Here is a 72,089-nt window from a genome sequence, read left to right on the forward strand (position 1 = left end):
CCAAATATTGCCTAAGTTAAGAGTATAAGAAGTTCAAAGGAGCAGAGGTTGATAGAATCAGTTTGTCAACCTCCTGTCATTTAGTAGCAGAAAGGTTAAAGTTTTGCCTCTTGTTTCTTTCCCCCCATTTCACCATCATTGATGCTACTTATGATGAGGAATTAGTAACAATAATCCTTCAGGGTTGCTCTTTTAGACCAAAGGAATAAAAAGAACATGGGAAAATTGGAGTAGTGGCCATAGTTTGCCAGGTGCATAAATTGTTCTTTACCACTGGAAGCCTGTTGGCCCTAGATCTGAAGCAGTCCTTTAGCTAAAATACCAAAGGTTACACTGTAGCTAAATTAGTACAGCAGAAACCTTAGGTATACCCTAGGGATATGACATGATTCTATTTTGAGGAGAGTATTAGGGGCTGACTTAGAAGACCTAAAAACAGTAGGAATCTTTCTTTTCTGAACTTCAGGTAGAGGGAATATCACATTGGAATTAGTAGACTTATTTGGTTCTGATTCTACTACTGACTAATCATTGAACCTTGGAAGCTGAGATAAGTCATTTAATCAATTGTTCTTTTCCTTAGTCTCTTTTGTCAATTGGGGTAATAATTCTTCCTCCCTACTTCACAGTATTGTGAAGGTAACGAGATAAGAAACTGCTTTGGAAACTTGTAGTAGTAGGTATTAAGCCTCCTTCCTCGATCTTCAATGTTAGAACATTTTCCCCCTTTCTTTTTCTTTCTTTCTTTCTTTTTTTTTAAGTTCCTAGTTGCACATAATCTTGGGATGGATGCAGTGGCTTGCCAGAAATGATAGGGTGGTTCAGCTTTTTTTTTTACTCCTGCCATTAGGATTGTAATAAATGCCTTTGAAGTTTTCAAACAATTCATTAAATTTTTTTCTCAAATTTAGAGTATTGTTGTGGTCTTCGTGTTAAAAATATAACTTATAAAATTTCCTCAGAACATAATAGTATCGCAAGTTATTTAGTGAAGAATATAATTGATTATTAATTGTTCTTTTAGATTTTTACATTTGTTTGTAAATGTTTTAAAATTTTTTCTAAAACCATGAAACTTATAAGATTTGATAAAATAACATTCATTTCAACAGGCCTACAAGAAATGAACCTAAATTGGAGATTTCATTTGTGTTTGTAATTTGGTATTGGAACTAGTTTCCTGGATATTTGTTTTATAACTTATCTTGGTGTAGTTATTATTTTCTTACTATTTCATACTTCTTAATTATCCATAATGAGTATTGACAAAAGGAAAAAACTCACAAAGGGATATTATTTTATTTATGTTCTGTTGAGATGATGATAATCAACTGATTCAGTATCATCATTGCAGTGTTTATTGATAAACTGATGCCAAATTTCCGATTATCTGATCATTTTTGACTGTTTGTTGGTTCTCTGTAGTAGAATGCATACATTATGCACTACTGAAAGATGTCTTGGATGAGTTGTGTATGCTTGTCCAGTTTTTTCTCTTAACCTCTTAGTTTACATTTCTATTCCATACAAAGAATTTGATTATAGCTATAATTGTGATACCAAGATTTAGCCAAGATTTATGCCTTCAAATTCCCTTAAAAATGCTTACAAGTATTTTTATTATACTATAATACCTTTAATAGCTCAAAACCCTGGTAGTTTTATACATTTAGTACTCATAGGGTATAACAAAATTGTAAAATAAATGGATCTCTAGGTTCAAAACATAATCTTAAGTTATTAATTTTATGTATTATTTTAAACTTTCCATAAACATATATTTAAAACCTACTGGTTTTATACCTTTACAGCCTGTGTTCAAAGTGTGTTAGATATAGCCTTTGTGAAGGTTCTTTGGATCCATTCATGTTATATGGAACCAAAAGGTTACATACCTGAACTTACTATCTTTCTCCCCAAACCCTCCTCCTTTCCTATATCAGCATCTTCCCAGTCACCCAGGCTTTCAGCCTCCACTCCTTAATCTTTCTTGCACATCCCCCTCCTGTAATATCCAGTCTGTTGCCAAGTTTAATTCTGCCTTCTTAACATCTCTTGTATGTGCCCCCTTCTCTGACACTACCACCAAACCTGCAGGCCCTCATCACCTCACCCCTGGACTTTCACTCATGCTTGCTGGTTGATATCCCTACTGTAAGTGTCATCCAGTTTGTCTGCTATGCTACAAAAGTGATCATAGAATACAAGTCTGACCATGTCAGTTCCTAGCCAGTAATAGGAGGCCATGACTCTACAGTAATCTAGTGGCTTCTTATTCTTCCAGAATCAAGAATTAGATCACTGTTAGGCCATGACAACCTAACTCCTTCCTATCTTTCCAGTCTGTCTTATACCTGACTCCTCTCCATGTAGTCTATAGTGCTACTGGCCTTGTTGCTGTTTCTCAAACAGGACACTCCATCTCCTGACTGCCTTTTCACCTGCCATCCCCATGCTTAGAATTTATTCTTTCCTCATCTCTCTTGTCTTCCTTCTCTTCATTCAAACCCCTATTAAAATCCCATCATCTATAATAAGGCTTTCAAGATCTACTTCAGTGCTAATGCTATTCCTCTGAGAATACTTCAAGTTTTATTTATATATGGTACTTATATAGTCATTTCCATATTTCTCCTATATTAGATTATAAGCTCCCTGGTGGCAGGGAGTTTGCCTTTTTTTTTTTTTTTTGTATCCATGGTTCTAAGGCTGTCTCAGAAAAAGGGTTTAATAAATTCTTGTTAACTTGGCCTGATCTACATATTTTTTCCTTTAGAATTTTTCTTTTTGTTCCCAGCAAAGATAATGGTAAATATAAACTATAATGTGTAAGTGGCTTTCTTATTGAATGTTCCATTATTTGCTGCATAAGCATGTTTTAAATGTGGCAAAATTTTTAAACAATGTGTTTATAGGTTTGGAAGTTTTTGTGGCAACAATTTTAAGCAAAAGTATCATTTAAGAATTACTTTTTAATAAAATAATGGAACATCCTGTGTTTACTACCACTGTTTGCTTTTTAATCTGAAATTTAAGCACTCCAAAGTTATATGTAATGTTCTGAAGTGTGTGAAAGCCACTGGAACTAAAACTGAAAATAATTCAGTCATTGCTTAATAAAATGGCAGTTCCCATGCTATTTTTGATCCTTTGGGTCTCTGAAGCCTGATATGTCTGAGAAGGAAATGTAGCTCTACTGGGTAAAATTTATCTCTGGATTGGGTTTCAGCCCAAAGCTGAAGTTCACTTTCTAAGTAAAAAGAAATGCCACCTTATTAAGAACTATGTTTAGCTTAACTAGTCAAGGACTGAACACAAGAACAAATTAATACATTTGATGTGAGGAAACTCAGTTACCATTCTGCCATTATGATACATATTAGAGTTTAATGGAGGATAAGATTTACATTAAATTTAAATTGTCCTATTTTTCCTTTGAAGAATAAATTCCTACTCTTTACCCAAATTAACTTAGGAAGAGATTGTTGGGTATCTTAACTGAAAATATAATCATATACTAATATTTAAATTTTGTGACTATAAGAATAGATTTTGGTCCAAAAAATCATTTGTAAGGAGGTTGTTTAGAACTTAATGTTTTCTCATAGGAATAGTTTTTAAATGCTTACAACTCCAGACTTCCCTATGAAAGTCTCTTTAACTCCCAAAATAGTTAAACAATGGTATCAGATATGGAACCTAAGAACCATTCATTTCTGTTTTTGGTGTTTTAGTTTGAGATGCCAAGAATACTTCTTTGGTCTCCAGTAGTTGGAACCAATGACTCCTTACTATAGCTGCCAGTTAATAAGAATCTGAGATACTCCTAAATTCTTAAATCCATTCATGGGTTCCTATGTATAGGGTGGGATTGTTGCAGAGTGATTTTGAGGATAGTCTGGAGTAGTGAGGTTCAGAAGGGACACTGAAAAGGATCCAAAGGAATATGAGCAATAGTGGTGAGAAAACAAGTTGTTTACTATGCCTTTATCCTCTTTTTTTTCTCACTGGTTTTAGTTCAGCAAACACATAAGTAATATAGAAAGGTTAGAAAGTGTTAGGCATTGGAAGAGATGCAAATATTAAAAAAGGATAGGATGCTTCCTTTATGAAACTTAGAATCTACAGTTACATCATTATAGATATAGAATTGGAAGGGACCTTAGAGATCATCAGGTCTAACCCCTCATTTTGCATATAAGGAAACTGAGGCCCCAGGGAGATTAAATAATTTGTTTATGGTCACACAGCTAATAAGTGTCTGAGGGAGGATTTAAACACTTTCCTTTTCCCCAAGTCCTATGCATTGTCCAATCTGTTGCCTCTTGAGATAAACCCATTTGGGTTAGGAGAGCTTAGCTTATCTGAGCTCATGAGATATTTCTTCACATTTACTCAAACCATTTTTGAATTTTATTGCTTCTTAAGCAGCTAAACCCCACTTCTTTAGTTGAGCTTTATGTAATGTGTCCCAAAACAAGTGTTTACCTAAAGCAAACAAACAAGAGCTCAAAAAGCTGGAGGAAAAAAAGCCTTACCTTTTAGTGTAATGATAATAATGCTTATTGATGAAGTATAAAGTAACAACGATTCGACTCGGGCATTTCTGTTTTTCTATCTCAAAAGGACATACATATGTGTGTGTATTTGTTTACATATGTGTTCATGTGTTGAGACTGCTCTTAATGGTACAAATTCAATAATGTTTTTGAATAGGTATCCCATCATGGAGAAACTTGAGAAAAAAATTTTTTTGCATTATATAAAGAATTCTGTTACATTCCATTCATACGACCCTTAGTTTTCTTCTCATGAGAAAAAAGGCACTATTGTTTGAGCTGATGGTTCCAAATGAAATGATGGGCAGGGGAGTCAATACATATATATCCCCTAATTGTGGGGGTAAGGGTGGGACCCTAGGGTGTAAAGCTGACTCCCAGAGCAAGTGTGGATAAGAAAAGGTACAACCTAGTCTTCTCTTTTCCCCTGACATTTAGACAAAAATAAGGAGGGGTTGGTTTTGGAACTAGTGGAGACACAACCAATATAATAGAGAATGTTTTCTCCTGGGCACTAAAAACTTGTTTCCTGAATTGAGTTCTGGGTTATCAATTATTGAAGATGAGTCCCCTGACCAGGAGTCCCAAGGCCTCCTTATTACTATTGAAGTAATTGTGTCCATTTTAATGGGCACATTAAATGGGCACATTTGGTAGTGTTTTTAGCATAAATGAATCTAAATTTGGGAGCTCAGGAACACATGAAATTTTTTTCATTAATCTTTAGAGTATTTGTGTTTTCAGCTTTTGAGAACAGGACCTAGATGGCATTTTTCAGAAATGAATATTATAGGGGGCAGCTCTCAGTGGATTGAGAGTCAGGCCTAGAGATGGGAGGTCCTAGGTTCCGATTTGGCCTTAGACACTTCTTAGCTGTGTGACCCTAAATTCACTTAACCCCCATTTCCTAGCCCTTACTGCTCTTCTGCCTTGGAACCAATACACAGTATTGATTCTAAGAGAGAAGGTAAGAGTTTTTTTTTTAAAAAAGAACTTAATATTACATTGTTAGGCAGAGGAAGATTGCAGTGGCCACTGCAGTCTATTTCACACAGCCATAACCCTCTTCTCCCACCTCCTATCCTATCTCACCCTACCCCCAAAAAGAAAAGAAAATAAATCCAAACTACTAAGTAGCACTGGTAAGTGGCAACGAAGTGTGTATGTGGGTAGGTTTTAAAAACATTGTCAGAGTAATATTTGAAACTAGCTATTGATTTCAATATATAACTATATAAAATACTTATTCAGTATTGAAAATTTAACAAATATCTTAGGCAGAATCTGGCTTCAGTATCCTCCTGATAAGGAGTTAGTAAAACCCAGAGGATAGAGCAGATGTTGAAGCCAATAGCCCAGTGAGAATCCTGTCCTCCCACCATTCAAATTTCTTATCAAATATACCATACCTCAGGAAAATGGACAAAGATGTCCTTCAGACAGGAAGCTACCTTGGCCAGGAACATTCCCAAACTCACTTCTATTATCTGTTATGACCACTTCTCTTACTATGGAATGGTTATACCAGTTTACAGCTCCTACTAATAGTAACCTAGTGAGCTTTCTTTTCCTCTTGGAACAGACTTCAGAGGTCGTCAAGTTTAACCTATATCTTAACAAAAATCCATTCTATAATAAACATATTTGACAAATAATCAAGGCTTTTTTTCTTGTCTCTAACAAAAGCAACACACTACTACCCAAGCTGGCAATTAGAATATTTGAAAAGTTATGTGAAAGAGAATGAGAACTCTATACCTGGAACAGCTGAAAGTTATAGGGAAAGAGATTTCACTCAACTTTGAGGGGAAAGCCAAAAAATTAAAGCCATCTTATAATGTAATAGGCTGCACTTTTTTGTTGGTAGTGAGTTTCCTGTTATTAGAGATCTTAAAGCAGGGGCTAGGTTGCAATTGGGGATGCTGTAAAGGTGATTCATGCTGTATGTGGGTTTTTGGACAAGGTCACTTCTAAGGTGGTCTCATCTTGTTCTCAAAATTCTACATTTCTAATTAATATAAAGGGATATCTCAGCATTTGAGACCCTGAAGCAGATTGTTTTTCCTGCAAAAAATGGCTTTCAATCTTAATTTGAGACCTTAATTTTCTCTTTAATTGCAGATTGTTAAATTGATTGTTAAATTTCCCCAGTAAAATCTTTTCTTAATCCATCAGTATTTTATGAAAAAAATTTAATGATGACCTAATGAATTCTGTGTGAAGTGATCTTGCTGTAGATGTAAATATTTGCAGCCAAAATATAGATTAAAAATGTGATAAAATACATTTTTTGTTCAGACGATAAATCAATAAAATAAAATATTTATTCAAATTGACATATTAAGAAATGACAGTTTATTTTCCTTGGGAAAATTGGATGGGAAACTAGTAACCCATAAAGCAATCCTATCATCATCTTGTCTTTTTTTTTTTTTTAATTTAATTTTTTTTATTTTTAAACCCTTAACTTCTGTGTATTGGCTCCTAGGTGGAAGAGTGGTAAGGGTGGGCAATGGGGGCCAAGTGACTTGCCCAGGGTCACACAGCTGGGAAGTGTCTGAGTTCGGATTTGAACCTAGAACCTAGAACCTCCCGTCTCTAGGCCTGACTCAATCCACTGAGCTACCCAGCTGCCCCCATCATCTTGTCTTGCTTTGAGACTAAGTTCCACCAGATAATACCTCTCCTAATCAATTAGTACTAATGAATTGAATCAAATTAATATTTGGTCTCAATGGATTATCATTTCTGTTTCTTCTAACGGTTTTAAATTAAGAACTAATGAGTTCTTCAACACTTCTAGTTATCTTACTAATAATTGTAATTATTTTTCATTACCCCATATGAAGCAATGTGGAACAGTGGAAAAACCATTAATTTTTTAATCATCATCCTTTCTATATCTGTATTTCCTTGTTTGTAAAATAAGTATAACTTCTGTAGTACATAACTCATAGGATTCTGAGGATCAGATGAGATAAAGCACTTTTGAAATTTTAGAAGATTATGCAAATGTCATTATGATATGTAGAAATTAAGAGAGAATTCATTAGGAGCAGAACTTTTATAGTGTTTTAGTTGTTCAAATCTATGTTCATACACAAGGTTTCTATTTCTTGTGGTGTAGATGTCTCTAGCCAGTTTCTGCCAGTGCTATGACAATGACTGGTTTTTCTTTTTCTTTCTTTTTTTTAAGGCCTTACTTGCTACCTCGAATTGATACTAAGTATTATTTTCAAGGCAGAAGAGTGGTAAGGGCTAGGTAACTGATGTCGTGAGTTGCCCAGGGTCACACAGCTGACCCTGGTTTTTCCAACAAAAGCAATTTTAATTCTATTTTCAACCCAACTTGAATTTCTAGTTGTATGAAGTAAAAAGAGGTAATACGCTTCTTTTTACAAATCAGTGTGATAGTTTTACATGAATACAACCCAACCCAATTTATCATAGGCTTTTGTAGACAGAAACACCATTTATCATTTAAAAGGCAATAATAAGTATTTTGATCTAATATCATTCCTTTTGTGCTGCCAATAACTATATAATTAATGGCAATTAGTGATTGACTGAAAGTTTTTTGAAATGATATTTAACTCATTACCCAACATCTATCTTTAGTTATTGGTTGAAATAAAGATCAAAATACATATAATCATTTGTATAGATGAAAACTGCAGATTATTTGTTCTTTTAAATGTAATATACTGAGAAAATCCAAGGAAGAAGAAACTCTAGCAGTCAGCAACCTTTTTGGCCGTGAAAGCCATAACCGCCTTCGGAAGGAGGAGGATGGAGGCGGAAGGTGCTGGAATATGGGGTAGGGGGTGGGGGAATGGGCTGAAGGGCCCCTTGGGGCACATCCTGGGGCTCTTCCCGGACTGGCGGGTCGGGGAGGTGGAGCTAGATATGGCTCGAGAGCCATACGTTGCCGACCCCTGCTCTAGGAGGAAAAGAGTGTTCATTCAACAGCATCATACTCTTGGGAAGGTCAAGAAGAATGAGAACTAATGAAAAGCCATTGAATTTAGTCATTAAGAGAGTGTTGGTAGCCTGAGAGAGGATAGTTTAAATTGAATAATGAAATTAGATTTTAAGAGATTGAGAAGTGATTGGAAGGTGAGGAAATGGCAACAATGAGTATTTTTTTTCCTGGAGTTTGTGCAAGGAGAGGAGAGATACTAAATATAGTGTGAGGGGATGATGAGCAAACAAAAAAAAATTAAGGTTTAGGGAAACCTGAACATGTTCAAAGGTGGTGGGAAAGGAGTTAGTGGATAAGGAGACATTGTAGAGAAAGAAAAGGCATGATTGAGCTGCCATAAGAAAAAGGAGGGAGGGGAATCGAGTTGCAGGTGTGTTGGGATGAAAAGTTATTCTTGATCAGAAGACCCACTTATTCTCAGATTAAAACCAGAGAGAGAAAACATTAGATGGCAAAGAAGGCCTTTGATGTAGAGTTAGAGAACAGCTTATGATGGGTGGTCTTTATTTTCCTAGTAAAGTATGAAGTGAGAACTCTGGTTATGTTGGTGATCTGAGGAGAAAAGAGGTTTGGAATACTTATTGTTAAGAGTGTGATATGAAATCATGAAAAAGAACAAAAGGATTGCTATACAGTAGTAAAAGCTCTTTTAAGATTAGATAAAGCCATATAACTGTTGTAATGTCAAAAGCCTTTCTGAAATCTGACTACAATATCACACATTGTGCTTCTAGCAGTCTAACAACTTTATTATTTATTTTTTTAAGGAAATTATTCTAAAATGTTTTTTAATTTCAGTTTGGTAGTTCTGAAACTGCCCTTCTGTTCTTAGTGAAATCATGTTGTCTTTTAGTGCTCACTGCTTTTCTAAAGGCTCACAAACCCTTTTTCAAAATAGTACGTTTAAGAATTTTGCCCAGAAATCAGAATTATAGATTTCCATCATCTTCACTCTTGGAAAATTGGGACAAATCTTGGGTATTCCTGTCTCATTCTCTATTTTTTAAGAGATTACTAATTATGATTGTAATGGAATACTGTAAGAATTACAAGCAGATTGATTTTAAAAATGGGAAGACCATTATATATAGCAGAAATGTTGTTTGAAGAATGATGCGTGTGTATGTTTACCTCCACAGAAAGAACTGATAAATAGGAACAAGACATAGTTTTATATATACAAATATTTTGTCAAATAATGCCTTCTCTAATGTGGGGAGGAGAAGGAGATATCTGGGAATTTTAATAGAACAAACTAGTAAAAATTACTGTATTTTCCATTTTTTTCTTCAGGTCTTGGTGTCAGCTTTATATCTCTTCATTCTGATCTTATCACATTCCCAACACTATTACAGGACCATATCACTTTTATATCTGTCCTCCATTACTTGCTTATGCTCTCATCTCTTATAAATGTCTTATAATGTCTTATAAAAATCTGTATTATTAATAATAGTAAAAGGCATCTGAACTCAGATTAAATTCAATAATCAATCTTAATTCCAGAGGACCAATAATGAGACATATTTCATATCTCTTAATAGAGAGGTTCAAGAATCATAAATATAGATTATTGTGTAAGATCTAGATATGCTTACTCTTTTGGTTATTTTTGCTTAACTCTTTATTACATAAGGTAAATTTGGCAGTGGCAGAAGGAGTGTGTTGAAGAAATGATGGTGGCAAAAATGGAAGAAATTAATAAAACTTTCTAATGAAATCTATGTTAATGGCTTGTGTTCTGTAATACATAGAGAAATCAGCAATATCTTTTATGAGAGATGATTTTGAGTGGTTGAATCAGGGCCAGCCCTTGGCAAAATCAGAAAAGAGACAAATTTATTTTATAACCCATGTCCCCTTATAGTGCTGCTTTTCCCCCTTAAATTCTGCTTCCCAGAATTCTTCTAATCCTTTGTTCCATTCTTACTCTGAGCTGATTGTTAAACTAATTCCTACTGTGATATTAACTGATACTGTATACAGTTTAGCTTTTCATAGGCATATTTGTATCTCAGAAGGAAGGTTAGCGTTGGGTGGGCGAACTTGTGAAGAGAAAGGCTTACGTTAAATGAGGGAATCTAAGGTTCAAGGGAAAGGTACAAGCATTTATTAGGCCCTTATTATGTGCTAGGCACTATACTAAGTGCTTCACAGATATCTTATTTGATCATTTCAACAATCCTTTGAGGTAGGTGCTATTGTGATCTCCATTTTACATTTGGGGAAACTGAGGCAGACAGTGGTTTAAGATGACTTGCTCAGGATCATATAGCTAGTAAATGTCTGAGAGGCTCAGCCTTCATAATAGGCCCACCTCTCTATCTACTGTGTCACCTTGTTGTTTTGATCAGTCGTGACCCTGTTATGGGGTTTTGGCAAAGATAGTGGAAAGATTTGCCATTTCCTTCTCTAGAGGATTTTAAGGCAAATAGGTTAAATGACTTGCCCACTGTTACCCAATTAGTAAGGGTCTGAGGTCATTTGAACTCATGTCTTCTGACTCCATGACCAGTGCTCTATGAAGTGAGCCAACTCACTACTTCTGCCACCTGCAACCATCTTTCTATATAAAGAATGTCTTCTATCTATGCCAGTTAACTATTTCCCCCTTATGCCAACATGATTTTGTAGGGACCAAAGGATAGTTGGCATGTATGTCTTTCTCAGTTATCTCCCCATCCTTTTTTCCTCCATGCTTATTGTGGCCAGAGTGAATATATAAATATATGTGATTAATGATCTCTGATTCTTACCCTACCTGGAGGATAGATAAAAGAAAGAGAAGTGGGGAAGGGAATAAGAATATTATGTGCTAGGCACTGTGCTAAAGAATTTACTTATTTGGGCTTCATAACAATCCTGGAAGGTAGATGTTGTTTATTAGCATCCTCATTTTACAGTTGAGGAAACTCAGGCAAACAAAAGTTAAATGCCTTGCTTAGTCACACAGCTAGTAATTGTCTGAAGGTCACATTTGAACAGGGGTTTTCTGGACTCTGGGCTGAGTGTTCTATATCTGCCACCTAGCTGCTTCAGGTACCTAGACAGATAAGTATTCTGTCTTGCTTTTTTTCACTTGTTTTGTTTGTAGACCTGAGTCTCCTACCATTTTGGGTAGTATTTTAATTTTTTTCTATTAAATCCTTACGTTCCATCTTAGAATCAATACTATGTATTGGTTCCAAGGCAGAAAAATGTTAAAGGCTAAGCAATGGGGGTCAAGTGACTTGTCCAGAGTCACACATCTAGGAAGTGTCTGAGGCCAGATTTGAACTTAAAGACCTCCTGTGTCTAAGCCTGGCTTTCAATCCATTGAGCCACCCAACTGCCCCCATTAGCATGCTTATTGATCATTTTAGAATTATCAGATTGTGGATCTTTAGCCCTGGGCCTGGTTGATTAGGTTATTTATGTAGTTGAGCCTACGACAGAGTTGGCTGTAAATCTCAAATCCATTTCTTGGTATAAATATGCATAGAAAGTACACTATATAGGAAGTATAATACAATATTGTTTTTTCTTAGGTAATATGGTATAATAATAACTCACAACAGCATGTTCAAAGAGCATAGTATGCATTGTTCAAATAAGGACAGCCTGATTTGACACAGGGTACACTTCTAGGCTGGTGGTCAGAAATCCTGTATTTGACCTTGGCCTCACTACTAACTAGTCAGGTATTTCCTGAACAAGTCACTTGGTTCGCCACCTATAAAATGGGTATAATCCTTGTACTACTTGCCTCAGAATTTTTGTGAATGCTTTGTGTCTGTAGGATGTGGCTATTTATTGGTGTTTTTCCCTCCATGGTTTTTGTTTCCTAAACAGAGACTCTACAGGGGCGTGTAATTCATTGGTCCATAAGCGGTCTCCTTTACGTCGAAACCAAAAGACACCAACATCCTTGACCAAACTGTCTTTACAGGATGGACAAAAAGCCAAAAAGCCAGCATGTAAATTTGAAGAGGGTCAGGATGTCCTAGCTAGATGGTCAGATGGCTTATTTTATCTTGGAACTATCAAAAAGGCAAGTTATTTAAAATAGTCTTCTGTTATCACAACTTAAATTTTAACAAAATTGTATCCTAGATTTTGGTTTGTGATTATAATTCTAAAGAGGCCATCTTAAATATTTTTTGTGTTACAGATAAACATATTGAAACAGAGCTGCTTCATCATATTTGAAGATAGTTCTAAATCCTGGGTTCTCTGGAAGGACATACAAACAGGCAAGTGTTAACTTTTCTTGAAAGTAATTTATATTGACATTTTTCTTTTTTAATTTTAAACCCTTAACTTCTGTGTATTGACTTATAGGTGGAAGATTGGTAAGGGTAGGCAATGGGGGTCAAGTGACTTGCCCAGGGTCACACAGCTAGGAAGTGTCTGAGGCCGGATTTGAACCTAGGACCTCCTGTCTCTAGGCCTGGCTCTCAATCCATTGAGCTACCCAGCTGCCCCCTATATTGACATTTTAATTGTCTTTTTCCCTCAAATGTGGATATTAAAAACCATCAACCTAGTTTCAGATGCTGTCATATCTCATTGGTGTTGAAAGATCATTTGTGTCATAAAAATTGGATCTTTGTCATTGGAGTTGTCATGTGATAGAGATTGGAAGCAATCCTGACATAAGAGGGAAAATGCTTTTAGGTAAAAAGTGGACACTTATATGAACTGTCATAAATGTTTTTAGAGATTATTATATCCTATTAATCATATTTAAGACTAATTGAGGCATGGAAATATAGGGTTTCTCTGTTTTATATTAGTAGAAAATATATAGAAATATGGTTGTGGTAGAATATTATTTTTGTTACTTTTTGATGAGATTAACAATTAGATTTGGATTGGTGTCAGAATAAACTCGGGTATCCCTTGCTTTAATATAATAAAAATAAAAAGTTTTTCCTGTTAACATGCATTATAATTGCAAATACTTCTTTCATGGATGTTGTTGGCATCCTTCTTTCAGCTACCCTTGAAATCTGTCAAGTAGACCTTTATAGGGTCTATTCTCTCTGGAAAGTCTTTTAAATGTAAAAACAATGTTGAAATCTCTTTATCAAAATTCTAAGTCTCCTAATAGTTCAGTGAAGCTTCATTTCTGAATTTCTTAATCAGATAACTTAACAAAGACTCAAGAATCAAAGGTGTTAGTTTATTTTGAACTTTGATATAGAGCTTTGATATTAAAGTACTTGCTATGGAAGACACTCACTGGTTCTTATAAAAGTTTAACAATTAGCACTATAGGGAATATAGTTGCTTCATTAGAAATATAAACTTAGATTTTGAGCTCTGTTTTGGGGGCTCCAAGTCATAGTTGCATAATAAGTTACTAGAGCCTTCCATTTCTTGGTTTCTTGGGAGATTTCCATGTACTACACACAGTTACAGTAAATATTAGATGTTTAATAAATGCTTGTTAAGTGATTGAAGAAAATATAAAAGTTCAGTCACATTCTATGTAATTGAATTACTTAGTTCTCAGATACTCAAACGCTTACATTTTAAAGAAGTAATCATTCCATAATTAATCTTTTCAGAGGGATGGTGGCAGACTTTGAAGGTGGGACTGAGGAGGCAGTAAGAACAGGCTAAACCAAAGGATTTAAAGGAACATCAGAGCTCCAACAACAATGACCTTATTAGGCCAAATCATCTCTAATCCCAAAAGAATAATTATTAGACTTCGATTTACAATTTGGATTTTTAAACTGTCTTTTTACAGTAGGGGTTCACTTATGCTTCAGAACAGGAATTCTCAAACTTTTTGATTCAGGACTCTTTTACAGTCTTAAAAATTAAAGACCTAAAAGAACAGTTATGTAGGTTATGTAAGTGTCGCTATATTTGTAACAGGGAAATAGACTTTAAGAGTAGCCTGCTAAATCTGCTCTCCTACTCTTAAAGTCTGTTTCCCTAATTCATATTAGAAATTAAAACATGGTTTAAAAATGTTATTTCATTTAAAAATAACTAATAAATGCATTACATGTTAACATAAAGGACAGTTTTATAAAGATTTTATTTTACCAATTATATGTAATAATAATTTTCCACATAAGTTTTCTGAAGTTATATGATCCAAATTGTCTCCTTCCCTCCCAGAGTTCCCCAGAGCTGGTGAGCAATTTTACCTGGGTTATACATGTATTCTCATGTGAAACATATTTCTGTATTGCTCATTTTTTAAAGAGAATACTCTCATAAAACTATAATCCCAAAATAAAAACTCAAATTAAGTGAAAAATCATATTTTGATCTGCATTCCAACTCTTAACAGTTGAAAGAACATGTTTTTTTATGAAAATATATCATACAAAATTATTGAGAAAGTAGCATCAAGAACTTTTTGCCATTTAAAAAATCTCTGGTTTAAAGAAGACATTTGGATTCTTATACTTGCTTCAGTTTATTGCAGCATGTTTTAGTTGAAGTATAAAAGAAAATCCAATAGTTTTGATCTTGCAGACCCTCTGAAAAGATTTTGGGAAGCTCCAGGGGCTCCCCAGAGAACTGTTCCCCTAGAAACCTACTATTATGTGTGACTTGCTGTTAGATAGTGCTGTGTGGTTCTTATCTCCATTTATTCCTTTGAATTTGGTGACTCCTCCTTATTACTACCCATGCAGTAAAAGAATATAATTGTCTAGTTTTTAAGTGGTAGTGGTAAGTAGCAGGAAAAGGAGAAAAGCTCTGTGTGGGTCATAGAGTCCAGCTGACAAGAAGGCCCTGTTTAAATCATACCAACAGGTATGTTCTTTTGTTCCTCCCCTCTGCTTAGCTGCACTGCTATTGCTACCACCAAAATGACAAAAGATGTGTGAATAATTGTGGTTCAAGTTTTTGGTGCCCATGATAGCCCCCAGAAAGGGAAAGTGTGAAACTAATGATCAGGAATAAGCTAAAGATGGATATATTTTAATAAATAGAGATGGAACCTATAGGTTTCCACAAGCCATGGATCTATCTTCTGATGTCAACATAAACCTTAAAAGAATAATTAGGACATATAAAAAATAATTAGGACATATTCCTTTGAGATGACTTACCCAATAAGAGCTTATGAAGGTTAGGTACCACTTTTCCTCTTAAATACCCTCTAGACATTTTCTCTTTGGTTTGGTGATTAGTTTTGGAGTTTAGGCATAAGAGAAATTAAAACACATTTGTAAAGCTCCTGATATGAGCAGAGGATTGTGCTAAGCATTGGGTAGGTAGATAAAAGATTTAGGTAAGAGCTCATTCCTGTTCTCATTGAGTTTTAGACAGTTACAGTCCAGTAAGGAGATAGATCATAAACACAAATGACAGATACATAATATACATGATAAGCACATTTTAAAAGTTGCAATTCAAAGTCCTATTGAGGTCCATGGGAAAAGGTACAGATTTAGAAGAGGAGGCATCATTTGAATTAGGCTTTAAAGATTGTGTAGGAATTCAATAGATAAAAAAGGAAACATTTATGGCATAGGAAACAATGTGAGCAAGGCACAAAGGTGAGAACATAATTGCTTCTTCCTAGCAGAACAAGGAAAGGATGAAGATCTTGACTTTAACTGTTGACTTCTCTTTCTGACATGCTGACATGCTATAAGAAAACCCTGCAGTTAAAGAAATAGCCATTTTCTTACAGTATTACTTAATGAGAATTTATTCTAACTCTATCAATAAAGCATTCTCACTACAAGCCATTCTCTGGAATGGAAATGACTTAGATGAAACCTTTATGTATCACAGTTTTTTGCCTAATTAAAGAATATTTTCATTTATCTTCAGGAGCCACTGGAAGTGGGGAAATGGTCTGTACAATATGTCAGGAAGAGTATTCAGAAGCTCCTAATGAAATGGTTATATGTGATAAGTGTGGGCAAGGTAAGTAGGATATCATTTCATTCTTAGTCTTAAGACATTTCTCTGTATTTTGAGGTCCCATATAATTTACATTACATGTAACGTTATATAATATGAAATATTATTTTGAATAAATTTAGTTTTATACTTTCATTTATTACCTCTTGAAATACAGAATATATTTGACAATAAATTGAATTCTGGGCTCATCTTATTTAAGAGTCATTTGACATTTGGAGTGTGCTTTTACAGAAAAAAGAAAAGTATTATATTATTGAGGAATATAAACATTGTAAGCAAGATAATTTTATTTTGAAATGTGTCCTTGAAATTTTCCATATTTGGACATCTAATTTGTTTTTTCAAAATTTTAGGGTATCATCAGTTATGTCATACACCTAATATTGATTCCAGTGTGATTGACTCCGATGAAAAATGGCTCTGTCGGCAATGTGTTTTTGCAACAACAACAAAGGTATATTTTTAAGGTTTTTGTCTTATGACCCTAAATAAAATTTGTAAATTTTTCTACCTTAATTTTTGTCTACATGTGACTTGTTTGTGGAAAATGATGAATAACCCAAGGTATGTAGAAACAAGTTTTATAAGGATTACTAGACTATACCAGCCCTACCATTTTTGATTGTGATTCTAAAGTTAAGTTAGTAATACAAAAGAAAAGAATTAAGAAAGAAGTACTTAATAAATGTTGGAACTAACTTTTTTATCTGAAAATTTTTATTTTATTAATTAATTTAGAATATTTTCCCATGGTTACATGATTCGTATTCTTTTCCTCCCCATCTCCCACTCCCCTCTGCATAGCCAATGCACAATTCCACTGGGTTTTACATGTCTCATTGATCAAGACCTTTTTCTATATTATTAATATTTGCATTAGGGTGATTACTTAGAAGTCTACATCCCCAACCATATCCCCATTGACCCATATGATCAAGCAAATGCTTTTCTTCTGTGTTTCTACTTCCACAGTTCTTTCTCTGGATGTGAATAGCATTCTTTCACATAAGTCCCTCAGAATTGTCCTGGATTATTGCATTGCTGCTAGTAGAGAAGTCCATTCTGTTCGATTGTGCCACAGTGTATCTGTCTCTGTGTATAAGGTTCTCCTGGTTCTGCTCCTTTCACTCTGCATCAATTCCTGGAGGTCATTCCAGTTCACATGGAATTCCTCCTGTTCATTATTCCTTCTAGCACAATAGTATTCCTTGACCAACAGACACCACAATTTGTTCAGCCATTCCCCAATCAAAGGGCATCCCTTCATTTTCCAATTTTTTGCCACCATAAAGAGCACAGCTATAAATATTTTTGTACAAGTCTTTTTCTTTATTATCTCTTTGGGGTATAAACCCAGCAGTGGTATGGCTGTATCAAAAGGCAGGCAGTCTTTTAGTGTTCTTTGGGCATAGTTCCAAATTGCCATCCAGAATGATTGGATCAATTCACAACTCCACCAGCAGTGCATTAATGGAACTGACTTTTTTTTAATGGCAGAAGCAACAAGGAAAAGTTTTCAATAATAGTTCTAAAATAATATTTAAAATAGAAACTTTTGAGACATATTGCAAGTCATTGATTTTAAACAGTGTTTAAAATTTAGCCTCCACTGTTAGCTAATTGTCTTTTTTTTTTTTTTTTTTTTTTTTTATTTCACATAGAGGGGTGGTGCGCTTAAGAAAGGACCAAATGCCAAAGCGTTACAAGTCATGAAGCAGACTTTACCCTACAGTGTGGCAGACTTAGAATGGGATCCAGGTCATAAAACCAATGCTCAGCAATGCTACTGCTACTGTGGAGGCCCTGGAGAGTAAGAAAATAACATTTTCTATTCAATTAGTTAACATGGCCCATAAATCCTTATTTATTGGGAATTTAAAAGGGTTTTTAAATAATAGTAATGTTGACTTAATAAGATAACTAAGGGAAGAAATTTACTGTCTCCCAGTGAGATCTAAGATTTTCCTGGTCCTCAATGTTCTTGGTGAATGTCAACCTTATTGTTATTGGCCCTCTAGCAACTAATAGTGTTAGGATGAGTAAAAAGCAGATATTAGTGTGGATGTGTGGGAATAAGGTGGACTTGTTATAAATCAAATTAAATTTTACTACTCTTGAGAGGTAGTGGTGGTAGAGGGATTAATCCTATTTTATAAGCAATTCAATTAAACATTTATTTGGGCACCTAACATGCTCAAGATACTACAATAGCAGTGCAAGGTAGGTTGAATAAAATCATATTTGGGTAGAAATCATTAAGAAGTTGTCTTTCTATATTTTAACTGTTTTCCAGCCAGGTGTTTGAGAATAGAAAGAGGAGTTAAATTTTAAAATCAGGTTTGTTAAGATTTAGACATCGTGTTCATTTATTAGCATTTGATCAGGACTCTCAGCTCCTAGTTGCTAGTTTTACTTCTAATTCCCACATATTTAGGCTATTCACCAAGTTATTATAAGAGGTACTTGATCAGGTAGAATTTTGAAGGAAAGGAGAGAAACTATTCCAATTTCTGAACAACTAGATTATAAACTGATAGTAGGATGGAGATTCTATGCTGTATTCTCATAGCGCCTGTTTTAAATGATTTGAAGCCAATAGATAAATATAAGAAGACATTGTGTTTGTTGATCCTCTTCTATATCTAAATTAAAATGCCTTCCACTTTTCATATAGGGTTTATCAAAGGCAGACTAGTTAATAGTTGTCTACCTCATCTGAGTATGGCAGAAATTAGGACTTTTGAACTAAACAGAAAATTTATTTATCTAAGGAAACATACCATTAAAATGAACAAAACATAGTATTATTTACTATACTTGGAGGTAATGGTATAATAGATGAAGTTCTCTAATATATTCTTGACTAGGAATCAGAATACTTGAATTCCTTATTTCAGCTCTAACCATGTTGCTTCTACTCTAGTGACTCTAGTGTCTCCAGCATGGAATATGAAACTCCACTGTTTGGTTTTAAAAACCATTAACAACTTAGTTTCTACCTACCTTTCCATCCTTATAATTATTCTCCATTCCTCACTATGACCTTCTATATTGACCTTTTTGTTATTCCTTATACACAACAATTCCCATCTCCATTCCTTGGTATTGAGTATCCCCCATGCTTGGAATGGTTTCTCTTCTCACTTCCCCTTCATATTATTCCTGATTTTCTCTCAAGATTCACCTTAAGCAGAATCACCTAGGGGGCTCAGTGGATTGAGAGCCAGATCTACAGATGGGAGGTTCTGGGTTCAGATTTGGGAAATCATTTAACCCCAATTACCTATCCTTTGCCAGTTTTCTCGTTTGAAACAGGTACTTAGTATCAATTCTAAGACAGAAGGCAAGGATTTTAAAAAAAGGATCCCTTTTAAGCACCACCCTCTGTCCAAAGTCTTCATTGGTCCCCAACTCACTTCCATCCTCCCCAGAAGTTAGTGCCCTCTCTCTCCAAAGTACTTTACACTTGTTTTGTATATACTTACATATGTACATCTCCTCCAGGAGAATGAACGCTCTTTGAAATCAGAAGTTGTTTTATTTTTATCATTCTATCTCAGCACCTAACATATAATGCTTTTAACATTGATTAATTACTGGTTTTGGCTTCACCATTTACCACTTGTATGACTGTGAGCAAATAACTTCTGAAATAGTTTTCTCATCTATCTATTTTTAAGGATCATTAGGGTCAAGTCAGATGTACATGTTAACTTTTGAAAATTTTAAAAGACTATGTGAATCTTAAATGATATTTTAAATGGTAACACCAAGGGTTCATGGGCATGTAATTTTTAAGGGAGTAAAAGCTACATTCAGGACTATAGTACCAAGTAGAAGCAGCAAATATATGTAACTCTACTTTATCTTCATATCAAAATTATCCCTGACTGAAAACTAGACATAGAACATGAAATCTTTTTCATAAAAGAGACATTTCAGGAGTTAGAAGTATTGCTCATGTGAGTACAATCTTCCTTCAAATGAAAAAATTTTTTCTACATCATCTTTGATAGATTATCATCTAGCTATTTCTTAAACACCTAAAATGAGGAATTCACAAAATAGTTTATTCCATTTTTGAGTAGGTGTCATTGTTAGAAATCTCTTTCTTATATTAAGCCAAGCTAGTCTTTCTCTAACATCTGTCATTTGTTCCCCATTCTGCATTCTAAATTTATTTTAAAAATTGAATCTTTCTTTTAGAGTAAAAAAATCCTTCTGGTATTTAAAGATAGTTGTTATAATATCCATTTCATAATTTTATGTTTTCTGAATTGAACATTATCTATTCCTTATTTGCCACATGTTAGAGTTTTCAGATAATCACCATCCTTTTTCTTTTCCAGTTTGTAATGTCCTTTTAAATTGAAGTATACAGAATTCAACACTCTGAATTGGTCTGTATGATAATGAATTTTGCCCTTCTTGCTTAGACTTTGATTTTATTAATGTAGCCAGAAACTGGTTATGTTTGTCATATAATATTGGCTTTTATTAGAGTGAAAACAACTGAATTCCTAAGTATTTTCTCCTGTGACCTACTGTTAAGTCAGATTTTTTTCAGCTTATACTGTATAGTTGATTTGTTTTTAGAAAATCAAGATGTAGGAGTTATATTTATTTTTCTTAAATTCATTTTGTTCTATTTAGTTCACCATTGTTATTTTTATTTACTAGATAATTTAATGCCATCATTGTCAAATTATTGGTAAAATTTTGAATAGGATAAAGCCAAAGTACTAAGCAAACTATGCTAACCTACCATTGATCTTGGTTTGAAACTACCAATAAGGGGGCAGCTGGGTGGCTCAGTGGATTGAGAGCCAGGCCTAGAGACAGGAGGACCTGGTTTCAAATCTGGCTTCAGACGCTTCCTAGCTGTGTGACCCTGGGCAAGACACTTAACTCTCATTGCCTAGCCCTTACCACTCTTCTGCCTTAGAACCAATACCCAGTTTTTATTCTAAGACAGAAGGTAAGGAGTTTTTTTAAAAAAAGAAAGAAACTACCAGTAAAAGAAATTATAAAAATGAATAAACTTATTTAGAATAGTTCTAAAAAACAAACTTCTAAAGCAAAAGTTCCTATGTCAACTAATTTGATAACAATTATTTTGAACATTTAAATGCATGTGCGCAGTACTCTCTAATTTTCAAATGGAGCTCTCTCATTAGTTTGTAATCCAGTCCATCAGTGTCTGCCATCTGTGTGATTTTTATCCATTTCCTCCTATAAATTCCCAACATGTTGGATGCCCTCCTAACTTTCTCCTGCATCATACAGATGCCAGTAGAACAGTGTATTTTTCCTACCTTGATCTTCCACATTACCAGACTCTCTTCTTTTTCTGTTGTACACTTCCTTATTGATATATGTCAGTGATGGCAAACCTTTTAGAGATCACACGCTGTGCCCCACCCCCAGGCTGCCTAAAGTGCCCCATCCCAACCCCCTTACCCCAGATGGGAGGGAGAAAGGAAGGAGAGTGGTCCGAGTGCTCCACTCGGGGGTAGTAAGCACAGAGTGGTGGGGAAGTGTGATGGAGAGGGGGAAGGAATCAGCTCTGCTGGAGTCCCTCTGCCTTTCTAGTAACTGACTCTGCTGAGGATGGTACATGTGTCCACAGAGAGGTCTCTGCGTATCATATCATAGGTTTGCCATCATGGATATGTTATACCTTCTCTTTGAAGTTATTTGTTTTATTATGTTATAATCTGCTCCCCCTTACCACATGCCTCTCCATTACCCTCCCTAGAATACTCATTGTTATGTTTAGTGACTGATGTTCCATAGTGTTACAGCTATACAATAACACTGGTAGAATGTTTGCTTAAAAAAGGTTGACCTTAATTTCTTGGAGAAGCTTAGTGTCATGAAAACATAATTTTCTAAAGGCAGTTCAATCTCTTCATCTCAGAGCCTGAGTGATTGTCTATCTATACTGTCTGATGACGAAGTCTTATATTTGTCTATCCAACTGTGTGTTGTAATGTGGACAATATAATCATATCCATTGCTGCAATGAACAATCCATTGATAAAATGGAAGAGGAGAGTTAAAAAGGGGGAAGATGCTTCTTCTTGTACAAAAGCACCTTCTAGGTATGAAGTAGTTCTTTAGAATAAGGATAGGACTTAGAAGTTCTTAGTAAGAAAGTATAGTCCAAAGTTGTGAGAGTTCATTAACTCACACCAACCAAAGAATTTCTTTAATGTAAAACAGAAAAAAGTCTTGTCACAGAAGTTAAATGCTTTACTCTTCCACAGGTATGCAGATCCAGACAGGGGTTTTGAATTACAAATAAGCTATTGATTTAATTGTTTTAGTTTTTACTTTTTCTTAGGTTATGGTGGGCAACAGATTAGAAGTAGGCTTGTCAACTCTCAAGCAGTCTGGGGCCACCTGATAATGTTGGCTCTGAGGGATAGATAGCTATATACTTCAGTAGCTCTTGAGGGCAGAGTGATCTCTTAGGCATAGTGAATTGGGATGATAGTCTTGTTCTTGTGCTCTGGAATAGTATGTTCCTAAAGGAACCAAACAATTGGTAGATGATTAGTCACTTAAAGAGACATCTAATAAGAGAGAACTGGTGTTAAGAAAGACCCGAAGCTCACTCCATGTGAAACACTGTATTCATTTGATTGCATGCTTACAAAAACATATGGGCACATGTGCACACACATGTACACACACATGCATGCATACACACACCCCTCTGCCATTTTTCTCTAAGGCAAAATAATGAGATTGCTTTTCTCTTTTTTTCCATTAATCACTACCATTTGCTTTTTTGATGAGATCTTCCCTTTTTTAAGACTGCCCTTTATAATTCTGGCTATTCAGGTATAATATTTAGATGTGGCAATACAGGATACTAGGAATGGTTATATATTAACTCATGATGCATTAATTTAAAAAGGTTTTCCTTAACAACCTTGGGAGGTAGGTATATTAGTAAACTGAGCCTTGGAGAACTTAAGGGAATTTCTTAAGGTCACAGTCCTAGTAAACAACAGGCTGAAGCTTCAAAAAGTCAAGTGTCCTTCCTTCCTCCTTTTCTTCCTTTCCTTGTGAAGGGGAAAATTAGGGTTTGGTCGGACAGAACATTTATTTAGTTAATTGTTTTGTTTTATTTCCTTTTTAAACCCGTACCTTCCATCTTACACTGTGTATTGGCTCCAAGGCAGAAGAGTGGTAAGGGCTAAGCAATGGAGGTCAAGTGACTTGCCCAGGGTCACACAGCTGAGAAGTGTCTGAGGCCAGATTTGAACCTAGGACCTCCCATCTCTAGGCCTGGCTCTCAATACACTGAGCCACCCAGCTGCCCCCTGGACTGAATATTTAAAGGGGTGGTCGTCAAGGAATTGATTTAATTCCTAATGAAAAACTTCAAGTCAGAATGACTTTTATGGTAGTTTATTTACAAATGAGAAGAGAGAGTGAAAGTAAGAAAATTAGAGAGGATAGAGTAAGATAACTAACTTAAAACACCAAGTAATTTGCTCCGGCCCCTGGCTCAACCCAGGCAGGTCTAATTAGTCCTCAGTCAGAGAAACTTCTGCCTTGAGCCAAGGACCAAGAGCTGAAAGCCTGAGGATGATTAAGGCAAGGCTTCAATCATGAAGCCTCTCTCAAAAGAGTCCCTTCAGAACAATCCAAGAAGGAGTTAGTCTTAATCACTCACCATGTGGCAGTTCAAAGGAAGAGATTTAAGAACAGTCTCACCAAGGTGTCAGGTCCAATAAGCAGCATCTCCCACTCTTAACTCCAACTCTAAGAAACAAGAACTAACTTACAAGAAGTTGTCACTCCCTTTAAAAGGAGCTTCTTTTGCCTCACTTCCTGTGCCTTCCTTCTAGTTTACCTGTCTAATCACAACAAATGCTTTGCTTAGAACTACCCAGGGGGCAGTCAGTCAGTTCTGATTTGTCACCCACTCTTGCACATGTGGATTTCAGACCTCCCCCACTAGAGAATTACATGGTGGTGTTTACACTCTTAGTGATTAAATATAAAAATGGGCAAGGTAGGTTTAATCTCATTACCACAATCTCCCCTGTGATCATTTGGGAGACTTGTCTCCCCATTTGATCATTTGACATAATCATCTTGTACCCCTAAAAGTCTTCTAATTGCATAGAGATAAGAGGGAAGTAGAAGAGATAGAAAGAAAGCAAATCCAATGTTTTGCTAAGCGCATTGACAAAAAGTCAATTAGGGGGCAATCCTCTTTGGCATAAAAGTTTACATTAAAAATAATTATGTTCAGGGGGCAGCTGGGTAGCTCAGTGGATTGAGAGTCAGGCCTGGAGACGGAAGGTCCTAGGTTCAAATCTGACCTCAGACACTTCCCAGCTGTGTGACCCTGGGCAAGTCACTTGACCCCCATTGCCTACCCTTACCACTCTTCTGCCTTGGAGCCAATACACAGTATTGACTCCAGGACAGAAGGTAAGGGTTTAAAAAAATAATAATAATAATAATTGTGTGCAGTCCCCTTAAGTTCAATCAATTGTACCCTAAAGTTCATTCTGGATTGTCTTGATTCAGTGTAGGTTTCTGTAAGCATCTTTCTCCAAATAGTTCATTTTCTGGATTAGCAAGGTTCTTTTCCTGAAAATTTTTTCAAACAAAATTTTAAATCTTGGGTTTTTATGAAAATACACCTTTACCTTCCATCTTAGAATTAATAATGAGTGTTGGTTCCAAAGCAGAAGAGTGGTGAGGACTAGGTAATGAGGGAGTTCAATGGTTTCCCAGGGTCACACAGCTAGGAAGTATGTAAGGTCAGATTTTAACCTGGGACTTCCTGTCTCTCGATCCACTGAGCCACCTAGATGCCCTCAGGTATTCTATTTTGCTGTGCTGATAAAAGAAACTGAAGTGATAAGGGAGTATAGCTAGTCTCCAACTTACATGTTTCCAGAGAAAAAAGGCTGTATAGCTAAGTTCCAGTGAATGCAAAAAGTCCCTTGAAGTGGTCACATGTATTCAAGTTCACAGATATGTTACATTATAATAAAATACAGTAATTGGTTCTAGCCCATTGGAAATATAGAGTGCGAATTTAAATAATGCAATCTCTTCAGGGGATTCTTTAGGTGCTCCAATCTTAATTTAGTTGTAAATGGTGATTTGATTGCCAAACTAGCCTATACAGATGTTTTGAACTCTTAACCTATACTGTAATAGAGATATAGAACTAATTTAAGTTCTGGGTCTGTCAAAGGACCTAGGAGTAAAAAAAAAAAGTGTGTGCATGAAGGAAGAGGAGAAAGACAGATTCCTTAGCCTTTCTTGGGTCTAGGAAAACTTTTAAAGATAAAGTTTTTTATCTTTGTCACTCTATTTCTTTTTGTGTATTCTAACCTTCTAGTGCCTCATTTCTTCAAGATCCCAGTTCATTCATGCTACCCTAACTCCTGTAGTGCTTCGTGTTCCAAAATTGCAGATTTCCTCTACCTAGATAGAAATTCTTAGTTTTTTAGTGACTGTCAAATGTCAAACTAATTTATGCTAATTTGTAAATGGCAAGATAACCCACCATCACCACCACTCTGGCATTTAGGAGGCACCACCTATATTTTAAAAATAGGAGTCTTCTAAATGGTGAGTACATTTGAGAGGTTAATAAAAATACCCTTGTTATATGCCAACTCTTTCAGGGAATCTGTATAAAAGATTATTAAATTTTTATAAGATATTTTAAAAGCTTCTTTCCTTTCTTTACCTGTAACCCTGCATCTTAAAAGCTTCATGTTTTTTACAATTCTTTCATAACTGTCAAAGCTCATCTACACTGCTTAGGCAGTGACTAAAACTTGTATACACTGGTGTGTTGAGTTTTTCTGAAGTTGAAGATTAACTATAGTTACATAGTTAGGAGAACCTTACATGTCACCAGTATGAAAGGGAAAGGAAGAATTTTTAAAAAGTCTTCAGTATTATAATTTCACTACATTCTTACCAAAATTCTAAATTTAACAAAAATTCAAGAACTTTATGGCAAGTGCTAAGGAGATAAAAAATGTACTTTGTTTTCACTGACAGATCCCCCAAAATGGATTTTTTTCTAAAATCAATAAAACCTTTTCTAGTTTACAAAGAACTTTTTAAAAAGATACTAATATAAGGGTAATAATTTCAACATATCCTTTTTTTTTGAAGCTGGTATTTAAAAATGTTGCAGTGCTGCAAATGTAAGCAGTGGTTTCATGAGGCTTGTGTGCAATGCCTTCAAAAGCCAATGTTATTTGGTGACAGGTAAGGCATTCAAACTTTACTGCTTTTCCTTATTTGTAAAACATTTTAATATGCTTAACATTTGTGCTGTTTTAGATTCCTACAATTAACTCATAATATTGACTTTTAAGAGTCTGGAATTTAACATTTAATATGCAATCATGTATGTAAAATCTTTTATCATATTGCTTACCATTTCAGGGAGGAGGGAGAGTGGGAAAGAGGGAGAGAATTTTGGAACTCAAAGATTATTTTAAACAAATGGTAAAAGGGCAGCTTATGGCTTAGGGAATTAGAAACCAGGCCTAGAGACATGAGGTTCTGGGTTCAAATTCAATCTCAGACGTTTTCTAGCTGTGTGATTCTGGGCAAATCACTTAATTCTCATTGCCTAGCTCTTAATTCTCTTCTGCCTTGGAATCAATACATAATATTTAGATGGAAGGTAGGAGTTTAAAAAAAGAATATTTAAAAATTGTTTTTACATATAATTGGGGAAAAATAAAATGTTACTTAAAAATTGAAAGAGGAGATCCATGCTATGCTTTAAAATTTGAAATGAAATTTACATTGATAGATATCATTGTAGAAGATGTAAGTAGAATTTGGTTCATCATAACTTGAGGAAATTTTTAGTGTTCAGTTAAAACTCATATACACATAAATTATGGGATATTCGATTCCTAGAACTAAACACCTCATTTTAGCCAAACTTCATTTTATAAGTAACCAAAGTGAGGCTTATGGATATGAAATGACTTGTCTGAGGTTACAGTAACAGACCTGAGGCTAAGTCTGAGGACTCCTGATTCTAAAGTCAGGAGACATTTTAACTCCATCCTGTTGTGGGCTTCTCTCTTCCTATTTCTTCCCATGGGGTGCGAACAGTTTTTCCAGATCAATCATTTACATTCATTTAATCAAAGGTGTGTTTTCACAAGTGAGTCTTGATTATACTGAAGTACTAATGAACATTACTTGGAATATTGCATATGTGTACATTCATGTGCCTTGGTTATCCAGTGTATATTTGATTTTTTTTTTCCCCTTAGATTTTATACATTCATTTGCTCTGTCTGTAGTTCTGGACCGGAATACCTCAAACGTCTGCCCTTACAATGGTAAGTAAAGGCATTTCAAAAAACTTCTTTTCCCCCAATGAATTTAAGCGAAATATTTTATGTATTTAAATAAAAATTAGCTTCTTTAGAAGCCTCTCTTCCTCCTACCTCCTTATAGTTTCACCAAGTTAATATTCATTTTCTTTTGATTAGAGAAACCACTTTATTATGTAGTTATTTTCTACTAAATGCTTTATTTTCTAAAAGTTTTCATATTCAAATTATTTTTTTTCCTTGGGGATAATATGTAGTACAATATAAACAATTCTTATATTTAAAATATCCCCTCATAACTTTTATCTAGTATTCACTTTCTATTGTAATTCTTGGGGAATGGAAAGGAAGAATAATTTTGGAAATCATCACTCTGTTTATAGTTTACTAATTGCTTCAGTCATAAAATTTTTAAGTGCCTACTGTGTACAAAGTTAACTAGATGGCACAGTAGGGTGCTGGGCCTGGAATCAAGAAGACTGAATTCAGATATGAACTCAAACACTTGACTCTGGGCAAGTCACATACCCCTTGTTTGCCTTAGTTCCTCATCTGTAAAATGAGTTGGAGAAGGAAATGGCAAACTACTTCTGTATCTTTGCTGTGATAACACCAAATGAGGTCACAAAAAGTTGGATACAACTGAAAATGACTGAATAACATGTACCAGGCACTATCTAAGCTTTGGAAATATATTTAAGGAGAGGTGCTAAAATTAAAGAAGTGCCATGAAAATCTTCTTGTATAAGGCTCTTTGGACGCCAAATGAAGTAGTTTATATTTGATCCTGGAGATGATAGGGAGCCACTGAAGCTTATTGCACTTTAGGAAAATTACTTTGATTCCTCAATGAAGAATGGATTGGAGTGGAAAGAGACTTGAGGCAGGTGGACCCACCAGCAGACTATTACAGTAGTCCAGACAGGAGATAAGAATTTTCACCAGTGGTTGTAGCGTCAGAGGAGAGAAAGGAGTATATTTGAGAAATGTTATAAGGGTGAATTCAACAGGCCTTGGCATCTGATTGGATATTGGGGTGGAGGAGGCAGGGGAGGTAGAGATAGTAAGGATATGTGGATGACACTTAAGTTAAAAGACTAGGAGAATGTGGTGCCCTTGTCAGCAATAGGAAAATTTGGAAGGGAAGAGGGTTTAGGGAGAGAGATAATGACTTTCATGTTGAGTTTAAGATGTACACTGGACATCCAGTTTGAGATGTTAGGAAGGCAATTGGAGATGCAAGATTGAAGGTCACCAGAAAGGCAAGGGCTTAATAGGTAGGCTTGAGAATCATCATCATGGAGAGATGAAAATTAAATCCATGGGAGCAGATAAGATCAGAGAGTGAAGTAATACTGAGGCAAAAAAGAGGAGGGCCTAGGCCAAAGCTGTCTCATAAGAACACACACAGTTAGTGAGCATAACCTGGATATGAAGATCCAGGAAAGGAGATTGAGGAGTGGTTAGATAGAAAGGAAGAGAATCAGGGAATTCTAGAATTCCTAGATAAACCTAGAATTAAGAGAGAATTGATCAACAGTGTTAAAGCTGAAGTGAGCTCAAGAAAAATGAAGATTGAAAAAAGGATTTAGCAATTAGATCATTGATAACTTTGGAAAGGAAAATTTTGGTAAAATGATGAGGTCAGAAGCTGAATTGTAGGAGGTTAAGAAGAAAACGAGGAGAAGAGGTGAGATACCTATTGTAGACAGACTTTTCAAGGAGGAAATAACTACATATATAGCAAATAGCCAACAAACTTGCTTATACAAAAAACTTTTAAAAAATTGATTACGTTGTAGTAATATTAGCATTCCAAAATCAGTCTGGTACCTGGTCTCCATGGATTAAGAATTTAAAATTTTCTTTTGGCTGTATTTTTTATATAGGGCAAGTTTTCTTACACTGAATTACAAGCATCATCCAAATTCTTTTTATCATATAAAAATTCCATTTTATAGTAAATTGTTTGATATGAGTTAATTTTCCACTAAAACTCCACAATCTTTTTGCTCTGTATTAATTGTTATGTTACTGGCCTTTGTTTTGATGAATTACAGAATTTCAGCATTGAAAGGGACCTCAGAACAAAGGCCATCTCATCCAATTCATGAAAGAGGATATCCTATACAATATATTTGGAAAATGACACTTGACCTTTTTATGTCATCCTATGATTTTTAATTATTTGTGAAAGAAGATGTATGTGATTTCTGAGAATCAAAAGTTTGTCTTCATATGTTTTGACAATTTCTGAATTACAGGGTAGATATAGCACACCTTTGCCTTTATAACCTAAGTGTTATTCACAAGAAGAAATATTTTGATTCTGAACTTGAACTTATGACGTACATTAATGAAAACTGGGATAGATTGCACCCTGGAGAGGTAGGTGGCATTATTCTCTCTGTGCTTTTTTGGTTAATTAAAGCAACTATGACATAGTTATAAGTATATAAGCTTGCTTGAGACCTCTGTGCCTTTAGAGTCTGCAAACCTAAAGTAAAACCTATTTTCGAATCTGGGGAGAAATCTAGTAAGAATACATGGGGCAAGTTGTATCTGCCATTTCCTGTTAATTATAAAGGATAGGTACAGTGTTCAAAGAAAATGGAACAATTTAGAAGAGAGAAAGCCTTCCTAGTTCCATTTTATACACCAAAGGCTGAAAATAATGGTTGTAAAGGATGGAATTGGGAAAATTTTTTGTTTGGGATAATAACTTAAATTTATGTAGTGGTTTTAAAGTTTGCAAAGTTCTTTCCTCGCAATAACTCTAAATTAGGTGGTGCAATTTTTACTATTCCTCACATTACAGATCAGGAATGGCTCTGGGAAATTGATGAGATTTGCCATTGCTCTCATGGGTAGTGAGACGACAGGCTTTGAACTCAGATCTCTTGACTCTAAGTTCACAAGTTCTCTTTGCCAGCTTGTCTCCAAATAGTATATATATACTCTTGGCTTTGTCTCCTTTTTCTTCCAATATAATAATTTTTCAAATTTAATTTGAGCAAATGAAACTACAAATTAGGCTTTTCTTCTCACCTTGACCCCCTTATAGATTTGACCAGAATGAAAAGAACACTGTTTGCAGGTCAGAATAAAACATGTTAGTGAAGTTGATAGAAGTGAAGATTGTCAGAAATTCTTAAATATTTATTTGTCTCTTTTGGGGGCAGAGTATGATGTTTTAAGAATATTAACTTAATTTTAGCTTTTTTTTTCCCAGATCAAGGAATAGAATATTATTCCTCATAGCTAAATGATTTAGTTTAATGTAAAATATCTAGAATTTTATTTGTTCACTTTAGCCTTGCATCATTTGAAGTTTCAAGATGTAAATTAATGTGTACTAATTTAAAAGGAATGAAAAAATTATTGATGGTCTGTAGATAATGGAAAATTTTTAAAGGCAAATCCAGATCATATCAAGTGGAGTAATGTGCTAAAGCAAATGTTTGAAAATGGGTTTTTCCATATGAAATTTGAATACAAAAAGTTTATTTGAAAAAAATGATTTTAAATAGCTTGATAGTTAAAAAGAGCCAAGTAGATTAAATTTCACTTAATTCTCTTCTGATCATGTGTGTAATGTTTTTATGTAGTTGTAATGTTTACTCTTGTGTTCCATTTGATATTTCATGTAAGCATCTTCATATATGTTTCACAAACATTGTTTTTTCATATTTCATTCTGTTGTTATCATTTGCTTAGTCACTTTCTAGTTGGGTGGTTCAGTTGTTTTCTGTTTTTTAACTCTGTTAAATAGTGTTCATGTGAATATCTTTATATAGATTACTTTTTTATCTCTAGATTTTTCCTTTTGGGATAGAGTTTCAAAAATTTATATTGTTTTAATTATTGCCAGATTCTTCTCCACAAAATTTAACCCAATCTACTGTACCACCAGTAAAGTATAAGAATAGAAATTTTGCCACATTGCCACAAACAGTTTTTATATTTTAAGGGAGACTATGTATGGTTGAGAGGCATTTTAGCAGGTATTTTTAATGTATCTTCAAATTTTTCTTAATTTATTCATTGGCCAGTGAGGTAAATTTTTCATGAGGTGATAAACTCTCTGCATTTCCTCAGGTATATCGTCCACTGATGTTTTGTTAATCAACTACAATAAGTAACATTATTAGTAGTAAAAAAAAAAAAAAGGATATGAATTGCTTTCAGTGTTGCTTCCTTCATTGGATAAAATTTGAGGGAACAATTTAGAGTAATTCATCTAATATTTTAAATAATAATCATTAAAATGGAAAACAAGATTAAAATGATAATAATTATGATCTCCTCTTTCATTAGAATTTTGTATATCTAGAAAACAGTGTAATATGTTCATTTAAAAATACTTTGCTTCTTCTAGGGGCTGGTACTTTTCAGCACTACTGCAGATACATCTAGATTTGGCCTACATAGGATCTACCTGTTAGTACTCTTATTCTTTAACGTGATAAAATTCTTCAGTAATAACTTGCATTACCACTACAACCTCAGATTTAAGACTGAGCTTTTAAACTGATTTTAGTTGTTATGTTATAGATAATTATGAATTAGATTTCATTCTATGATGAAAAGTATAAAATTAAGTTGGATGATGATAGTCTATAGAAAGTTGTTCTTTGTGTGAATTTCTGTAAGTTAATTTTCTATTTAAGGGCCATCAAACTACTTTGTCTTTGTTTCAGCTTTGCATTTCATATATATATATATATATATATGCATTTTGCTTCACCAATGAAATTTATATTTTCTGTTTTTTTGTAATTTTCAAATATCAGTTTCTTTTTGGTCAATAAAAATTGTATAATAAAATAATGTTTAAAAAGTATTTAGAGCCATGACCAAAGCTCTTTCGAGACAAAGGAAATTTTTGGTATCTTAAATGTTTCATTTAATTGAGCCACTGCATTTGGATAGATAGTGTTTCAGATCTTAGTCTAATCAAAGACTAAGCAAAAAGCCATTTATTTCACCTCTTGATATTGAAGACCATTCTAAAATCTGTTAATATACTTTATTAAATTAGCCATTATGGAATATCTTATAATGATCAAATTAGCAAATAAATTGAAAGCCTCCAGTTGTTTTTTCATGACTTCATGAATAGTTTAATATATATATTTTAATGAAGAGTGGTCTGATAGGTATAGAAAAGTATTGTCCTAGGTACTTTAAATATTTTCATATACTGATTATGGACATTAATTATTGTTAGGTTGAATTGTAGGTAGCATAGGAGATAGGACTAAATGTGTAATACTCCAGGATATATACAGAGTTCCCTTTTTAAAAACAAACCCTGCAAAACTTGAATCTCTGTTATTTTGTTATAGTTTTACTTAAAACACTAAAGTATTCCCCTTTTCTCTCTCTTAAAAACCCCAAAGCAAGCAATCAGTTAATTGGTTTAATATAGGGCTTACCTCTTTTTGGCTTTTGAGTAAAGAGACATACATAAATTGATCATTTTCATTCTTGGCCCAAATCCTGAAGTAGCTTGATATAGAGGATTCAGGTTCAAATTCTCATTTCTTACTCAAATTCAAATTTTTTACTCAAGTTCTGACTCTATCTTTATTACTTTAGGCAAGTCATTTTTTATCTCACATCCCAAATACTAAAACCTACATAATTACTAAAATTTAATAACTTAACAGTAGCATAATTTCTCTCTGCTTCAAAGCTGTTTAAATATGTGGGATAATATAATTTCCAGATCATGTTCAACATTTATGGCTGGAGGAGACCCAGGGGTCACCTAGACTAAATATCACACTTTATTAATGAGAAAATATTATCAAAGAGGAGACATGACTTAATCAAGGCCATCTAGTTAGCAAAGGCAGGATTTAAACTCAGGTTATATAACTCCAAATTTTGTGGATTTTCCTTACTATATATATCATGCTGCCTCTCTTGATTGGTTTCATATATAAATGAATTTTTAATATATTAAAAGTTCTTTAAGTGGTTTTTGTTTTGTCACAAAACAATGAATGCATAGTTTATATAGTATGTGTAGCCTCTTAAATAGCTGAGGAAAAATCTAAAAATTGCTATAGAATAATAACCCTTTTTGAAGCAAATCATGTAGAATTTATATGTAAACTATTTTCCTCTTATTTTTTAAAATTTTTATTTATATTTTTAAAAGATTAATTTGTATTTGTAAAGTTAAATATAAATGAAATGTTTTGAGCAGAGTTCTAGCTATATTTTAGGATAGGGATAGTTGATACAACATCCTTTACCATCATGAATCTTAATATTTTGGCTCATGGCTTCGTGTCAGAATGAGAGATTGTTTTATGACCTAAATAGGGACATAATTAAGGATCCAGAGTTGGAAGGAACATCTAGTCCCACCCTCCCTATAAATTCTTTGCTAAAGTAGTTTGCTTTTGTAATGAACAGATTATCAAATAAACTAAGGGTGTTCAGTCAATAAATTCAAATCATTAAAAACTGAAGCCTCACCATGTTATAAATAAATATTAGTAAATGTTTAAAAAAAAAAACTGAAGCCTGTTAGCTGGTATAAAGCATTAGTTTTTTCCTTAAAGCCCATGTGTTTTGTAGGGAACCTAAACCCTGGGAGACTTCATCTCCTAAGATACTTTACTGCAACTTCCTCTGACACATCCCACTTCCTTTGTGGGAGGTGTCAAAGGGAGAAAAAAGGAGAAGAGAAGCATGAGTTTTGGCTTCTTTTTTCCCCTAACCTAGGTGGAGGGCTTTGGTCCCTGCCTTGCTGCAGAAGATCTAACTTTTCCTGGCTTTCGTAACCTTTCCCTTCCTAACCCTAAATAAACCTACCTAACTTTCCCTTGAGTCTAGCATGATTTAATCTGCTCCCTAGCCTACTTACAAAAAACCCCCTGGTCAATTTCCCTACTGCAAAGGGAGGATGGGGGGGAACTCCCCCCCACCACCTTCCTTTCCCTTCTTTTCCCTACATCAAGCCCTTACCTTTCATCTTAATACTGTGTATGGATTCCAAGGTAGAAAGAGTGATATGGGCTAGGCAATGATGGTTTTGGGGGGATAGGGGGTGGGAGGTTAGTGACTTGCAAAGGGTCACATCACTAGGAAATATCTGAGGCCAAAGGGTGGCAGGTTAGTGACTTGCCCAGGGTCACATCACTAGGAAGTATCTGAGATCATATTTGAACCCAGGATCTCCCATCTCCAGGCCTAGTTGTCTATCCTTTGAGCTACATAGCTGCCCTAAGTATCAGTTTAAAAAAAGCAGTAATACAAAAGCAATCACCCCCCCCCCCCAAGAGCCTTTTCAGCTTTATTTGTACAAGAATATATAGTTTCTAAGACTTGTGCTAGTCATTGATAAATTTTGATGAATCAGAGAGAACACTGAAATTATCAAAATGATGGAGGTAGAGAACATATTTCAGTGTCTTGACTATGTATGATTCATCTTACTAATGGTGGCTTCAGCAACTTTATAAAAGAGAAGGTGCTTTTGTTAGACAAAATCATTTTTTGAATAAAAATATCAAATGAGCTACTTACATTCCATAATCAAGCTATATTTAGTATAGGAATAGACATATGGAATATAGTTCCTCATTGCCAGTGAAAGCTTTTAGGACATTGTGCCATCATTTAGTGTTATCAGGCAGTTATTTCAAACTAAGAAGTAGTGTTCAAAAACAATTCTCTTTCTACCACCTGGTATTAATTTATAAGACCATAAGGTATCACATAGATGAAAAAGAAATTTTCTGCAAATTTTTGAAGGAGAAGAAGAAAACCATAATAAAACTGCAAAACCAAGTATAGAGAGAAATAAAGTAAGCATTGTGGAGCTATCATTCAGTAACTTTCAAGTGAAAATAATATGAAATCTGGTAGGAGATATCTAGCCTCAGATATCAAAATATTAACTCTTTAAGTGTGAATAACAGAGTGAACTGGATATAGCACTAAAATTTTTTGGGATAGGAATTAAGGAGATGGTGAGTATGGTTTCTTATTTTAAAGAAGATGAGAGAGAATAGAATTGAATTTAAAGAAGGTATACTTATATAGGGATATACAAACTTTAAAGTAATTGAAGTAAAGATGTGGACAGGTTATATTTGGGCTAGGATAATGGGTGAAAGAAACAAAATGATATTGTTGCAGGATTATACTACAGAATGCTTAGCTAACTCAATGAAGGTGCTTTCTTAATATAGATTAGAAAATGTGTAGGGGAGAAAGCTATACTAATGATGAAGAGACCTCACCTGTAATATCAGTTTACATTTGCATAGCATGTGTAAAATGCTTTCATGTATATTCTCTTATTTGACCCTAACCACAAAAGTGTAAATTAAATAAGTTGAATGGTAGTGTTCCCATTTCATAGATAAACAGTTGGAAGGCCAGAAAATTAAATGTCTTATCTAAGGTTACATAGCATTTAAATGAGACTTGGGAACTAGAAGTAAAGATTTAAGATTTTTAATCCAAGACCTATCCAATGAAACTATGCTACTTTTATTCTGACATCTATAAGAAATCCAATTCTTCTAAATTCAGAATATTTGACAAATTCTTGATTTGCCCTGTTGCTATTCTGATCTCTGAAAAGAAACAGCTATTCTGAATTTACTTCTCACTGACCAGTAAAAAGAAAATGGCTATAACACTATGAAAATGACAGAAAGCTTGGATGGAAAGGGCCATATTACTCTGATTTCATATTGACAAACAGACAGGAATAGTAGTATACACTTAAATGTCAAAGAAAAAAATAAATATGAACCTGTTAATTACATGACTAGGACCATGGAAAAAAGGGAACATTGATAGAAAGGTCTAAAAACTGAAATTAATTATACATAAACCAGTGGAAAAGATTGGAGGTGGGAGGGTCAAGGACTGGAATAGCTAAAGAAATCAGTGTGGCTGCATTGGGAGATATTTTGAATATAATTTTTTAAAAGATATATACAAAAAGTAGGAGAATGGGCAACCAAAAGGCTTAAAGACACAAAAGAGTAAATATCAGCCTAGTAGGAAAATGGCAGAAGTTAAGAGGCAAAGATTAGCGGAGACTTAAATTCTAAAGACCATCAGAAAAGTATTTAAAGTCATTTTTGGATCAAGAAAATACAAAAATATAGACTTATTGTTTTTATGATGTAATGGCAGAAGGCAAAATTCTTCTGTTTGTCTTTTCTAGCAAGAATAGCCTTTGTGGGAACAACATAAGAAGATTAGGGGCTTCCATTCCAGCAATGCTGTGGAATGCCCAATGCACCCCTGTTTGCAAGGTCTCTGGGAAATCACAGCTTAGAAATTGCCAAGCACATAGTCTGCTCCCCAGCATGAGAAAAGCAAACTTTTTCCCCCTCCCCAAATACTAGATGTCCTGCCAAGAAAACTACTGATGCAGGAGTTCTGTGAGAAGAACATACAGTATTGAGTCATACATTGATATACTGACATGTGATTTATTATCCTGTAGAAAACACTGCTTAGAGTCCCTAAGGCAATCTACATCTATTGTTTCCATTTTGTAAATCATTACTGACCATTGTTCCTGCAAAAGGCTTACCTAATCCCTCAGCCTACATCATTTTTCTTATAAATTGTGCACCCCAAATCAATAAACTTTGTCACTGCCCAGTAAGAGGATGTTTGCGTGTCTGATCTGTCAGTCTGTGAGCTCGACTCTCCTGTAATCCCCAAAATCATTTTTCTCATCCCGGTTCGATGACCCACAAATAATTTGTTGAGTAGGACTTGACAAACCTTCAGACTGAAAAGTATAGAACAGTTCTGCAGTTTAGTCTTAAATAATGGATGGAGTATTATAAAACTTAGTCCATGATATTTCAGGCCTATTTCTCCATCATCACTTCTTCTATATGATTTCAACTTCTACCCTTTTAGAAAAAGAAATTATTATCTCAGAGTATGTTACGTAATGATATTAAGGAGCATTTAATCATTTTCTACCTGGTCCTAATGAAATAACTTCTTATGGTGGTGAAAAAACTTGTAGATATAATTTTAGAGCTAATGTTGTTCATCTTTGAGAAATCTTGGGAATAAAAGAGGTACCAGAAAACCAGAAATATGTCACAGTTTCCAGAAAGATGAAATAAAAATTATGAGGATTATAGGCAAATAAGCTTAATTTTGATACCCCACCAACATTTTGTACTGATTTTCAAAATATGTGAATGTTGAGAAATGGTTATGGTCATAAGAGTCAACATGATTTTAGTAAGACCAAGCCATGGCAAATAAACCTTACTATCTTTTTCATTAAGAATACCAGTTGATACATCCTGTAAATAAAACATCTTGAGTTCAATAAAGTCATCAGTGTCTCCCTGATGATGATGACATTTAACAAGAATAAAATTTAACAAGATGACATTTAACAAGAATAAAATTTTAAATTTTGCATTTAATCTTAATTTCAGTTCTTCAAGTATGACACTTGGGAAATGTGCTTTTGCAAATTCATATGAAATTGGCCATAAGCTTAATATGAATGTTAGGTTGATGCAGTGGCTAAATATGTTAATTCAAATATGTTAGTTTTCAAATATTTGAAGGGCTTTTCTTTTGAAAGGAGAGTAAGCTCACTTTGCATTGTTTCTGAAGGCAAATTCCAAGAAGACAGATTTCGATTCATTATAAGGGGGAAAACCCCCTAATAACTAGAGCTATAGCACATTAGAAAAGTAGGTGCTTGATAGATGGGTGTGTACTCACGCACACACCATTCATTGAATTTGTTGAATAATACAATCAACTCTTTTCCTCCACGGAGTTGATATCAATATTCCTAAAGCACAAATTTGACCATACCAGTCCCCTACTCTTTATATTTGGCATGTAAGTCACTGCAACTTATCTTTAGCTCCAACCTAATAGTGATTTCACATTATTCTATCCCATGTACACTCTGCACTCAAGCCAAACTTCTCTACTTTATATTTTCTATATATGCTAAACCTGTGTCCTTTTGAAAAGGCTGTCCCTTATGCCAGGAACACATCTCTGCCTCTGGAAATACCTAACTTCTCAGATTAACTTTCTATATAAAGAGTTCTTTGATGTTTCCAAGAATAATTTTTCCTCAACCTCAAGATTATTTTGTATTTATTTGGCATACATTGGTGTACATTTTGCTTATCTTCCCCCTTCTCCCTCCCCCCCCCCCCGCTCCCTGCTCCTTGTTCAGTAAAAAAATATAAGCTCCATTCAGCAGGAACTGTTGTTTTTGGCTTTATAGCCCTAGTACCTAACACAGTATCTTCTAGACTTTTAAAACATGTTTGAATTGATTTTGATCCTAACATCATCTGCTGAAGATTCTTCTAGTTAGAAGTTGGACTAGATGACCTAAGATTTTATCCCCTGCTTAAGAGGGTAACACCTCTCCATTGGTCCTTCAGAAATCAGTGACAGAACTTACGATGTTAATTCCTGGACCTGAACCTCCTTGGTAGACGTTTTCAGTACATTTCACTTCACATATCAGTATCAGTTTATTTCACTCTTTGGAATTTCCAACTTATGTCAAATGAAACACATGACAGTTTTGATGGAGATTGAACTACATGATGTAAATATAGCAGCTTTATTGAATACCAATGTCTTTTTCTATGTTGTTCAGAATGATAATTCTATAAGACTTTATACTTTAAATACGTGCTTGGCTACATCAATTTGAATCTATCCAGTGGCTTAGCAGCTAAGGTTTCTTTGGTGGGCCCCAACACTAAAACATTGAGAAAGAGGCAGTAAATTATCTTTTGAGAGTCCAAGTCAAGTTATATCCAGTCTTTTCCAGAATGAAACATTCAAGTTTTTAAAAAAAACTTTTCACTTTAAGAATTTTTCTGTAATTCTTCAGTAGGAGCCACATTTGTCTGTGGTTTAGAAATAGCCTCAAAACTTCTAGATCTGAAGACACTTTCAAAAATTATAGAGGCTGATATTTCTTACCAGTGTATTCAAGAGAAGTTGAACAATAAAATGGTATCAGTATCTGTCTACCTTTCCCATTTAGTTGCTTTTCTTCTGGTATTTTAAGGTTATTTCTAGATAAAGTCCATAACTAAAGGCAAAGCAGTTAAATATATAGCCAGACATTTTCATGATAGGCACTAAAATAATTTTTAAGAACTATTTTCCTCTGACTATAGGACTGTTTTAAAAACCATAAATCTAATATCCAAAGCACCTGTATATTCTTAGATGCTGAAATTGTAGTATGTTAAATTGTTTCTTGATACTTCACAGCTGGCAGACACACCAAAATCTGAAAGATATGAGCATGTTCTGGAGGCATTAAATGATTACAAGACCATGTAAGTTGATTTATTTTATGTATCCCCATGTGGGAGACACTTAGTAAGTATAAGGATTGAGGGCATTGGTTTAAGAGCTGTGGGGTTTAGAAGCATTATTTAAAGTAGAGGTACATTCCATTTTAAACTTTGTCAGCCCTATTCTTTCCAGGTACCCTAAGCCTTAAGGCAAAAGTGATGGCCTTTAATGACATAAAACTAGTAGCAGTGGATAAAGTTATTAATATTAACTATTAGGTGGTGATGGATACTATATATTCTTGCAAAGATATCAAAATTTCCTCATTTTCTCAGGATGGTGACATTTCTTGAAAACAGTTTTCAAAATGTCACTTGAAATGATTTTTAAAACTATATAAATTTTTTAAATCTCCTTTTTAATTAATGTAGGTTTATGTCAGGAAAAGAAATAAAGAAGAAGAAACATTTATTTGGGTTGAGAATTCGTGTTCCTCCTGTGCCACCAAATGTGGCTTTTAAAGCAGAGAAAGAGCCTGAAGGAACATCTCATGAATTCAAAATTAAAGGCAGAAAAGCATCTAAACCTATACCTGATCCAAGGTAAAATTTTTTTCTTTGGCCTAAACTTTTTCCTTTACTCATACAAAAGGTCATTAACAAATTTAGTTAGTAAATTAATAAGGTCTGGCGTGTTTTGTACATTAAAGTGGATATTATCTTCATAGAATATTTTTGGCTTTTTGATATCATAATTTAGCCCTTAAAAAACACCTTGTAAAGCCATTTCTAGAGCCTCAGTTATTTGGTTTGAGTTAATGTTACTTGGGAAGTCCCTCCACCCTCAAACCTTCATCCTATACCTTCTTCTGTAAAGACAGCATTATGCCTTTTCATTTATTTTAACCTTATCTATTTTAATGCTGTCCTATTCCTAGTCTCTTCCCTCTCCCTTTCAACCCCACAACCCCTCCAATTTGTTATCCTCTTTCCTTAATTTTGTAGTTCTTTTTTTATTTGGTTTTCTAAATTTTATCTTTTTCCCCTTTAATTCCTCTCCTCCCCATAAGCTTATTTTTTCTCTCATTGTTCTGCACTTTTTGTAAAAAGAATTCCCTTGTTTTCCCTTGTTTTCTTAGTTATTTTTCTTCCTTTTCTGTTTAGTCTATTTTTTTCTTTGATTCTTAGCCGTTATCCTTATTTATTTTTTCTTTAGTCTCTTTAATCTTCATGGAGTTAAAACTTCTAAGATACATATTTTGAACTCCTTCTAAATGGTTTCTATATTTATTGCCTTGTAGAGATTGCCTCCTGCTCCCTCTTTTTTTTGATTGTACACCACTCTCAGAAATATAAATTTCAGCATGTGATGAAGAAGATAAAAAGTTACCCCATGGGAGGAATTTTTCTGTCTTTAATAGATTCTATTCATTACTGCCTTCTGCTCTCTCCCATGTTTTTCCCCTTTTGCCAAGAAATGTCTGAATCCCTGCCTCCCAATTCTGGGTGTCAGTTACCCCTTAGAAGCTCTGATTTTCCTCTTGTTGTACAAGAAGTGGTTTTCCTACACACCAAATCCCTGGAGTCTGTGAGGTCCTCACTTCCATTTATAAAATACCTCCTTTCTCCCATGGTAGCATTTTTCAATTAGACTCCCACTTCTGAAATCAGATTTCCCTCTTGGCCAACCTTCCAATTTCAGTCCCCACTTTTGAATTCTTGACGATTCACCTGTAGACCCTCTTCTTCCTAAAAGGCTAAAAGAGTTATTTTCCCCTTTTACTTTTGATTTGATTGAGGTACATCACATAATCATCACTGAGGTTTTTTTCCCCTCCTTCTCATGCACACTACCATTCTGTAACTTAGTCTCACCAAAAAACATTGGTTCATCTTTATGATGGAGTTTTGTGAGATTTAGACCATGATGTTTCAGTCGTGTTTCACCATTAGTACTTCTATGATTTCTGCTTTCACTGTGACTCCTTGTTTACTTTTAGAAGAGTGTTATTTTACTGTTCTTGTTATGAACCTCTTCATTTTAATTTTCCCTTTTTTCGGAGATAATTTTATCTGGGCCTTTCTTGGTTACTGTATTTTTTTACCTTTTGTATATTTATGCTGTCTGTGATGATGACAAAACAGTTTGTTTCATTTCTGGTTTTCCTTTAGGAATGTTTCAAAAGTTGCTTTTTTATAGGCCATCTATCTTTTTTCATTAATAGTTAGGCTTAGATTTAAAGGGTCTCTCACCTTACTTCAAAGCAAAGAGCTTCCTTTGCTCTTTGGAACACATTATTCCACTCCTTCATTTGGTTTCTGATAGGTGTTATATACATTTCAATTACTATAATGTTATTTTCTCAAGCATCAGTCTTACTCTCCTTTTTGTCTGTGATATAGCAAAAACAAAAACATTTCTTTTTTGCCTTTAGAGATCCTTTCAGGTTATCATGTACGTCTCATGTATCATATATGAATTTTAATATTCATAACACTACTGTGCCATGTTCATTCTCCATTACTTCCCATACTTCTATCATCTGTGTCTCTCTTTGTTTTTTGAGTTCTCTATGCATATGTACCATTGTTTCTTTCAATTACTTTTTTTCTTCTTCATGAAAATTGTTTCAATTTGTGTCTTAAAATATTAATTCTTGAAAGCTTCCAATCTTTGCTGGGCTGACTTACTCTTTAGAATTTTAGTTCAAGCCTATATAGCCTATATATCCTTCCTGTAGACCTTTTGAAATCTTCTCTCTCACAAATTCTGAGAGGGAGAAGTGGTCACTTTCTCTTATGGTTTCCATCATTTCCATCAAATTTCTCTTTGTCTGAACCAGTGATCAATCCAGAATAGGATTTCCCCTTCTCTACATTTTGAAGGGTAAAATTATATTTTAGGGAAGCCAAGAAATTATTAGCTTCTCTAATTTTGGCAAAATGAAAGATAGCCTTTGTGCCTGGTTCCTTCTTAGTCTTCTTTGGTGGAACTCTTCTCTTCATGTACTGTTTCACTAGATGATCTCTTCAGTTCCCATGTTTCCAGTTTTCATCTATTCAGCCATAATCTCTGTGCTGACCTTCAGTCTTATACCTCCAGCTGCCTGTTGGATATCTTGAATTGGATTTTTCATAGAAATCTTAAACTGTTAACATACCTGGACTCCTTATCTTTTCCCCATATGCCCTTCCTTCTTCTTAACTTTTCTGATATTCCTAGGGATACCACCATCCTCCTACAGATATAGACTTTCAACCTAAGTGTGCTACTTTTCTCTCTCCTACCCTCTTTTATATTTAATCTGTTGCCAATTCTTATTGATTCTGCCCTTGCAACCTCTACCTTATATGTCCCCTTCTCTTTTCTGATAGTGCCCCAGACCTGTTGTAGATTGCAAAATTGCAATAACTTTCTGGTTTGGTACAAGTATGTTTTTTAAAAGTATTAAAACAAAAGATCCTCTCACTTAATAAAATTCCATTTGATAATGTATGCTACATTTTTTCTCTTTGCAGAGATATAAGTAATGGTATAGAAAAGAAAGGAAAGAAAAAATCTGTAGGTCGTCCACCTGGCCCATATACAAGAAAGATGATTCAAAAGACTTCAGAACCATCTTCTTTGGTAAGTATATTAGTGGTTATATCTTCTCAGAGTGATGTTTAGTAAGGAAAAGGCAAAGAAAGATTACATTCATAATTGGTATGGTTTCTGAAACTTGTTTTAGGGTTCATGCTTCAATAATTTTCTTATTTTTGAAGGAAAAGGAATCAGTTCCAGAGAATCCTACCTTGGATTTGTCTTCCTCTATAGGGTAAGTAGAACATTGTTTATATTTTTAAATGTTTAGTTTGCTTATGAAATGAAATATTTATTATAAAGATCCTTCTCATTTTGGGCTTGTTTTAGGAAACCTGATGGAACTGCACATTCATCCAATACCTCAGATGTGGACTTAACGGGTGCTGCCAGTACAAAAGAAACTACCTCATCTACCATTTCCAAGCATTATGGGTAACAACTAACTATGATTTATTCTTATGTTTCAAGCAGTAATTTTCTATGCTGATTTTCTTCTAGACTTTAAAGATAATAGCAGAACATTTCAGCAATTTTCAAAGCAGGACAGTGTGTCTTTGCTGAGAGATCTTCCATGGTTTGTGGAACTTGTCAGGTTTCCACTTTTCAAAACATTAAATATTCTAAATATCTTAATAATTTTACAGAATAAACACAATATTTTAGCCTCTTCCAGCCCTGATCCATTCTATAGGTTTTTCATGATAATGGCATTAAGTATAGATGTGCTTTGCTTTATGGAAATACTATTTCACAAGAATAAAAGCAAATATTTTTTTTAAAATTTTTTTTATTTTAAACCCTTAACTTCTGTGTATTGACTTATAGGTGGAAGAGTGGTAAGGGTAGGCAATGGGGGTCAAGTGACTTGCCCAGGGTCACACAGCTGGGAAGTGTCTGAGGCCAGATTTGAACCTAGGACCTCCCATCTCTAGGCCTGGCTCTCAATCCACTGAGCTACCCAGCTGCCCCCAAAAGCAAATATTTTTAAGCACCTACTTTTCCAACCACTGTGTTAAGCATTAGGGGAGAAAATGTTTAGATAAGACATGACCTCTTGCCTATAGAAGCTTAACTATTTCTTATAAAAATCCATTGTGAAGTAGACAATGAGGAAAACAAATACTTTTTGCTTTGGATAAGAGTTCAATACCAGAGTTGGGATGCCAACTCTGAGCCCTTTATGAACTCCCAGTTGCTTTGGTGCCATTGTCAGATGTGGAATTTTAAACAAAAAGTTGATGAGAATGAATCTCCAGATGGGAAAAAAATACACCAAATAACTGCACTGATAACTAAATAGAAGGCTAGAAAGTAGAGACCTGAAAGAGACCCCTTCTCAGTACAAGGTGAGAGGATAAGGATCCTTTGAGCAGAGAATTCTCTTGGGTACAAGTTGGACTAACTGCTAACATTAATTTCACTCTGAGATGTTATGTTTGACAGGCCCTTTTGACTTTTTTTTTTCATTGAATGTATTCACATTTATGATAGACTTATAGCACTTAGATTTGTTAAGATACCTTAGAGAGCACTATTGTATGAGCAGAAGAGAGAACCTCAAGTTCTTAATCTTTTACATCATGTTGCCTCCTTATAATCCTGTAGTTTATCTGACTCCAGAAAGAGAACTCGGACAGGAAGATCGTGGCCTGCTGCAATACCACACCTGCGGAGGAGAAGGGGGCGCCTTCCTCGGAAAGCACTCCAGACGCAGAATTCTGAAATTGTGAAAGATGATGAAGGCAAAGAAGATTATCAGTTTGATGAACTTAACACAGAGATTCTTAATAATTTAGCAGATCAGGAATTACAGCTTAATCATCTAAAGAACTCTATTACCAGTTATTTTGGTGCTGCAGGTAGAATAGCATGTGGTGAAAAATATAGAGTATTGGCTCGTCGGGTGACGCTTGATGGAAAGGTGCAGTATCTAGTGGAGTGGGAAGGAGCAACTGCCTCCTGACTGTAGGACTGAGGGAACATTATGTTCACTGCACTCTCATCTTCTGTAGGCACAGTTCAGAGCCCTGAAGGAGCTGGCTTTGACTCTCTTTCTGAAACCCCCCCACATACACATATGCACACACATGCACGCAACCACACAATTACACACACACACCAAACACACATTATAGGGAAATATTAGCCTTAACGTGTACCTGTTAACGAAATGGATATTGTCATAAAAGCTATCTTTTAAAATCAGAACAGAGACTTAATTTTTTAATCTTAAGATTTGTAGATTGTTTCTAGGATAGGCTATTAAAATGATCCAAACTCATGCATGGTGTTAGATAATTTTTCTAGATATTCCATTGAGTCAGTTCTTGTGATTAGTGGTTTTCAGCGCAAACAGATCATGTAGATAGCACAAGTCTTTGGAGAAACGTTGTCTGTTTTGTTACCAAAATGTTTGCAGAAATGAATTTCTATTTCAATACCTTTTAGATTTCGTAAAGTGCAGTGTATATAATGCCTACTGAAAGACTGTAAAATATTGAAATTTTTCTTTCAAGCAAAGTGTAAAAAATATATTGAGCCTGTAAATTGCTCCATGACTAGACTTCATTGTCGTCTTAATATATTCTTTGCATGTGCATATATATATACATAATATGTGTATATATATGTGTGTGATTATGTGACCTATGCAATACAAATTATGGGAATGGGCAGCTTTGGAGTATATATATCCCATAATTCTTTTTTCAGGAATAGTTGCAGTATTTACACAGCAGCATTTCTTCTCAGGCTTTATCAGGTGCTGTTGCTTGCTATGTATGAAGAGAAATATGTCAAACCAGTGCAGTGTGTTCTGCTGGAAGGGTATGAACAACAGTGTTCATGGGCTTCTTGTAATGCTTTTTAGTTCTGGTCCTTGTAACTCAGCTGTTCAGAACCTAAAACAAAAGTCAGATATGAACATTATCTCCTACTAGAAGTAACGTGTTCAAGTTTTTGTGGCACATTATGATTGTAAATGTCTCCCAGTTTTAACAAGTCTGTAGGGATTCCACAAAAGATTCCTACAATGTCTGTAGAAATGTTAGTGTTTGATAAATGTAGTATGAACAAAGTATTTTATTGCACAGGGTTCACAAACAGTATGTTGCCTGTTGAGGCTACCACTGTTTTTATTACAACATTACCTCTTGTTTTTATAAAATGTACCAAGTTTTAAATTGATAACTTTATTTTACATGTAAAAAGACAATTCCTTTTATCACCAGTGTTAGATGTATTTTCTTAGTCTTTTCCTTTTTTTGTTTTGTTTTGATTTGTTTTTTTTTTTAGCCAAAGAGTAAACAAAAGAATATTCATATTTTGGTGGCTATTCATTTTACTCTTAAAAATGACTGGTGTTTAGCTTAAAAATTGGAAATTTGCCACCAAAATGGAAAAAAAAACATGTAAAATGTCATAGAAGATTGGTTAAAAATGTGGGTTAGTGCTTATTTATTCCATTAATTGCTTATTTGACTGTTTATAAAGAAAGTTGCTTTATTTCCTTAAACATCTTCAAAAGATGACTTCTTCCTGTCACATCATAGCCCAAAGAAGCAGAGAATGTGGTTGTCCTGCACTTGGTTCCTGGTCAGCCAGGTATAAAGGAGCTTTACAAAAGGGCAAACTAAAAACTCACCTCTGTTTGCCACCACCAGAACCTGATTTTTCCCCCTAGCTATTCATTTAAAGTTGCCTTTCCTGCAGCTGCAATATTTTGATAACACAGATTTTGTGTTGATTTTTGAATGTTTGTTTAAATCTAGGGGTAATGGAAAAATGTAAATCCCATGTAACATAATTCATTCCACTTGTATTCACATTATTTCATTCTCCCAAAGTCCTTTAATTCTAACTGAACACCAGCAGTATTTATAGTAAAGCTTTCTATGATATGCTTGGAAGACAATTTATCCAGCTATACTGTCTTTAGATTTAATAATTGTGAATGTCTATTTGATTTTATCTTGGTGGTTCATATGGCTCTGATGTTCAGTTTGTATTTTTGGAATTGCTTTACTTAGAATTAAAACAGGCCAACATTAAATGTGTGTATTTTTAAGAGATAATGAGTTTTGCTTTTGTATTTGTTTGAAAATACACACTGGCACAGTAAATGACTACTTTTAGCATGGAGTTAAGGAATTTCCAACTCCATTGCTAATATGATTCCACTGCTAATTCTGATTAATAGTGGAAAAGTTTTACTGCCCTCATTCTCCCTTTGATCTCCAAAGCAAAAAAATAATTATTTCAAGTCCATCTTAAATTGTCTGTTTGACAAGTAGTAAATATTTAGCCATCTTACATATTAGATATTTTAAAAATAGGTATTTTTCCTCAAAATAACTCAATGAGATTTTTAGCCTATTTTTCAACTTCTGCTCATAAAGAGACATCTACAAGTCAGGATGAATCAAGGTTCATTTGTTAGGGTGCTCCAGAGTTAGAGTTAAAATTTGCTTTCTACTGAAAAAAAAAATCATTTTGTCCAAGTTAAGGGAGTTTATTTTTAACCATAGCTTTCTTTACTCTGCTACTAAGAAATTACTAATCTTTAAAATCTCAGATAAATGTGACCAGAATACAAACATCAAAATAATGGAAGTAAATACCCATGTCTTTTGTAAAATGTAATGCAGTTAACAAGGTCTTCTATATTCGTGTATCAAACTTTGCCAAGAAGTGAGATCAAACTAGAAGTGTGAGACCATTTTTGTATTTTGTGTGTGTTATGTATAGATCAGTTTGGTAATGTAAAATGTACAACAGAACTCTTTCTTGCTGAGGCTTTTACTGTATACTGTAGGGTTTGGGTGGAGGAGACATGATCTGATTTATATAAATAATAATAGGTTGTCATATAATTGGGTGGTTATATAGATTGGGAGTGGTCTTGTGATTGATTGGAAAGGAAATGTCTCTATGTAATTTTGGAAAGTAATTTTTTAAATGACTATTCTAGACATATTCTCCTTATTGGTGCTTATTTGTACCAGGGAAACACAATGTTAGGTGAAACAATATACAGGTAGCAGTTAGTTCCATAGGAACTATCTTTAAAATGTTAGAAATGCAACAGTGTTAAGTGGGATTTAGTTATAAGGCATAATGAATTTATTACAAAACTGTATTGGTTGGAGTATATTTATATGAGTTCTGCCTTAAATGTGGGAATTTTTTTTCCAAATTTTATATGAATGCTTTCCTAAGTATACACGCCTGAAAAATTTATTCTGATTCTTTTGTGGTAATTGATCAGGCATGCTTTTTGGAAGAAAAAAAACCAAAAAATTAAACATATCTAAAGTAGAGATTTTAATGTGATTTAAGTGAGTGTTTTTCCATGGGGGCATTTAATCTGAGTCACTCTTTATGTGGTATAAACCGATGGTGTGGGAAGAACCATATATGAGCTATGGTTATTAGAATATAAATTGGTTTTCTTAAAGCAGTGAACTCTATCTGAAAAAACTTTGAACTATAGTCTAAATTAAAACAAATTTTTTTTAAGTAAACAAAAAACTATTTTAATTCATGAACTCTTCCTTCCTATCCTATTGAGAAAAACTGAAAGAATAAACGTCATAAAAATATGCATGGCCAAACAAGACAAATTCCTACATTGGCTCTGTCCAAAAAATAATCTTATTCTCAATGTTGAGTCCATCACCTTCATCAGGAAGCTGGGTAGCATCTTTTATCAAGGGTTCTCTGAGATGGTGACTGGTCATTTTATTAATCTGAGTTCTTAAGGCTCTTAGAGTTATTTGTTTTTATAATATGGTTGTCACTGTATAAATTGTTCTTGCTCTGCTAACTTCACTTTGCATTAGTTCATGCACCAGGGTTCTCTAACTTTTCCCTTCATTATTTCTCATAGCACAAAAGCATTTCATGAAATTTGTCTGTTATGATTTGTTAAGTTTCCCCTTGGTTTGCAGTTCTTTGAAAACCCCAAAAGTGATTGTGTAAATATTTTTTTATAAATGTGGATCTTTTCCCTTTTGGATTTTTTTGGAATGTAAGCCAAATGGTATTGCTGGGCCAAAAGCTTGCACAAGTTAGGGCTTTTTTGGGGGCATAGCTCCAAATTTGCATCTTTCTGCAGCTCTTCGAGCATTTGCTATTTTCCTTTTTTGTTCTGTCAATCTGATGATTTTTAGTGAGTTGCATTTTAAAGAGTTGTTCTAATTTGTCATTTCTCTAATTACTAGACATTTGGAACATTTTCATAAGGGAAGGAAAAGGGAATAAACATTTACATACTACGCGCCAGGCACTGTGCTGAGCATTTTTTAAACCCTTTCTGTCTTAGAATTGGTAATATGTATCATTTCCAAGTCAGAAATGCAGTAAGGGCTAGGCAGTTGGAGTTAAGTGACTTACCTAGGATCACACAGCTAAGAAGTGTCTGAGACAATGATATGATATGAATCCAAGGCTTCTCCCACTGTCAAGCCTAGTCCTTTATCTACTGACCCACCTAGCTGCTGCCCCCACCATCTAACTGCCCCACTAAGTACTTTTTACAGATTTTGATTCTCACAACAATCCTGGGAAGTAAGTGCTATTTTATTTCCATTTCACAATTGAAAAAACGGACAATTTAAGAAGCTTGCCTAGGATCATCTGGCTAGCAAATGTCTGGCTGGATTTAGACTTGGGGTCTTTTGGATTCCAGGTCCAGTTCTATCTACTGTTCCTCTCTGCCAGTGTGGCTATTGGTAACTTAGATTTCTTCCTTATAAAGTTGCCTGTTTATATCCTTTGGCTGTTTACAATTAGAAAGTGACTCTTCCTATAAATCTGAACCCACTTCTTATACACCTTGGAAATGAAACTCTTGTCAGAGAAACTTTCTGCAACCCTCACCCCTGATGCTCCCAATTACGTTTGCCTTCTTTTTTAGCTGCATTAACTGCTGTAGTTTTAAGTAAGTTATCCAGGAGAATGACCTGTCATCTGTTTTAATTTTAAAGTTTTAAAATTGGCAAAACTATCTCCATCTGTCAAGTAAGTGCTTATGTGTCTATGATGGGCCAGGCTCTGTGCAAAGACATAAAAATGAAGGAATCCTTTGAAAACCAGAGCTTATATTGTGCTAGGAGTATGTAACATGTAAGTAAAAGTATACCAGAATATACAGTATAAGTAGATACTTAAGAGGGAAACCCAGGTAGCTGGCAAAGAAAGGTCAGCAAAGTTCTACCATGAAGGAGGTAGAACACAAACTGATCTTCTAAGGAAATTAGAGATTCCAAGAGAGAGGGATGAGGAGGAAGCACACTTTCTAGGCATCAGGGCATCCTGTGCAAGAGGGTAGGCGGGGAGATGAAATATATGGGAGCAACAGAAAGGCTAGAACAACGTGGAATGTGTGAAGGGAGTAATCTCTAAGAAGACAGTAAAGGCAGGTCAGGCTGGTGGCAAAAGCCTTTAAATGCCCAACCAGAAATTTGTATTTAATCAGAGAAATTATAGGAAGCTCCTGGAGTTTATTATTGTGGGGAACAATGTAATCAGACCTCTGCTTTAGGAATGTCATGTTGGTAACCGTGTAGAAGATGGATTAGAAAGAAGCCAATTTATAACACCTCATTTGGGCCACTTGAATAAAGGGCTTCCACATTAGTGAGTTTCGCAAACATGCTATTTTGATTCTCATGGAACTGATAAAAACTCCAGCACCCTGTATCATTAGACATGTTCAATAAATGGGTTTTTACCAAATTGCCCTTTTCCCCCCATTTTCTTTTTTAAAATAGAGTTGTAAGTGAATGGACATATTTCAAAATGATTATGATGTAAAAACAAAAAGGCAACAATATTTTGAAAAATAACTCCACCACTACCACAAATTTTAGGTTACTGTTGCATAACAAAATATTTCAATGCATACCTCAGCTGGCACAGATGGTTGGGCTTGGAGTAAGGAAGATGTGGGTTTGAGCTCTGCTTCTGACATAGGTCATAGATTTAGTGATGGAAAGTGTCTTAGAGGTTATCTAGTTCAAACCCCATCTTTTCAGAGGAGGAAAAGGATCAAGGCAGTTAAGTGATTTATCCAGTAATAAAAGTTAAGTGGCAAAACCAGGATCTGAATTCACATCTTTTAATTTCCCGGCCAGTGGAAGCTACCCCAATTATTGATGTGTTCATAGGAAAGGAATTTGACCTTTCAGTGTTCCTGGAGACTGTGAAGAACATCAGTTATGCAGGAGTTGCTCCTCTACTTGGGGAAGGAATTCCCCTACTCGGTTCCCTACTCTAATGAAATCACGAATCTGTAGGGATCATCCTGGGCAAAACCATGAACTCTGAAGTGGTTTTGTCATATGCATTACCAGCTTCCCTTTTGTGGCTTATTGCTACTATAGGTGCCACCTGCCATCCTTTTTTTTTTTTTTTTTTTTTTAATTTTTTAAACCCTTAACTTCTGTGTATTGACTTATAGGTGGAAGAGTGGTAAAGGTAGGCAATGGGGGTCAAGTGACTTGCCCAGGGTCACACAGCTGGGAAGTGTCTGAGGCCAGATTTGAACCTAGGACCTCCCATCTCTAGGCCTAGCTCTCAATCCACTGAGCTACCCAGCTGCCCCCCCACCTGCCATCCTTTTTAACCTCACTTTTCTGTTGTTGGGCTTGTGTCCTTATCTTGGACATGTTATTTCTACCTTTAGATAGGAAGTTTCTGAAATAGAAATATTATATACATGCCCTTGGTTGATAAAATCTTACTGCACTATAATTTGCCCATTATGCTTAAAAAAACTTATGTTTATTTTGTTGGAGATCTTTTAATAATATATACTTCTTTGATTCCTTAGAATATATTGGTTTTCTTGATGAATTAGGGTTATTAATTGTGAATATCAATTATTACACTGTTGTAAAATGTAACATTCTCAGGGATTCTTGAGATGCATAGACCCTGCCTAAAATGGCTCTTTCCATGTGTTATTATAATCTTCCCTTTTATTAGAATTCTTCCTCATTCTTTGTTGGTGTTATTTTCATAGTTTTCACAGATAGTACTCTATTGTATCTGTTTTGAAACTTTATAAAGAATTTGTTTGCCCCGGAAAACTGAACTCATTAAATGTTACCTTGCTTTTAAAACAATTTTTAGTCAGACTCTGGAGGAGGCTATATACAATTTTTGTTTGAAGGAAAGTTTTTGGACAGCTGCTTTCCTCAATGCTTATCGGCTTTTTAAATTGTCAAAACAGGCATCCGCACTTCCAAGTACTACCCAAACCAGATTAAAATGTAATTGGGGGAAATACATGTGTGTGTATATACCTTTACCTTCTTAATAGTGATACTAAATTTCATTTCCAGGGCAGAAGAGTGGTAAGGGCTAGGAAATTGGAATTAAGCAACTTGCCCCCAGTCACACAGCTATAAAGTATTTGAGGAGCGCCCGTCTCCAGGCCTGGATCTCTACACTGAGCCACCTAGCAGTCCCAATCATACCAATTTTTGATATTGAACAATTTGACAATGCCATAGACTTCAGTGATGGACTATCTGAGTCTTCAATAGATGACAGTAGTACCTGCAGGAGCGGTTGCCAGAGTATAAAGTGGGATGCTGGCCATGATCTGGAAGCATTGACATTCTCAAGACTTGGGTTCAAAGTCCTGGCCATCTCCATCAGGATCTAATGTTTCTCCCTCAAACTCATTTGGCTTGCCCAGTGAGCACCTGTTGGTTGGCAGCAGATGGGCTTCTCATTCACAGGGGCAGCTAATGGTGACAAAGTGCATCCCTGTGCCATGATGATTTTTCCCCTCAATGGCTATAGGGACTAGGCTGGAAGCAGGTCTGATGGTTTGCTTTTCCAAGGCTCTCAGGGGCTCATGGACCTGGGTTGACTCTGTACTGGTTGTTGGATTTGCCTGGCACATGCTGCCTCCTGTCTTCCACTCAAGATGCCTTATTGCTTGAGTTAGGCCGGCTTGACTGTCCCAAGAATAGCAAATTGCCATGAGTAGTCGTAGGATGCTGGAAGTAATATGGGCAAAACAAGGAAGATGGGCCCTTAAAGATTCAAGCTTAGCTCCCCAGCAGACATTGGCAGAATTTAGAATTATATAAATTACAAGGCGACAGTTGGCATTATCTAAGGCCCAGCTGCAACCCATGGCTTATAATGATTTTGGATTTTTGTAACAAGATAATCCTCTGGTTTTGGTATGGAACAGATTTTACCAGTTGGAAATGATTGGGGCAGCTAGATGGATAGTGAGCTAGGCCTGGAGGTAGGAGGTCCTGGGTTCATATGTGGCCTCAGACTCAAGCTGTGTGATTCTGGGCAAGTCACTTAATCTCAATTGCTTAATCCTTACCTCTGCCTCGGAACCAATATTTGGTATCAATAGAAGGTATGGGGGGTTTTATTTTTTTAAAGGAAAAAATGAAATGATAGCAGATGTGTGTCAAGTGTAAGCCCATGCTTGGTGTGTTCAAGAAAAGAACTCCTAACTGCTTACCTTCGAGAGCTGAAGCACCACTGCATCCCTGAAGCTGGTGTGCCCACATAACTTAGTCCCAGGTGGAGATAAGAGAATCTAAGCAACATCTATGTGGCAACAGAATATTGGGTCTACATAAGCTTGTGCAATCAGCAACCACTGTGGTATGGGAGAAGTAATTCTGTGTATGCCTATTCCCTGAATTTGACTATCAAGGAGGTCTTGAGCCAGGATATTTTAATCACATCACTGAACACAGGGGATCTTTGCTGTCTGAGGATAAAGTTCTGTGGAGCCAATGTGTGGCCTTTCTAGTTGCATGAAACCAAGAACAATGACACAGACTTTGCTTTATACCTGCAGATAATTAGGCAAGAGTATCAGTTTATGCTTTGGAATCCCAAGCAATCAAAAAGCATTAAGTGGCATCATCCTAGGATGATACTGTTAGAGCTGGAAAGGGCCTTGGGATCATCTAGGCCAATCCCCTCATTTCAAAGAGGAGGAGATTAAAGCCCAGAGGAGTTAAGGAATTTGTCCCAAGGTCAATCCTTTTTACTAGATCATCCATGAGAGAGCATTTAACGTCAATAAATGTTTGAAAGAGGCTTGCACTTAACTTGGAGGTATAAGCAACAGGATCCAGCTTGAATTTGCTACCAGGGACTCTAGGCAGGGGAAAAGGGCATGCTTTGAAATCAATGTCCAGGAGAAAACAAGATAGGCCATGTCACATTAAGCTAAAGGATTAAGTAACCAGGACATGGTTGGGGCCTTGCAAAAATGATCTGCTAGCCATAGTAAGTTGGACGGGCAATTGACACTCAGGAAGAGGTCTCCAAGAAGAGCTTGGCATTCATCGGTTGTCCTGGAAACATGAGAGGACCTGGATGGAAAGGGACTTGTGGTGTTGGTACCTGTGAGAGCTAGAGAAACCCAAGAACTGTTAACATCTTTAGCATTTGGTGTTTAATACCCAAAAGTTGTGAGGAATCCTGTCATTCTTGCTAGGATTCTTTTTTTTCCCTATTTTAATTTAGAATATTTTTCCAGTTACATGATTCATGATCCCTCCCAAAGCTGACAAGCAGTTCCACTGGGTTATACGTGTATCATTGTTCAAAACCTATTTCCATGTTATTCCCATCTGCAATAGAGTGATCCTTTAACATCAGAACCCCAATATATCTCTAATAGTGCACTATGTGATCGATCACATTTTCCTCCCTTTTTATTTAGAATATTTTTCCGTGGTTACATAATTCATGATTCTGCCCTCCACTCCTCCCCCGGCCCCCTGCTCTTCCCTTCCCCCTCCCAAATCCAGCAAGCAGTTCCACTGGGTTATACATGTATCATTGCCTTGCTAAGATTCTTAAAAGATCTCATGAGGTAAGAATAGGAAAGTCCAAAGGGGGCAATGTGACTTGAATTATAGGGCACCCATTGAAGATGGGTGACCTAAGAAATGTGCCCAGGCCTTCAAAGATTTAATGGTGCCCCTACCTGGTGGCTTGGGAAGGAGGTAGCAGAGGGGTAGTGAGGTTTGATCTGGGGGTCTGCTTGATATAAATTCTCATCCAACAGGAAAAGACTATCCTTTTTTGGGTTTAAAAGGCACTATAGTTATCTCTGGCCTTAAGTGAGATTACATTTCGCCCATTATCAATTTGCCTTTGAATAATATGATCCAAATGAAAGACTGGCATGTGAAAAACTGCTGAGAAAAGAAGTATCTAGTATCGAACCAAAAATATGTTATGTGGTGTTTAAAAGAAAGATATAACCAAGTTGTTTACGGTGACTATTTTTCACTATTTTATTTGACAGAAAATATTGACAACTTTTAATGGCCAAAACAGTGTGAAAACAGTACAATTTTTAAAACAGCATAAAAAGTATATCATCTTAAAACTTGGCACTGGATGTTTTTAACACAAACTAGGCAATGTAATAGTATGAAAATGTAGCCATAGATTTCATACTTTTCAGCTTAAGTTCCAATTAAAATAACCATGAGAATTAAGTATACTCCTCAAGCAACAGTTTAATTAGAATAGTTGGCTAAAATCAATGGCAGAAACTCGTACTAAGTATTGGCTTGAACAAATTCAGTGTTAGGTACAGATTAAAAGTACAGTAGTAGCCAGCTATATGTAAGAGGTAGACTAAATTCTTCATCACAGTTTCACAGAAAAGATGCAATGGTTCACACCTATACCCTCGTTTACTACTTGTGGTTTTAGAATTAAGGTTGCATCTTAGCTTTTCTAGCAAGTAACTTAATTGAATTAAATTAGCACGTGGGGCTGCTCTATAAGCAATACTTATATGTCCCAGAGGGATATCTTTTCTTTTTCCTTCAGATGCGATAGAGAGGCCACATACCTGGAGAAGAAGTGGGCCAAATAATAGTGCATAGCATTTACTTTTTTGGTTAATTATGGAAGAATTCATGATTCCATATGATATTTAACCAGTGGCAAAATTAGATCTGAACATCTCAGGTTTAGGAATTAAAGACTCTATTACAGTCATTCATCCTTACCTAAGGGTATATTAGGATAAATTGGCTTCCAACCATTTGGAAGGTCGATATTAGAAACATATATTGCATATATACATCTATAGTATAATTCTGGCTTGATAACAATAAAGGTGGAAAGTAGATGGGGCCAATTAAGGTAAATGCCACATTTCCTTTGTTAAAGAGGCAATACAAGCATGTTCTAAGTCTGTAAGTCATTTGTTTGTAACAGAGGACACATTTTCCTTTAAAAACAATGTTAGAAACAATTCCTTTAAAAATCTACTTGGCACTTAATACAGCTGAATAGTAATTGCCAAGTAAAAGCTATGAATCCCTTCAAGTCCTCCCGTGACTTGAGCCCCGACCATAGGATGACCCAGACTGATGAACTGCTACTAGAAACCTATATGGGCCTCTACAGTCAGTTATGTCTGTAGTCTTCCTGTAACATACTCAAATTTAATGTGACTGATTTCTCCATATAATTTTAAGTGACCAAAAAGAATCTATTAAATACTGTTGGTTATCGTAACTGTAATAAAGCATGTTCATAATGTCAGAGGGTTATTTTAAGCTCCACACAAAAGATGCAGCAAAGAGCTTATAAAATACTGCAATGAAGGAAAGAGAAAATGTAGTCAATGTAAAAAACAATGCACATAGTTATTACCCTGTTCTTCTCTGATTTTTTTTCCCTATTGCCCTGCCATTAGTTAACTGCTAATTATTTTCCCTTGGGGATTTACATTATGATTGGATCATTGTTCTGACCTAATCAGATTCCACATACTTTTGTACAAAAATAATTTACCTACATCTCCCAAAGTTTAATCTTCACTATAATAGCTAATTAAATGTACATTATTAATACAACAAGTGGTCACACAGGGACAGTAATAAGGAAAAAAGGGGCTATTTTCACCCTTTTTTGGGAAGAAATGTTCACTTATGTTTTTACTTTTTAAATAGTATCATTGAAAAACAGTTCCACAGTTAAATGATTTAAGAAGTTCCTTTTGAGCCTTTTTGGTTATAAAAAGGAAGTTATTTACGGTAGATCTAGATACTTTGCTGAGCACACCCGCTGTGTGTTTTTTCTTAAGCTAGTAACTATGAGAAAAGTAAGACGTTTAAAAACGCTTGGCATACATGTAGCATACAAAGATTTATAACAGAGCACTTATAGTTAATATAAAAACATACTCCCTGGTACAGGGCTAGAAAAGAACATTAATTTCCTTGGGGGGGGGGAAATTGGCAATATTTAAACTATGTTCTTCTAAAGAATAGAGTAAAATGCCTTAACTTAGTAAACTCCTATGGTGTGTCTCCCTTTTTAAAGTAATTACCAATTATAAATATTTCAGGACAAAGGCAAATGAATATGTAAAACTAACAGTTCCCTGAACTATGCTATTGGCATGGCAGCAAAACAATTTTATTTATCTGGGAAAATCTTAAAATTTTTATGTTAAGTAAAAAGAGAATGAAGGTTCAGTGGGCTAGACTGCCTTATGCAATGCTTACTTACTCTTTCAATCAGAGATTTCTATGTATAAGCAGAAAATTAGCCTCATCTTCTAATTCCTCAAACAATTGGCATAGGTGATGCTTTCAATTATGATTTATGACAAAGGCTGAAGATATAGCTGTAAATCTGGCTATTAGAGAAAATATCAAGTATGACCAAGAACAATGAAGAGGAGCAGAGAAGGAAGCTGGGGCAATGTTTGAGAACACAATTTATGGCCCCAGATGTACAGTTAACCAATGCAAACTGGAAAATCTGGCCTTATTACCAAGACTTGGTAGGGTGGGATTTACACATAGAAGATGGCAATGAAAGGGTGAATGCTGCACAAAAGAGAGCTCTCAATGTAAAATCCATAAACATGAGAAAAATGCATTTTGGAAAACATTTGGGGGGTGGAGATAAGGGGGGAAAGAATTAATTTGGGCATAAAATCACATGCGTGATTAGTAGAATGTTAAGGTCCTTGGATTAATTTTTTTGTCACTGTTTCCCCAGAACCTTGCATATAGCATACATTTCAAACGAGTTCCTAATAAAGGACACAAAATGAGCAGAGAGAGAAAAGGTATTAGCAGTCCTGGAGGTGAACTACCCAGATGTCTGGAAGTCTCATTCTCTCAGAGTAGTGGATGACCTGTAGTCCATTTCTGGAAGTGTTGCTACTCTGGTAATGTAGATCAGTAGTTAGGCAGAAAAATAAGAAAATCCACACACGACTGGGGTTCAAACTCTGGGTGGAACTTCTTTAAATCATGGCAATACCTGTACTCCCTTCTTTAGAGGATTGTTTTGAGAAAAATATCTTATAAACCATCTCATATCATAAAACATCAGTTCTTACAAAGAATGATTTGTGGAGGGGAACTGGGGTGGGGGTGGGGGAGAAGTAGCCAAATCTTATACACTTCTTCCATGATTGCCAAGGAGGAGAATGCTGGTCAAAGTAAGATATTTACTGAAGATGATTTTTAGGAGAAAAGATTTTTTTAATTCAGAAAAAAAAAACAAAATTCTAATGATATTCACTCCTGATCCTATCCAAAAAAAGTAAATAAAATGACATCAATTCATGGATTTTCAGTGATTCCAAATCTTAAATGGACATGTAAAAAGGAAATGATTAGGCTACAATCTTGGAAGAATCCAAAAAAGTGGAATATAAGAAGGGGTCAGGAAGGCTACAATGTCAGAACTGAGCTGAGGCTTAGGAAAGAGGCTTTTCCCTCAAGTTGGGTAAAAAGAGGAAGACAGAAAGAAACCTAGGCTGTGTGGGTTATATGGCTCAATGGAAAAGGATGCAAAAGGAGACTAATGACTCCTATTTTGCTTTGGATTGTGTGGTCTGAAGATCTTAAAAAGTAGAACAAAACTAGTTATGAGGAAATTAAAGTCCAAGTTGGATGAAGGAATATTCTAAGAGAAATTACTTGTTCAAAATGGTTTCAATTTTTTCTGATGTGGACAAATTCTACCAAAGGATACCAAATGTATTTTGCAAATTTGGTTCCTCAACCACACTCAGTGATGTTTAAGGAAGGGAAAAAGATAAGGGATCCACATTTTCAAAAAAGGGAGAGAGCACATTTTAAATCAACCAACAAATAGACTTATAAACTGGATGTTAACACCAGGAAAAATTGTGTAAGAATTTGCTCAGTCATACACAGTCAGAAACTTCGGAGGCAGGATTTGAATTCAATTTTTCCTGACCCCATGCCTGGTGCTTTAGCTGTTTGCATTAGGTAGCTGTTTAGATGGGAGACATGGTTAAGAAAGCAGTTCAAAAAAACGACTACAAGCTCAATATTAGACAGTAGTATGGTATGCCAGCCCAAAAAAGCGAATGTGATCTTGGACTGAGTAAAGAGAGCTTCCAGGAAGAAAGAAATGAGTTTGTCTCAGTACTCTACCCTGGTTAGATGTTACCTTTGATACTGTGTTCAGTTCTGGATTCCACAGTTTAAGAAGCATACTGATAGAGTTCAGAGAAAGTTCTTGATTCCATCTCATTTGAAGATGAATGGTTGAAGAAACTAAGAATGTTTAAAGCCAAAGAACACGAGATTCAGGAGGATCATGATAGCCGCATGTAAATATCTGAAGTGCTATCAGGTAGATGAGAATTTGGGCTTGCTCTGCTTGGTCCTAGAAGACAAAGCCAGAAGCAGGAGGTAAAAGTTGCAAAGAGGAAATTTGGGCCTGACAGCAAGGAAAACTTCCTAACAACTAGAAAAAATCAAAAGAAGAAGGGGTATCTTGGGAGGTGGCTAGACCCCTCTCCTTGGAGGTTTTCAAATGCAGGGAAATGGATGGCCATTTGTCAGTGATGTTAAAGAAGGGATTCTTTTATGAATCAACATTGTGATGTGGCTGCCAAAAACTCAATGGAATTTTAGGTTACATTTATAGAAGACCATCCATATAGAAGTACCCAGGACATATGAAGTAATAATTCCTATTTAAACTTGTCTTGTTATCAGGCTATAATGGTCTTAGAGCCTCTTTCCAGTATAGCATCATCAGTCACTGGGAAGCTGCAAGGTGTACCCAGAGGAGGGTAGTAAGAACAGTGAGCAAAGTCCAAACTATTTCCTATATGAGGATTGGTTATGAAAAGAACTGGGGATGTTTTTACCCTGAAAAAGAAAAGATTTCAATAAGAAATAATGTCTAAATTTGATATCTGAAAAACTTATGTCAAAGAGGAATTAAATTGATCTTCTGTGGCTTCTGAAGATGACATTTCCTAATAATTCAAATTGCCTGAAAATGGAGTAGGTTAAATAGGTTGCCCTGAGAGCTAGCTTCTAAGTTAGAATTTAAAGGACAGTGTAACGTTATTAGAATATATTTGTGCAATTATCAAAAGTGGGACCTGGATGATTAGTGGAGGCAATAATCTTTAAGATCCTCTAAGTTTTTAACAATATTCATAATTACAAAATTTAGGAAGTAACTTTTAAATACAATGTAAAGATAAATACAATGTAACTACACTGGATGGTTAAATCACACAAGACATTGGAATGATTTTTCAATCTAGTGAGGACTGATTTTTAAAAGCCCTGCTTTATACTACCTATTGTTTGTCTCAGTTTAACTATCAAATGCAAAATATTTCTGTAATAAACCCAGTGATAAATAGGATATTTATGGTATCAGTAACAGCACTTGCCAAATGAAAGGGAAGACATTCCTTTTATATTAACACTATGTGTCACTTATCAGTAATAGCATTAAAGCAATTACCAATTATAAAAAATATTTCAGGATGAAGGATTTGCTTAAAGAGGAAGACAGAAAAGAAAATGAATGGCCCTTATAGTATAATTTATTGCATGATTTCCTTCTCTTTTATCATGAAGTAGATCAGGATTTTAAGTTCTACTTTTCCTTTTATCTTCAAAAAGACTTTTCAGCATATATACTTGAATGGCTGATACTACCACCATGACTCCCAAATTAACCATTGACCAAAAATTTACTCTGTCAAAGTTGCTTTCTTGTATATTTCGATCACGAGCTTCAAATGCTCTTAGCATGGTCTGGATATGGCCACTTTTGCTTAACCTGGCCTTGATGCTGTTGATGGATTCCTGGTAATAAATAAAGCAATTCCACAATGAAGAGTTAGTTTTCAGTCAGTTAAAACATACTTCAATGTTCTGATTATTTTCACATCCAAACACACACCGAAGAGTAAGTTTTTCAGGGCAGATAGATGGGGGAGTGCTTCACAATTAAATGAGGAGATATTTGCTCATTACAAAAGAGATACCCCACAGGGAATGCTTTAAATAACAACTCCCCCAAGGTATTTAAGTACATATTTAAAGAGAATTATTTGACAAAGGCTGTATGGGTGAAGAAAAAAGAGGTAGTGAGATGGAAACATAATTCGCTGCTGCTAATTGAATATCATTCCGAAATACAGGAAATAGTTTTGTAGCAACAGTGGTAAGCCAATGAGAAAGCTATTTAATTACATAATTTTCAAGTTATGGACAACTCTTTAGGAACTCACTTGTTATATTGTGTGAGCTCTGTCATAGAAACACTTCCATCAGTTTTAGACTGGTGCACACTGGAGCATAGCAACATACTTGCTCTCAAAAGGGACAGGTTGAAAAAATATATCCTTTGGAATGTATATCTTTTTTTATTTTTATTTTTTTACTTTTTTTTAAATTTTAAACCCTTAACTTCTGTGTATTGACTTATAGGTGGAAGAGTGGTAAGGGTAGGCAATGGGGGTCAAGTGACTTGCCCAGGGTCACACAGCTGGGAAGTGTCTGAGGCCGGATTTGAACCTAGGAACTCCCATCTCTAGGCTTGGCTCTCAATCCACTGAGCTACCCAGCTGCCCCTGGAATGTATATCTTTTAAACAGCATATTTCATGAGACTGCCAAAGAACACATTTAAACAACTTTGTAAAATATATTTCTGGGAAAATTATTTTTGAAAGTATAACACATAGTCATTGAGATGCCATAGACACATACCAGTGCATGAAGGTTACAAAGCACTATGAAAATGCAGGGTAAATGAAGTACTTAAGGAAAAAGGATTAGGTGGTTACAGGTCACAGTTTTTCCTAAATGGTGGGGGTTCCTTAAGTATTTAAGATGCTTTATACAAGATTTTTTTCTTTAAACCCTTGTACTTCGGTGGATTGTCTCATAGGTGGAAGAGTGGTAAGGGTGGGCAATGGGGGTCAAGTAACTTGCCCAGGGTCACACAGCTGGGAAGTGGCTGAGGCCGGGTTTGAACCTAGGACCTCCCGTCTCTAGGCCTGACTCTCACTCCACTGAGCTACCCAGCTGCCCTCATACAAGATTTTTAATGTTTGGCTAATTTTAAAAAATTAAGCATAATGTTTGCATGCAACAATAGGTGAATTCTACTGAAAAATATTCCTGGTAGAAATATAACTGGATTCAGATCTTCAAGTAAAATGGAGCAATTAAGTTTATGATCCTATTCATCCCATTAGATCACCAAAATGATGCACTAATTATGTTGTATAAGTCATAACATGGGGGAGAATGATCTCTGAAATAGATGTATTTCCCTTGAACTATATAATTTTCAAAGTACATTTATATCAGAATTTTAGGAAGCAAGAAAATGGTAACTATATTTGGTAGAATGTTTCCAAAAAATGTATGGAGTGATGCTCCAATGATTTGACTGGCTGGCATTTGAATTTTCAGTAAGGGAACACATTTGAGAGGGGGGAAAAATTACTGAAAAATCAAGGCATCTATCAAAGCAAATCAAAGATTTTAATTTACTACATAAGCCAGTATATAAATAAATTATGTTTATTATAATATCCTTGTCTAATATATATTAATAATTAGGATTTTTCAATAAGTCAATTTAATTGCTTTGGGTCTCATCTATGAGAGTTTGATTCGGTTTTCTTTTCAACTCTGCAATTTTATGATTGCAATCTACAGAGTGAAATACTTAGAGGGGCAATTTAACTCAAGTATGAAGATAAGTATTATATGTTGGCATTTAAGAATCAGAATGATGGAAATAAGGTTGGCCAACAATATAACATGTTGCAGTTGTGAATGGGCTAAACACACACACAAACACATGCACACCTATTTTATTACTGTTATTTAGTTGTGTCCAACTCTTCATGACCCAATTTGGAGTTTTCTTGGCAAAGATACTAGAGTGGTTTTCCATTTCCTTCTCCAGCTCATTTTACAGAGGAAACTGAGACAGAGTTAAATGACTTCTCCAGGATCATATAGCTAGAAAGTCTAAGGTCAGATTTGAATTCAGAAAGATGAGTCTTCTGACTATATATATATAGGCTCTGCATTCTATTCACTGCACTATCTAGTTGCCTCCCCACCCAACCATATACATATATGTAAAGATGTATATACATATATATATACATATATATTTGTATATACATGCAAATATATACACACAATATTTAATAAAGTAATTGCAATCATTTAGTATTCTAGCTTGATCTGTATCTTACTGAATATAACTTTAATAATCAAATGTTTACATATGATAGTAAAATTAATCTTGCAATTCTAATGCTAAAGGATATCACATAACTGTGTCCTTTCTGCAAAACTAAAGTACTATGCATAGTTAAATTAAAAATGATCTTCATGTTTAGAAATTAGTAAAATTCATTGTGACTTCTCTATGTAGAGGACTCTATGTAGAGTCCTGGACTTATTGGGAACCTGAGTTAAAGGTCTAGTTCAAAAATTTCTTAGCTGTGTGGTCATGCTATAAATATGCTGTTATACTTACTAGAATGTCTTCCAGTTTCATATCCAACATATCTGTGCCTGTCACATATTTCTTCCAGTCTTCTTGTTCTTGTTCCTGTTCACCCATATTGTCTAGGATCAATTCAAAGAAAATCACCTTCTCTGAAATGGTGCTGAAGGTATTGTCAAAGCAGAACATGTAGTCCCCAGCTTCTGTCTCCACACTGCATAAAAACACATCCCAGCTAGATTCTTATCATAGATTGATGCTATATTATAACAAGAAGACACATAAATAATAGTAACGTATGTAACTGGAGTTAACAGTAACTGGAGAAACAACTTTAAATGATTCATGGTATGTAATTGATAATAATGTAATGATGATGCTTTGTAAAGGTGAGTCACCAGGGGCCTGGGAGCCAGTAGCTAAACTAGCAGGAAATTTTGGATTTAGTTGATAATGGAGATCAGCAACCTCAGCTGAGGTGCCCAGTGAATCTCCACTGCCAACTGTAGGCTCCTTTAAGGTGTTGAGTGGGTGGCCCCTCCCTGCTGAAGTAACTGCCTTCCTATTGGGTAAGAGCAGAACCCAGCAGGAAATGGGACTTTACTTCCTGGCTACAATGGAGGTTTAGCTTCCACTTCACAGTAACCTCAATTCCTCAATTCCTCAATATTCCCTCCTCTCCTTAATTCCCTCAGCCTTGGTGAAGTTGAAAGAATCACAGGGACTCACAGATTTAGACTAAGGGATTTATTTAAACTGGAAAGGGGAAACTAAGGTAAGAGGGTTTAAGGCAGGGGTCGGCAACCTTTTTGGCCATGAGAGCCATAAACGCCACATTTTTTAAAATGTAATTTCGTGAGAGCCGTACAGTGCTCACAGTGCTGCTCCTGTAACAGCACCTGAAAAAAAATTGACTTTATGGCTCCTGCAGAAAGAGTCAGATATGGCTCGAGAGCCATACGTTGCAGACCCCTGGTTTAAGGTCTTCTTAAGCTGTTGCTAGGGGCAACTTTCAAGTGTTGGCAATGGACCTGGAAGGCCTGGTCAGGCTGAGGGAACCAACCCTCAGCCAGAAATAATTAGAGTCTGGCTTGATATTATTTGTTCTACGAGCTAGACAGATGATGATGTTAAGTTGTTCTAGAGGTGTCCCTAAATCACTAGGCTACACTAAACTAAATCCTGCCCACGTTCCACAACCTACCTCCCTTCAATCCCTCCCGGGGCTCCCAAGGGGAAGATCAGGGGTAGCTGGGTATCTGGGTGAGGTCAAGGAAATCAGAACCCCAAGGTTAGGTTTGCAGGGCTTTATATAGTTACAGCCCAACTGTCAGTTGGCACCTGGGATGGCACCTGCCAGGCCAGAGTTCCATTCGGCTGACAGGATTGCCTAGGGTAATATTGCAAATGCAAGAAATCTTACATTACAGGTCTCAATACTGAAAAACAAGAAAAATATGTTTAAATAAAGATTAATCCAGAACTGGTTACCATTTTTTCCTGTGAATTTTGAGAAATATCAGTTAGCACATGATAAAGACAGTAATTTTTCTTAATTCAATCTTTTTTGGAGGAAAAAAGGTAAAAACCCAAAAGTTGCTTTAAAAGCACACAATATTTCTGTGACCTTTGTTGCTGTGCGATTTTGAATGATTTCTATTCAGTCAATCTGAATGTGAATAAGCTACTAATTTATAGAACCACCTGAGTCAGCAATTGGTGATACTTTACACCAAAAATGATTAGCCTTTTTTTGTATAATGGAAGCCCTTTATGATGTCTGGTGAAGCCTATGTATTCTTTTTTTCAAAATAATACTTTTAAATGAGTAAAATACATAGGATTTCAAAAGGAAACCCATTATTCTGAAATACAGTTTTAAAAATTAAAAAGTTCACAGACACCCAGATTAAGAATGCTGCCTTCTTTTTTTAAAAATAATTTGCCCCCAATTACATGTAAAGATTTTTAACATTCATTTTTTGAAAGTTTTGAGTTCCAAATTCTTGTCATTCTCACTTATACCCTGCGACTCTTCCCCTCTTCCTGAAATGGTAAGCAATCTGATCCAGATTTTACATGTGCAATCATGTAAAATATTTTTCCATATTAGTCATTTTTGAAAGAGACCTCAAAAAAAAAAAGATAGAGTGAAATAGAGTATGTTTCAGACTGCATTCTGACTCAGTTATTTCTTGGAGGGCAAATGGTATTTACCATCATGAGTCCCTAGATCATTGCATTCTGAGAATATCTAGGCCATTCATAGTTGTTCATCAAAAAATGTTGCTGTCACTATGTAAAATGCTCTTCTGGTTCTATTCATTTCACTTTGTATCAGTTTGTGTCTTTCTAGATTTTTCCAAAAAGAGAATCCCTTCTTTATAGGATGTCCATACATACTTTCTTAGGACTCTATACAATGAGGAAATTAGAGTTAGGAAGATTCTTAGAGCTTACCTAACCTAACCCCCTCATTTTACAGTTGAGGAAACTGAAGTCCAGAGAATCAATGGTTCCCCTCATTTCACTCCATATACATCAGTTCGTGTAGATCTCTCCAGTTCTTATAGAAATCCATCGATTCATCATTCCTTATAGTACAATAGTATTCTGTCACCATCGTATGCCACAATTTGTTCAGCCATTCCCCAATTGAGGGACACCCCTCATTTTCCAATTTTTTGCCACCACAAAAAAGTGCAGCTATAAATATTTTTGTACAAATAGGTCCATCTCCATTTTTTTGGTCTCTTTGGGGGTACAAACCCAGTATTGGCATTGCTGGATCCAAGCTTATGCAATCTTTTAAAGTCTTTGAATTTAGAGAGGGAAAAAAAGATTATTGTTTAGTTTTGCTAGCCTTTAACTAAAATTTATCATTTCTTTCAATTGTTTAAAAACAGCATTCTGAGTAAATGATAGGCTTCACCAGACTGCCAAAGGCATCTGTGATACAAAAAGACAAATTTCTGGTGTAAAAGTATCACCACTATTAGAAAAACAATTTATGCCAAATGCCAATCTATGATAAGGATATATTTAGTAACTAGTCACATTTGGAATGAATTGACTAGAAGTCACTTAAAATAGCATAAAAATCTAGTCTATAGCAAAGAAGGTTAGGGGTGTGTGTGTATTATAAGGAGGATATTAGAAAATTAAATCTTGTTATATTAGTTTAGAGATAAGAAGTTGAGAAAATTGCTTGAGAAAGAATTGGAGTTTGAAGCAGATATGAGACTGTGTCATTTTCAAATGGTGGCAGTGTAACGTTTTTCTCTAACAGTTACTCTCTCTGGGAATGGCAAGTTGGTCTCTGGCAGTTGGCAATCATGCACAGAGATTCTCTGGTGGTGACTTCTTTTCTCTCTCTCACTATCTGAGGTAGAAGGAAAAGAAGGAAAGATCTGAAGAATCTTAGTGTTTTCTTTTTCCAACTTGGGAAACACTATTGACTATCTATTACTGTTTTATAGATTGTTTTAACTCTGAGAAGACCAAAGAAAACCCTGGTCTTTGGTTTGGACTCTGAGTCTGCTAAGGTTCAGAGTCCCAACTTGGTTCTTGTTGAGACTCAGCCAGCTTAGCCTTTGTTATTTTTATAATGTGGGGGTGAAGTTAAGAATTATAAGGATAATAGTGTTAGTTTATTTAGAATAGTAAAAATTTGGGTTAGTCAGATCAGGAAGGATCAGAGTAGCTTGTGGACACAAGAGAAGCAGTTCCTTGCGGAACCAGGGAGTTTTATTTGGGTGCAGTTAGAATTCCTTAGAGTCAGAAATCCTTTTTATCCTTATATATTTCAATAAATCTTTACTTTTACAGTATGTGTGTGTGTGCATGCATGCACTCACATGAAGGTCTAGGTGAATACTGCCCCTGTCACCTTGGATTCATAAATACATTGCTCTAGGACAAAAAGACCATACATCTAGAAGGAAATTCAGAGACCCCAAAGTATCTGGTCAAAGAAGCATACTAATTAAGGTTCAGAGAGGTTTAATACCAGGTTGGTCATAAGGTGAAGTAGGTTTTGTCCACAAGGGTCAGTAATCTATGCTGGTAGAGAGAAAGTCTACATCAAAGTTGTAGAAGTCTGAAACACTGAAATATCTGCCCAGAATACTTAATTTTTAAATTCATCTCCAATTTCGGCCCATTACAAATCTCTCTTAAATATAATTCTTCTTAAATACTTTTGTCAACACATCAAATTCACTCTGGTTAAAGACAGATCTTTTTGTCAACCTAAACCTTTTGTTTATATTCCCTCTTACTGTTTCAGAGCTCATCTGGCCATGTATTAATTTTCAAATCTTACTGTCCTGTTTCTGTCTGAAATAATCTGTATCTTTCCCTCAAATATTTAATACTTTTACTTATGATTATCACCATATTGTGACTATTGGCTTGACAGCCCAAACCTCTCCAATTATTTAAATTCACCTTTTCTGGGCCTTTTGTAGCCCTGAGTATATTGGCTGACCTTGAAGAATCCTTCTAATTCCAGTATTTTGTGATTTTTGTTCCCTCTTTCAGACTTCTAGTGTTCTCAATGTTCTTCTCAATGAATATCTCATTACTATTTTCTAAGATTGAATCCATACCTTAATCTTTTTTTAAATTTCCCAGTTATTACCTTTGTGCAAGTGTAATGAGGTATAATTATAAAGTAACAAAAGCTTTTAAAAATCCAAATGAGTACTGTCCCCTTCAATGGGGACCAATGGAAGTCTACTTGCTCTAATGATTCTATGATGGCTCAGAAAATTTTTTTAAATTGTCTCAGGACTTGTGGCATTCTTCTATACATGCTTTATACATGTGGTATGTTGTCATTCTTTAAAGGGACATTGGGCTTTTTAGAAATAACCAACTGTTGGGGAAGCTGGGTGGCTCAGTGGATTGAGAACCAGGCCTATATATGGGAGGCCCTGGGTTCAAATATGGCCTCTGTAGTGGGTAAATACAACAGTGGGGAGTAGTAGAGGGAGAAGGAGGAATGATAGGGTAAGTTGGTTAACTGACAGAGCACAAATAACACAAGGGAATCACACCCATTCCCACAAATAAAGGACAGAGCTTAAGAATGAGTGGTGACAGGAATGAGAGTGATAGTTGAGACAAAATGCCCCTCTAACTCTAGCCAGGGGTTAAACTACACAATAGTGGGTCCTTGTTGATTGTGGAGAAAGAAATAAACAGTAAGTTATATAAACTGTTTAATAAAGTTAAGGGAAGGAAGGTAGGAGAGGTTTTGATAAGGTTTTAATAAAGAGGGCACAGCCAACTGTCAGTTAGAATGGCTTGCTTCTCTCTGGCTCTAGCACAGACAGACAGTCTAGCTGGAACAGAATGGATGCTATGGGCTTTGGAGACAAGGGGATTTCTCACACCACAGGAGATACTGCTCCAAGCTGAATCCTTGATGTTATAGGTAGTAGAACAAATCCTTGGTCAGCTAGTAAATCCACAAACTAAGGTTAAAGGCACTCTGTAATTGGTCCACCCAATTACAGTGACTTGTCCTTCCCTCAGTCTAGGCACTTGCTTGATGTTCTCACCCAAGGTCTCCAAAGTTTCAGGATACAGACAGCTAACAGGATCTCAGCTGCCAAGCTCCTTACTTCAGCTCTTGGCAGTTCACCACTCAACCACCTTCTCCAGCTCCTGCTGCATTCTACACAGAATGCCCATGTCACTCAGCCAAGATCTTACCCCCTGATGCCTGTGCATTGCTACATATCTTTTTACCTATCTTTATATCCTACCTTATAAATTTGTCTATAATACCTCAGACACTTCCTAGCTATGCGACCATGGGCAAGTCACTTAAACCCCATTGCCTAGCTCTTACTACTCTTCTGTCTTGGAACCAATACACAGTACTGCTTCTAAGACAGAAGGTAAGGGTTAAAAAAATTAACCCATTGTTTATTTGGAATCATATCTGATACCATAGCATTTCAAGACTTGCAAAGAGCTTAATATATATTAGCTCATCTAATCTCCACAAAACCCTTTTTATTGTGAAGAAGGTGCTATTAGTAGTCCTCATTTTATAGAAAAGGAAACCCAATGCTGAGAAAGGGTAAGTGATTTGCCCAGGGTCACACAGCTGGTAAGTGTATAGGGAAGTATATGAGGAAGGATTCAAATTCAAATCTTTCTGACCCTGTGTCATCTAGCTGCCTAACTACTGAAAAGGGTAGGGGTCCAATTGAATAACACTGTTTCTGCTTAAAATACAAAACCCTCCTATAACATGTAACAATAAAATAAGATAAAGACTGATTTCTCTGCATCTCAAGCTGACTTTGGGTATAATGACAATGAAAGGCTATATGAATAAATCATCTCTGTGTAAGTTGCATCTTTTGTATATGTAATCTGTCTAAAGGAAAATCAGCTTATCAAGTGGATTGAATCACCATTCACTGTTACTATCTTGCTTATCTAATCGCCAACCTAGACAGCTTACTTACCTATGAACACCATCTGATTTTCTTTGTTCAAAAACGAGGGTTTTACCTTCTGGAGACATAAGGTGGAAATCAATGTCTAATCCTGCTCCATCTAAAACCTGTGATGCAAAAATAAGAAAAAGAAAAAACTCATTTAAAATGCTGAGAAAAAGTTTTTATAAAGTAATTTTTATATGGAGGCTAATTCATTTAATTCAAGTTCTTCATAATCTCCGGGAATATTCATGTCCCAACCTCGGGAAAATTCTGGCCACTCTGCTGTTTCTGAAACTATCTTTCCCTTTTCTCGTTTTGTCAATAATTCATCCATTAATATGTCCATGTCAGTATAAGTGGGATCATACTGCTTTATTATCTTCTCGAATTTTCTTATAATTGTGATAGGTTCCTCTTCAAAGGAGAGGGTATGTTTCTTAAAACTATCGAGATCCATTTGGGTGAAGCTTTTCCTTTGACAGTAATCAGCTTTTTGTTATTCATCACCATGGGCACCTCTCACAGTGGTAACCTCCCCTTCCCCCCTACCTCCCAGTTTTCTAGCTCTGCTGTCTCCTGCTCAAGTTTTGTTTATACAGGTACCTGTTCTATATTGATGGTCATATTCAATTTCTTCCTCATCTCTTCAATCAATTTCCCTTGTCTATTTATGACCCCTTCCAGATATTGTATCTTCAAACCACATTCTTTATCCCTGATGTTTTAATTTTGATGATATGAACCAATTTAGGATGTAAATAACAGAAATCCTACAGAGGGACAGCACCAACATCCCCAGATATCTTAACAGAAACCAGTATAGGATGTCCAAAAATGATAAAGACAGCATCTTGTACAGAGGGTTGGGCAGAGGTATCCCCCCCGATATACCCTGGAAACATTTTGTTAACCATTTGGGTAAGATTTCCCATATTCAGATATTGTAATCTGAACCACATTGTTGTCAATATTTTAGTCACTGTAGACCCTGCTCCTGTGACAATTTGTGCTGGCAGTGGGAGAAACACTGCTCTTTGGAACTCTCCCTGGTGCTGAAGGGGAGCAGCACTTGAAAATTCTGGCAGCTGAGAACATTGTCTGTATCTTACTTTTGA

The 72,089-nt window shown here is 35.4% G+C and overlaps 2 protein-coding genes across 4 annotated transcripts; one reads left to right on the top strand and one right to left on the bottom strand.

The window, feature by feature from the left end:
• Positions 1–16,332: 16,332 nt before the first annotated feature.
• Positions 16,333–49,009, top strand: MTF2 (metal response element binding transcription factor 2). 3 transcript variants are annotated; one of them, XM_044671989.1, is made up of 12 exons: positions 16,335–16,428; positions 16,782–16,882; positions 18,090–18,238; positions 26,602–26,697; positions 27,729–27,797; positions 30,056–30,179; positions 40,080–40,147; positions 40,538–40,708; positions 43,625–43,745; positions 43,871–43,923; positions 44,019–44,123; positions 45,297–49,009. In XM_044671989.1, the coding sequence occupies exons 1-12, from the start codon at positions 16,353–16,355 to the stop codon at positions 45,652–45,654; spliced, it is 1,491 nt and encodes a 496-aa protein (XP_044527924.1). In that variant the 5' UTR covers positions 16,335–16,352; the 3' UTR covers positions 45,655–49,009. The 3 variants fall into 3 exon arrangements, with proteins under 3 accessions (XP_044527925.1, XP_044527924.1, XP_044527923.1); XM_044671988.1 differs by having other exon boundaries at positions 16,336–16,428; positions 43,625–43,733; XM_044671990.1 differs by lacking the exon at positions 40,538–40,708 and having other exon boundaries at positions 16,333–16,428.
• A 12,548-nt stretch (positions 49,010–61,557) lies between these two features.
• Positions 61,558–71,241, bottom strand: TMED5 (transmembrane p24 trafficking protein 5). The gene is made up of 3 exons (XM_044671991.1): positions 70,999–71,241; positions 64,541–64,724; positions 61,558–61,834 (listed from the first exon to the last, which is right to left on the bottom strand). Exons 1-3 carry the CDS (start codon positions 71,055–71,057, stop codon positions 61,616–61,618), a joined length of 462 nt encoding a protein of 153 aa, XP_044527926.1. The 5' UTR covers positions 71,058–71,241; the 3' UTR covers positions 61,558–61,615.
• Between the last annotated feature and the right edge of the window lie 848 nt (positions 71,242–72,089).

This window comes from Gracilinanus agilis, chromosome 4 (assembly GCF_016433145.1).
Source record: "Gracilinanus agilis isolate LMUSP501 chromosome 4, AgileGrace, whole genome shotgun sequence".
Taxonomy (NCBI): domain Eukaryota; kingdom Metazoa; phylum Chordata; class Mammalia; order Didelphimorphia; family Didelphidae; genus Gracilinanus; species Gracilinanus agilis.

Coding starts and splice junctions, on each gene's coding strand:
- MTF2 (XM_044671989.1), top strand. CDS start 16,353: ATGGTCTGTACAATATGTCAGGAAGAGTATTCAGAAGCTCCTAATGAA. Junction 40,709..43,624: donor AAACCTATACCTGATCCAAG/GTAAAATTTTTT, acceptor TTCTCTTTGCAG/AGATATAAGTAATGGTATAG. Junction 43,746..43,870: donor CTTCTTTGGTAAGTATATTA/GTGGTTATATCT, acceptor TTATTTTTGAAG/GAAAAGGAATCAGTTCCAGA.
- TMED5 (XM_044671991.1), bottom strand. CDS start 71,057: ATGTCTCCAGAAGGTAAAACCCTCGTTTTTGAACAAAGAAAATCAGAT. Junction 64,725..70,998: donor AAATCAGATGGTGTTCATAG/GTAAGTAAGCTG, acceptor GTTTTTATGCAG/TGTGGAGACAGAAGCTGGGG. Junction 61,835..64,540: donor TGAAACTGGAAGACATTCTA/GTAAGTATAACA, acceptor ATTTATTACCAG/GAATCCATCAACAGCATCAA.